At 32.3% G+C, this 72,089-nt stretch overlaps 6 protein-coding genes across 10 annotated transcripts in view; 4 read left to right on the forward strand and 2 right to left on the reverse strand.

Moving 5' to 3' along the window:
* The window catches only part of LOC125071278 (glutamate-gated chloride channel), a 28,225-nt gene extending 27,462 nt beyond the window's left edge, over positions 1-763 (forward strand). For all 5 annotated transcript variants that reach the window (XM_047681449.1, XM_047681451.1, XM_047681448.1 and 2 more), the window contains exon 11: positions 1-763. This exon is cut by the window's left edge and continues 672 nt beyond it. The gene's annotated coding sequence lies outside the window, so the exon portion shown is untranslated.
* Positions 764-20,642: 19,879 nt separating this feature from the next.
* On the reverse strand, positions 20,643-21,767 carry LOC125071347 (cyclin-H). Its single transcript, XM_047681552.1, has one exon. The coding sequence runs from the start codon at positions 21,668-21,670 to the stop codon at positions 20,693-20,695; it is 978 nt and encodes a 325-aa protein (XP_047537508.1). The 5' UTR covers positions 21,671-21,767; the 3' UTR covers positions 20,643-20,692.
* A 376-nt stretch (positions 21,768-22,143) lies between these two features.
* On the forward strand, positions 22,144-29,771 carry LOC125071257 (ras-like protein 2). The gene is made up of 4 exons (XM_047681392.1): positions 22,144-22,343; positions 23,891-23,978; positions 24,780-24,991; positions 26,399-29,771. Exons 1-4 carry the CDS (start codon positions 22,239-22,241, stop codon positions 26,591-26,593), a joined length of 600 nt encoding a protein of 199 aa, XP_047537348.1. The 5' UTR covers positions 22,144-22,238; the 3' UTR covers positions 26,594-29,771.
* A 2,951-nt stretch (positions 29,772-32,722) lies between these two features.
* LOC125071480 (ATP synthase subunit b, mitochondrial) lies at positions 32,723-36,247 on the reverse strand. The gene is made up of 5 exons (XM_047681743.1): positions 36,113-36,247; positions 35,366-35,510; positions 34,586-34,784; positions 33,586-33,774; positions 32,723-32,952 (listed from the first exon to the last, which is right to left on the reverse strand). The coding sequence occupies exons 1-5, from the start codon at positions 36,138-36,140 to the stop codon at positions 32,782-32,784; spliced, it is 732 nt and encodes a 243-aa protein (XP_047537699.1). The 5' UTR covers positions 36,141-36,247; the 3' UTR covers positions 32,723-32,781.
* A 546-nt stretch (positions 36,248-36,793) lies between these two features.
* LOC125071370 lies at positions 36,794-41,325 on the forward strand. The gene is made up of 3 exons (XM_047681588.1): positions 36,794-36,949; positions 40,142-40,306; positions 40,642-41,325. Exons 1-3 carry the CDS (start codon positions 36,890-36,892, stop codon positions 40,654-40,656), a joined length of 240 nt encoding a protein of 79 aa, XP_047537544.1. The 5' UTR covers positions 36,794-36,889; the 3' UTR covers positions 40,657-41,325.
* A 15,226-nt stretch (positions 41,326-56,551) lies between these two features.
* LOC125071417 (NGFI-A-binding protein homolog) overlaps positions 56,552-72,089 on the forward strand; it is a 34,907-nt gene continuing 19,369 nt past the window's right edge. The window contains exon 1 of the mRNA XM_047681657.1: positions 56,552-56,678. Coding sequence (XP_047537613.1) covers positions 56,552-56,678 — 127 coding nt within the window. The remainder of the gene's footprint in view (positions 56,679-72,089) is intronic.

A 72,089-nucleotide genomic window follows, 5' to 3' on the forward strand; every position in this document is an offset into this window, starting at 1 on the left:
CATTTGGAATCGTATAAATTACTGGAAGAAATACAATTTAGGACAACATCTAGAACTAAACCTGACTCTGCAGATTTTTAGAGTACATCGCTGAAACTTAACGCATCAGATCTAGCATGGTTCTGAATTTTGGCATTTTAGTTGTATACGTATTAATTGTTCGAATCAATCTTCTATTACATATTCATTCATTTCATCACTATCTTCCATTCAATTTCATTCTATTTGACAGTTTTCAATTGTGCCAATATAATAATTTGCCAATGTCACACATCTATCTGCCTTTAGGAATCTTATGTCAATATTCATTTAATAACTAAATCACAAACAATTTGCTTCCAGACTTCTTCGATCTAAACATTCGATACATTTATATTTACATGATATTTTAGCCAAAAAAAGACCAAGAATGGACGAACTCAAAATCGATGACGAGCAATCTATTTACACAAGGCAGCGTTCAAGCGCGTAGATTAATTTCATCATTTAGTTTAAGGAAGCACGAAATCATGATATAATTTATTAAAAACCATTGTAAAATAAACATTATTTTCAATAAAAATTTTGGATAATTTTATTCGATGAATTCTACTGCGGTGTCATATATATATGTATGGGCTACTTACTGATAGAAAAGTACAAGCAAGTAACTGTTTTATTGTCACTGATATTAATGAACTACGCACATTTAAAATATATGTCTGAACGGTTAACGTGTGAATTTTACATATAAATTAAGGAGAATTCGACTAGTTGCGGATAAGTCTACTTATTCTTATAATAAATAATATAAATATTGGTTTTTTCTTAAAATAAAATAAAAAATGTTTATAATTGGTCTCACTTTATAATCTTATTAATCAAATAATCTTTCTTAAGTTGAATATTTGTTTTTTTTTTCTCTCTTGTATATTCTCTAATTGCGCGCAAAATATTCTGCCAGTTACGTATAGACAAAAAATATTTTTATTAAAAGAATAATTATACTTATTCGCAATAATTGTCACTGTGGCTACAGCAATGCCACCCAATAAATACGGTCTAGATATAGAAGACTGCAAACCCGCGGTCCATAGTATAGAAGTTTGAGATTATTCAGATCTCATTATAGTATTAAATTGAATTGTGCTAAAATGAAAGATAAGCCTTATACAATAAGGATCACTTGACACGTGACAGAATCGATTTGGTCAGTAGTTACGAATAAATGTAGGTTTGAATGACTTAGTTTTAAATAGTTAAATATACTACAGTAGGAATTATGTGAACTCGACTTTTATCTTATGGAATAGAGTTCATATTCTCTTAGCATATTTAGTGTCCTTAGTCCATAATGTTCACAATTATTGTAGATCATAGTTATATAGGTGTCATTATGTCTTACGGCATGTTTTAAGAGAAATGCATAACCTAAAAATGATCATGTAACGTAGACTAGTTGTAGGTAAGTATAAATGAATGCGTAAAATCGTATCTTTTTCAGCACATAATTTACCGACAAAATGTTCCAGCTTCGAAATAACATTAAAACCACCGAACATCTACAGGGTAATTATGAATCATAGCGATTTTGAATTGATAATCCGTATCGAAGAGTTTATTGTTTGCTTTTTTTTAAATTAATAGTCGATTGTTAGGATTATTGTGCTGAAAAAGTTACCGTTCGTGTACTGTGAAAGTAGGTGATGAAAATGTATATACAGCCTACTCCACACCTGTGTCGCTCACTGTACAGTAAACTATACTTTAGTATAATATTTCTAAGAACTATCTATGTATCTATGTTCACCACTGTACTCACTATATGCCACACTGTAAATATTAAATGTATTTAAAGAACATCACAGCATGAAGGTTTTATATAATATTATGTATTTTATGATCACTTTATTTATCAAATGTGTACAAAACTCAACTCAAGAATCACTGATTACCGATTTTATATTATTAGAATTATGATTTTTTTTTTCTATTTTTTTGTATTTCTTTGCGTTGGGTCATTAGTGCTGCTATTCCCAGCGACTCTCCAAAATAAAAAACATCCCTTATAAATGCGGCAGACGACCTTATGAAACGTCTGTAATCTATTTCTACGCAGTGTTGTTAGAAAATCGGATAAATGCACTAAAATATATCTTGAAACGAGGAAAATATATTTCAGAAAACGGTCAATGCTTCTAATGATGTACCCGTAATAAATATTTTTTTATAATTGTTTTCGTAACTGAGGTGCAATAAATTTGAAATAAATGTCCACCTAGCCTAACAACTGACTACTGACAACTACGAGGAGTATGGGCTCTTTATAGGTGATAAAAAAACATCAAAACATTTAAATGGGTTTATGACCCACTTTTGAAATTTTCAAACTAATCAATTCGGAATTTCTTAGTTTTCTATAACATTAATTCGCTCCGTATTGGGGCGGAGTAGAATACATTCCCCAATCCCACGTCGGGATACCAGGGTGTCGTAAGAGGCGACAGAACCCGACAGGTGGTAGGGCCGAGGGGCCTGCCTGGCGAAATACCACCCTCCTGTTGAAGTCTGTTCGAATTTTGCTCAAATTGGCTGCGTCTGTCGTGGACTCTTAAACGATAGACTCAGCTGACTTGAGCTAAAATTCGACTGAAATCAGGAGTGCCAGCACATGGTGTGATTTTAATACGCGGGCTGTATTGACTGACAAGTGTTTCGCTTACTTTTTTAAGATTTTAATCTTTTGTATCTTTCTTTGACGTCATCTTATGTTCATTCTTTTTCTTTTTCTTTTTCTTTTTCTTTTTCTTTTTCTTTTTCTTTTTCTTTTTCTTTTTCTTTTTCTTTTTCTTTTTCTTTTTCTTTTTCTTTTTCTTTTTCTTTTTCTTTTTCTTTTTCTTTTTCTTTTTCTTTTTCTTTTTCTTTTTCTTTTTCTTTTCTTTTTTCTTTTTCTTCTTATTCTTCTTCTTCGTCTTCTTTTTATTTCATTTTACTTCTTCATCTTCACCATATTCATATCATCACCATTACGTTTTCGTTTTAAAGCTCTTTAATTGATTTATTTTTATTATGACTAATTTGAAAATCTTCTTGGAGTATTCGAATAACTTGTCAATCGATAATGGAAAGCGAATAACTACGTTGAGAATGACAAATTAGTTGTAAGTTTTAGTGTAAGTTAGTATAATTGTAAATATAAATTTTCTTACAAAGAGATTAAATTAGGTCGAACCTTGAAATTACCAATTGTTAAAATTTATTCATGTTGACAAAGGAAGTTGCTCAGTTAAAATAGATTTTACGCCGAAAAAATCTACGGAATCACGTCTATGAATCTTATATTATTAAATATCTAGTATGTAACAGTGGGAACGCACAAACTTAATTATATTTCTAGAGGTATATTGTAACATAATCACCTTTTATATTTGTTTATTCCGTTCGTACATTGATTGATTTTAATTTTTTAATTAGTACTATGGTCTTTTTACTCGTTTAAACCTAGTAATCGGAATTCCCGCAAAGTGGCTGAAGCGACGAGGAGTCTGACAGGTCCGAGTATGTTAGGTCCGCGTGTCGCAGTATATCTATAGGCAAAATTCATTTTAAACATCTTTAGTATATTTGACATTAATTTAAGTTCTCTAAATTTATTATCAGCTGGTTCCCAAAAGATTCTTTGTAAATAGTTAAGGACCTCTTTAGTTTTTTTTTAATTTGTTACGATTTTGTGTGCGACAGTTTCTTGCGCTTAAGTCGTAACCACACCTGAGGACCAGCTGAATGATACTTTTAGAAATTATTTGTATATTTTTTTTCAGTTTATATTTGGACAGTTATTATGTATAATTTCTCGTACGTTTTAATTTGATATTGAGATTCATAGCAGTGATAATGTTTAACTGAATCGCTTTCGGTCTTGACATGGGCAATTTTTAACGGGTGTTAGCGTACGCCTGACACGCAGCACTCCAATAAAATATTTCATATAAATTTTTATTGGATGTATATAATACCTCTAAGGTAACATTATTAATAAAATTTTCAATAGAAAAGTGTAAAAAATATTGGAAAATATTTAATATAATCTGTATAAAATGTAAACCATGAAAACTACACGATTCCTACCAAAATATGTGTGAATATCGTGAGCCGAAGAGCCGAATAATGTGCAGTTGTGTATTACATGCCGGCGGCCTCTTACTTGACACATAAATATGATAATGTCATTATTATTTACAATTTCTTATTAACATATTCAGTATTAAACCGTGATTGGTAGCTGCTGATGAAAACTACACATGTGTGTAACTTGTACACTGGTGTGTGTTACTGTTACAAGCATACGTACTGTACACACCCAAAATAAATTATAAATGCATTTATTGAAATAAAACGATCATGCTGTGATGAATAATATATTTAAGTACGAAATCAATGTATTATATCACTATTGCTGTGTTCCGTTATAATAATAATTAAAATGTAAGACACGGTTATAAATTTCGGAAGCCATTTTGTTTTTGTTTTTTTACGTATTTGCTCATTTCACTCTTTCCGTCCCTTTATTTCTGCATTATGAGTTAGGTTGTCTGTTAAGGGGCAAATGTGTAACACTAAAAACTCCTTTGTTATATAATTATAATTTCATCGTTGAGATATAGATGATGTCGAACAAAAAGGTCGAAACTATTTCGAATATAGACGTAATATATATATATATAAATGTAATATTATAAAATTATACACATATTAAAATCGGTGTCTAAATGTTATTAATTAAATGTAACATCAAATGTAATAGATATTATAGTTAATTTTGAGTGCAATATTAACGTTGAAACGGCGGAGTTAAGAAGTAGCCCATTTTAGACAAATCCTGTAGTTAAATGTGCCACATATATTTATTTAGATATGTTCGTGTTTGATATTCTTGGGCTGTGATGAATAGTTAAAAAAAATCAACATTTTATTTTTCAAAAGCATATTAATGACACTGGCAACAAAATAATCTAAGCTTCCGGATACATCGTCTGGTAACATTAATCTGAAACAAAAAAAAAAACAACAATTAGGTCAATTAAATCATTTGTAAAAACATCGTCAACATATCGATAAATTCATTATATTTAATATCGATAAAACTGTCACCACTAATGGCATTTTACGATCGAAATAATCTAGAAATTACGATAAACATCTATGTAATATTTTATTTTATTCATAGGGAATGAAATTACATAATATTTTTATGTAATGTTGCCGTTGTAACTTTCTACCGGACTTTAATAATGTAAATCACTGGTTTCATTTTATTAATTTTAAAGGATTGTTGTAATAAGAACGATGCGGAAAGGACTTTATTATAATTATACCCATCTTTGAACGCGTTTTATTTCAACCTTTGATTTTGTATAATACTAGCGACCTACCCCGGCTTCACATGGATGCAATGCTGATACTAAATATACTACATAACGTCTTCATATACAACGTTCACAGCTTTTTCCCTGCATTTCAAATCTATAATATCTTTATAAAAATCACTTGTAATTTCATGCTGAAAATGGCGGTATTGATCTATATTAAATGCACAAGTGTTAAGAGTGAGTTAAGTATGATTTAAGTTTAACGCAAACAATGACGTTTACGTAAACGAAAAGTGTTAGAGCCAAAGCTGTGCAAACCTCCTTCTTATGAATAATCTGCCCGTCCAGACATCATATATATAATAAGAGTATATATATAAGAAAAAATCTTATGTTTTTCAGGCTAGGAAAGTTGAAATTCTCGAAAATAGTAGGGATACTATATATGTATTATACATATAAACATTTCTCTAGAATCAGTTGGACACTTGATGAAATCCGTTCTGTAGTTTAAAAGGTCTAAGCGTATGTATAAAATGAATAATTACATGTGTAAGTAAGTTTTGATTTATGTTTCAATAAATTATGTAATATGTCTAAAATAATCTTAAGATATAAAATATACTGTTTTAAAGTTTATAATCAATATAAATGAATTAAAATATCCCGTATTTACGCTGAGAAAATCAACGCCGGTCGATGTAGAAGATTTAATTTTCAGACTTACGCTAACTTAAATAAATTTATTATCTTTATCTTTGACGACCTCTGTAGTAGAGGAGTGTGTACAGCGATTTTTCATGGGTACGCCACTCCGAGGTCCCGGGTTCGATTCCCAGCCGAGTCGATGTAGAAAAAGTTCATTAGTTTTCCATGTTGTCTTGGGTCTGGGTGTATGTGGTGCCGTCGCTATTTCTGATTTTCCATAACACAAATGCTTTAGCTACTTACATTTGGATCAGAGTTATGTATGTGATGTTGTCCGATATTTATTTATTATTATTTATTATTATCTGTGTCTACCAATAAAAGGTTTGATATCATTATTTAGCTAACAAACTACCATAAGTGTATACGGCAACAAAATATGAAAGTTGAATGTTCTCCAAAATTAAAAAGTTCAAGAACCACTTGCGTAGAATTTCGGCAGAATACAATAACCACCAATCTAAAACTGTGAGTTTGTATGTTGCAGTGTTTATATCAACGCCACTAAAACCCGTATGGTGTCATGATAACAAACCAAAGTTGTTATCAAGCAGGTAACTGGTTGTTAGTTCGCTAAATTCATTTGTTCTTGCTTACAGACTGCACCCCAAATAAATGACAGAAGATCAAAATGATTATGCCTTGAAAATATTGTATTTCGTATCGGATAGGTACAAGTCAATTATGCTGAATAGTGCGAGGATGTGTGGCCAAACACAGGTGCATTCTTTTTATCCTTATTATGATAGTCCGTGGCGCAATCCGACATGAGAAAAATCAAGCGAAGGAACTTTTTAACCCCGGGCTGTTTCTTGACAAAAAATCTGATTTGAACCTAGTACTTCGGAATGGATAAGCTAGCTATAAGGACAGCGTGGAACTTTAAGATATGAAGTTAATTAAAGTTATTAGATGTCGATACGAAAAATAAAACTAAATCTGACAATTTCGTAAAAGCGGACTTACCGAAAGTCAAATCGTTTCAAGTATTCACTGCAATTGATCGTCGAGGTTGATAGTGATCTCATCGTCTCTGGACCTCTTGCCCCATCCAGATGAAAACGTCAGCTGCCCTTCTGTAACCGCGAACAGATTAGCAGCAACGAGGAGCAGGCACAGCGCTGCACGTTTGATAAAACGCCGTAAGTCAACCATTGCTTCTAACTGATGAGCTCAGAATGATCTATTAAGAAAAAATACCCTTCTTTTATATCCGTGACTATTTCTTTTTAAAAATTTGGACACAAGCTATATTGCCCTATATGGCATTGCAATAAGAGTCAGTGTGCCTTATCGCGGGAATATCTTAGATTGTCTGTTTTTAATTTCAGCACAAGAGTCAAGTGAAGTCGTACTTGTTGGAGAAAATTAATTGTCTTTACTTTCTTTCTGTTCGTTTCATGCAATCATTAGTGGGATCGCTTCTTGTTTGTTTACAGATTCATCTGGACCTCGAGTCCCCGACCAGCGTTACGATCATTACCTTTGGCTCATTGATCACTGAATTAGATCTACGAAGGATTAATTGTAACAAATGATTTTGTGTTTTCCGACACTATCTCTCTGTCTATATAATTTAACAAGTGGCATACATCTACAAGCCGAGATGGCCCAGTGGTTAGAACGCGTGCATCTTAACCGATGATTTCGGGTTCAAACCAGGCAGGCACCACTGAAATTTCATGTGCTTAATTTGTGTTTATAATTCATCTCGTGCTCGGCGGTGAAGGAAAACATCGTGAGGAAACCTGCATGTGTCTAATTTCAAAGAAATTCTGCCACATGTGTATTCCGCCAACCCGCATTGGAGCAGCGTGGTGGAATATGCTCCAAACCTTCTCCTCAAAGGGAGAGGAGGCCTTTATCCCAGCAGTGGGACATTTACGGGCTGCTAATGCTAAAAAAAAAAATACATCTACAAACTAATTATTAAAGGGTTATAATTCGACGACCTCCATAATCGAGTATTGTGTACACCGGATTTCATGGATACGCCAGTTCGAGTTCCCGAGTTCGATTCCCGGCCGAGTCGATGTAGAAAAAGTTCATTAGTTTTCTATGTTGTCTTGGGTCTGGGTGTATGTGTTACCGTCGTTACTTCTGATTTTCCATAACATAAACTACTGACATTGGGATCAGAGTAATGTATGTGATGTTGTCCAATATTTATTACAAGTGGAGCCAATTGGTTATCTTACTTGTACCAACAAAAACGAGAGTTTTCAAAAGTATTCAAAATATTTATTTCGCTATTGTCCTACTAAGTACTTTGTTTTCACAGTTTGTCCCTTCTTATCCATACTTGGATATGACCAGGTTGTTGAAAGGTAAGCTGTTTCAAACAACTAAAATATACTTATCATTGTAACTACATGGAAAATGGTTAAAAAAAATAAAAAAAATATATCCCGCTGAGTTTCTTTCGCCGGTTCTTCTCAGGTCCGAGGTGCTTAATTCCGAACCGGTGGTAGATTTTTGACAATCAATAAGCAAGTGCAAACACTTCTATATTGAATAAAGATTTTTGACTTTGACTTTTGACTCTGACTACGACTCCACAGAGGAGAATCAATGCCCTACGCAAATAAAGATCTAGAAAAGAAAAAGAAAATAATTTATATATCGTTTATAGACTGTGTACAACACTAGAGTTAACGTGAAATTTAGTTACTCGTTGATGCAGTTTTTTTCAATACTCATTTTTATATGTATTCATAATTACTTTTACGTTTTTGTAATCAGGTAAAGTCTGGGTGGAAAGCTGCGATGGAAACTGCTGAACAGGATAACGGATTACATAGTCTGGCAATTTTAGAACGTAAGAAAGCTTAGGGCTTCAAGAGATATCTTAACAATCGATCCCGAAAAAAATTCTGAAATTTTAATATTTAAGAATATTTAAGTAATGTGTGTTAATCTCGGTTTAACCAAAACAGTTATCATTAGACGTCGTACGTACAGTAACGACGTAATTGAAATGTGACATTTCCTCAAATGTACATAACAGTAATGGAAAGTAATCAAAGCTTTTAAGATAACGAAATATATATAACCATTAAATAACAAAACCGAACGGATTTAGCCTAAAAGTTCCTAATGTAAAGACTTGTTTAATGTATAGATGTAGGTATACAGTAGGTCGTAGACACAAGCAAGAAAAAAAATCTAAATATTATTTTAACGCGTAATATATCCCCGTTCTGTCATTTGTTTATTAAAAACCAAAGAGGCCATACACATAACAATTCATTTTCTTCTCATAATTGACTGAACAAATTAAAGTTCGAAGGGCTTCGCTCTGGTATCTCGAGTATAAAAGGACATTCTTCGGACACTGGAGCATCACAAGCAGCTGAGCTTCCAACGACTATATTTGCAACACATTTTCAAAACACACACAAACAGAATGAACAAGGTTTTGTTTTACGTCTTCCTTGTCGCTTGCTTCTGTGTTGCGACCCAGGCGCAGTTAACTTTCACGTCCAGTTGGGGGGGCAAGAGATCCACAGGACCCATGATGTGCAGGAGCGATGAGGCAGTCGCTGCCATATACAGAATGATCCAGGTATATTTTTTTAATGTGACATGGGCTATCTCTCGGTCCATAATTAAAACTATAAACGTTTTATTAAAACAGAAACAGATTTAAATATTAATTATAATAATTTAATAAATATTACAATATATTCAATATGAAACATTTATATTTTTTTAAATCAAACTACAATTTATTTAGAGATATTATATTTTCTTAAAGATAAGAAATAATTAAGAGCGATATTTCATTTTCAGAACGAAGCCGAAAGATTGATCCTCTGCCAAAAACCTTGAAGTATTGAAAATGTACAACATTTATTTAAGACTACGGCATTCATTATTGTTTTTATACGGACAAATATTATTTAATGTAACGCATTTATCAGATTTTAATTGTTATTCGATCAAATAAAATATATTATACAAATAAATATTTTTAAGAAACATTATCGTTTAATATTTATCCCTAATTATATAATAAGTCAAAAATAAAATATGATATAAACAATAAAATACGAGGTATCTACTTTTTTTTTTACATGGTTGATAAAAAAAAATGTTAATTGTAATAAAATACTATGCCTAATTTTATAAATTATTAAAATGTTAAACTATTTGCATTCATTCATTCCTTTATTAACAGCCTGTAAATTTCCCACTGCTGGGCTAAGGACTCCTCTGCCTTTGAGAGGAAGGTTTGAAGCATCTTCCACCACGCTGCTCCAATGCGGGTTGGTGGAATACACATGTGGCAGAATTTCGTTGAAATTAGACACATGCGGGTTTCCTCACGATGAATTATAAATAATATATTCCTTAAGATGAATTATAAACACAAATTATGCAAATGAAAATTCAGTGGTGCTTCCCTGGGTTTGAACCCGAAATCATCGGTTAAGATGCACGCTTTCTAACCCTTGGGCCATCTCGGCTCAAAACATGCAACTATTTGCATGTTTTGTAGTAACTGTGTTTACTTAACTTACCGTTAAAAAGGGGGTAAATAATAAATGGAATTCAAAAAAGTAATAGCCTGTAACTATGAAGTTATGAACGGACGATTCCGCGTTGATTGATCAAAGTCTCGTACCGATACACCAATAGATTTTACGTGATTGACGCACAGAGAAAAAACACATAATGTGCCTTATAACCAATGAAAAACAATTAAGCTATTTTTCAATTTCTGAATTTTCTTTTCTATTTTCTGGTGGTTTCATTTAAAGATATCCTGCAATTACTTGAGAGATTTTTTTTTTCAATTACATTTATTAGGTAATAATATTATGTTTAACATTTTTAAGGCTATCAAAATTTACAGAATCTATTAAATATATGATTGCTAAATTACGTCATAATACAAATATATAGGAGTATAAGTTTTTTTTTTATATTAAAAGATTTTGCTATAATTTTAAACTAACAATTAATACTTTAGCTTCATGTCTCAGGATATGTCGATAGATAACATTATATATGGTTTTACACTACATCTAAATATTCCTTATTCAAGTAGGTGCCGGTATTTATTTTATTAAGTGTCGGGTGTGCTGAGTGCATCGGTGAGTAGCACATAAAACTTCACGCGGAGGAAACTCCTTAGAGCGTATTTACAGAGAAAAAAAAGATTAAACATATCTGCGGAATCTTATAGAAACGTACATCATCACAGGAAGATGGTTTTAACCTATAGAAGTTAATACTCGTTAAAGTTTGATGTATTAAGTTTACCTTCACTCACAAATAGTGAACTCCGTGGCCCACTAGTAGTAAACAAAATCGATTACACTAGGTTGTTAGGTCAATTAATGTGTATTGCATTCTCTAAAGGTCACTCAAGACAAGAATTTTGAAATTGTTTTTTATATATATCGAACAAGATACGGTATAAGAAATACATCATTGTAGTGTACACAGATCTACAATAATATATACATTAGTATCAGATTTATATTTGATATATATTATCTGTGTATTTATGCATCTATTTCTCGGTCGTTCTATGTTTGTTCTTCAGTTTAAAGTTTTATGTAGATGCTTATTCGACCCGTGCGAAGCCGGGACGTATACAAAGTACTATATAAATAAATAAAATATTATCAGATCAGATCTTTATTTAAATGGAACATATAAAATACATTAAGAATTGTAACATAGCAGTCGCGACTTTACTCTCGGAATCATACAAATCTTTAGTCGTTTTCCATCCGTAGACATGCGTAAAAATCCCACGAACCTTTGAAGATGTTATTCTATTTTTTTAGAAAATAATGAAAAATTATTAATATAATTTGAATATTTTGTAAAACTAGGATAAGGTTAACATTTTGTTTTGTATTTTCACAATAATATCGACCTTTTTGAAAGAAACGGTGACAATCAATGTACAGACACGAGGAGAAAAGGTATACTAATAACACATATGTAGTTTCCGACTTCGCAAAGCTAATACATCCTTCCTGGGGGACGGTATTTGGTTCTATAATAAGTATTCAAAGTTATTTTTACCTTGGCCATTTAAAAAATTGTCAAAAAAATATTGATAAATAAGGTATATTACTTAACACAAGATTATATTAAAGATAAAAAAGCATGGACTTAGTGCTTGTTGATTTGTAGACAAGACATACATAAATGTTATTGTACTGAGACAAAATTAAACAATCTTTATTCGATATAAGAGTGTTACACTTGCTTATTGATAGTCAAAGATCTACCACCAGTTCGGAAATTAATACTTCGGGCCTGAAAAGAACCGGCGAAAGAAAGGCAACGGGATTCTTTAGAGAGGTGATCATTTCATTCCCAAGGTGTACAATCAACTAAGAAGTCATAATAAGCACACAAACGCCCTTTAACGAGTCTTTTCAATGTAACAATTGATTCTTTACTGACCTACTCTGTGATTAAAATAGTGGAAAAGAGAAACTACTGAGTTCCTTGCCGGTTCTTCTAATGAGAATCTACTTGGCTTACCGGTGTTAGCTTTACATTTAATTCATGGAAAGTACTTTATACTGTAGCGTGTCGATTTTAAGGTGCTATTATGAGCCTACTTGAATGAAGAACATTTTATTTTGATGTGATAGATTTACGTAGTACACCAACCCGCATTGGAGCAGCGTGGTGGAATATGTTCCATACCTTCTCTTCAAAGGAAGAGGAGGCCTTAAGCCCAGCAGTGGGAAATTTATAGGCTAGTGCTAAAAAAAATATTTAGTAAATTTATTTAAAGTCGAAGTATTAAGAAGGATCATTATAAAAGATAGTTTTTCTTAAAACTATTTATTTAATGCGATAAATTTTCATAACTAGGTATAATTACAATTTGAATAAATGCATTACATAAAATAATATTTGTCCGTATAAAAACAATATTGAATGCCGTAGTCTTATATGAATGTTATACATTTTTAACACTTCAAGGTTTTTGGCAGAGGATCAATCTTTCGGCTTCGTTCTGAAAAAGGAATATAGTTTTTAATTCTTCAATCTCTAAGAAAATTAAAATGTTATGTAAATTAATTATTAAATTATATTTAAATCTATTGATATCTTTATAAAACATTGTTAGATTTAATTGTGGACAGACCGACATAAACAAAATACCTGGATCATTCTGAATATGGCAGCGACTGCCTCATCGCTCCTGCACATCATGGGTCCCGTGGATCTCTTGCCCCCCCAACTGGATGTGAAAGTTAACTGCGCCTGGGTCGCAACACAGAAGCACGCGACAAGGAAAACGTAAAACAAAACCTTGTGCATTTTGTTTGTGTGTGTTTTGAAACTGTGTTTCAAATGTAGTCGTTGAAAGCTCAGCTGCTTGTGATGCTCTAGTGTTCGAAGAATGTCCTTTTATACTTCAGAGACGTGAGCGAAGCCCTTCGAATTTCAATTGGTTCAGTCAATTATGAGAAGAAAATAAATTGCTATTTGCTTCGTATATGTTATTGCTGTATATATGTTACTTTTGATACTTCTAGAAGGACATATTTGAACGGCCTATTCGTGATGGTTGCTTCGGGAAATAACCTTTGAGGAAACACAAGTCACATGTGCATCAGCGGAGCAGCGTGGTGGAATAACTCCAAAGGCCTTATCCAAAGTGGGACTTTCAAATGCTGTTCAATTGTTTTTACTTTTAAAAGAACATTGTGAAATAAGTTTTATTAATCGGTTAAAGCTACGTATATGATAAAAAAGCGTAGAGTTTGTAGTCGTTGAATTTTCAATTGTATGGTGTTAAGATAAATTGTTAGGAATATCACAATAATTAGTAAAAAGTAGTACAGTTGTCTATTTCAAAAACTTGTACTTGATAATTTACAGTTTTACTTGGTTGGTACGGCTTTGTGCCATCCACTCCTCATATATTCTATCACCAAGGAGTTACTAGGTTAAATATGAGTGAGCCAGTGTAACTAGGCAACTTGTCAAAGACAACGAGAATTTGAACATAGAGAATCTTTCTACTTCTAATGGCTATATTCCTTGCAGTACCCTATCATGGCGCAACAGTAAGTATACCCACTTAATCAAAAACATCCTAAAGGGAGTCTCATGTCTAATGATTATGAATTGATCGGATAGTCTCTTTTGCAGAGTGAAAACAGTAGTATAATGCCTTAAGACATAATAATATGAACTTAACCGAGTTATTATTTGGTGGTAGGGCTTTGTGCAAGCCCGTCTGGGTAGGTACCACCTACTCATCAGATATTCTACGGCCAAATAACAGTACACTGTATTGTTGTGTTCCGGTTAGAAGGGTGAGTGAGCCAGTGTAATAACAGGCACAAGGGACATAACATCTTAGTTCCCAAGGTTGGTGGCGCATAGGTGATGTAAGGAATGGTTAATATTTCTTACAGCGCCTTTGTCTATGGGCGGTGGTGACCACTTACCATCAGGTGGCCCATATGCTCGTCCGCCAACCAATGCCATAGAAAAAAAAATATACTAATCTATTATACACTTTAAATCTCAACAAAGGTTGTTGTGTTAATTAATGTGTATCGAATATCAGAGAATCGCTAAAGGTTGCTTAAAGCAAGCATCTTGAAGTGCTATATATTATATATTAGTTATTGTATTAGAAATATATACAATCATCAATGATTTAAGTTACATTGTTAATATTTAAACGAATGTTGACTATTAAAAATTTAAGCAAACGTAAATGTGATACTTTCTGCGAGTCAATTCGACTAACATATTGTAACAATTATGAAACGTTCTCGATTCTATTCGAACTTCAGCTATTCCTAACAAAAATAAGTCAGGACCGGATTTGGAGGTCTGGAGACCCTGGGGCAACAGAGAACTGGGGGCCGCTAGTTATTTTTTATAAATTGATTTTAAGAATTTAAATTCGACCAGTAAGATTTGTTTATAATTTATTTACATATTTTATCAGTAACTTTTAATACAGCCATACTACATATACATATACATACATATTACTATAATTTAAATATAACTAGATATCTCGTGGGAACATTATAGAGGATCTCACGAGATATATGTGTTGCTGCCCTCTAAATCCGGTCCTGAAACACGTAAGGGTCAAATTTTATTTATTTACATCGGTTATGAATCCTAGCATACGATCCTGATTCTATTCCGATCGAACTTCGAATGAAGCGCAACCGGATCGTTGTGTTAGTAGATAGGAAAACGGCTCAACGGCAGCAATGACGTTTCGTTTCGATATCGACAAAGTAATCATTTGTTAGTAGAATTAACGAAGAGGATAATAATACTCTTGACAGCAGTATTTTACCAAGCGATTCTCTTAAGCCACTGTTCGTTGTCCTGTCGTCAACGCAAACATTATCTATATGACAACCAACGCGGCTTTTACTGAGCTCGTGGATCGGCGGAATAATGTCAAACTCAACTCAAGCTCAAATTCCTTTTTTTAATATTTTGAAGCATTACACTTACGAGGTTAGAGGTTAGAACGCGTTCATCTTAACCATAATTTCGGGTTCAAATCCAGGCAAGCACCACTGAATTTCATGTGCTTAATTCGTGTTTATAATTCATCTCGTGCTCAGCGGTGAAGGAAAACATCGAGAGGAAACCTGCATGAGTCTAATTTCAACGAAATTCTGCCACATGTGTATTCCAGCAACCCGCATTGGAGCAGCGTGGTGAAATATGTTCCAAACCTTATCCTTAAAAGCAGAGGAGGCCTTAGCCCAGCTAGGCTGCTAATGTAAACGCTTACTTATTGATTGTCAAATTAAACGCTACCACCGGTTCGGAAAAGAAAATACCCTGGTTGAGAAGAATCAGTGAAGGTTTTTTTTTAGTCAGTTTTATTATTTACGTATATTCAATATGAAAAGAAATAGCCAGGAGGCGATCGTTTCATTCCCAAGGTGGTCTATTTAATCATAAACTGACTAATTGAATAATACGAGTGAATAAATTATAAACGCACCTTATTGATCGAAACTAAATTCTTTTTCGCACACAAGCGTACATTAATTTTTATTTGTTAACAGATACAATTTGAGCGCTTTCTGAGATCCTATTATAGAACACACATACACGTATACATAAGTCAAGTCAAAGTCAAAAGTCAAAAATCTTTATTCAATATAGAAGTGTTTGCACTTGCTTATTGATTGTCAAAAATCTACCACCGGTTCGGAATTTAGCACCTCGGACCTGAGAAGAACCGGCGAAAGAAACTCAGCGGGATATATTTTTTTTATTTTTTTTAACCATTTTCCATGTAGGTACAATGATAAGTATATTTTAGTTGTTTGAAACAGCCTGGAGGCGATCATTTCATTCCCAAGGTGTGCAGTCAACTAAAAAGTCATTAGTGTTGTAATATCCTTTAGCACACAAACGCTCTTTAACATACATAACATAGCCCCATGAAAGAGCTACTGACTCTATGCAGTCGAGTAACAGAAGTAGTTTGTGGTTTTTCTTAGTACCAATGTTATGAGAATCACATCTTCTCATAAAATCATTAAAATTTTTCCGTGTATTACAAAATATATATTGAGAAGCAACAGTCAATATCTTGGTTTCTTTAAATGTATACCTCAATGATTCTTTGCTTCTAGGTTATAGATTGCACGAATTTGTAGGAACAACAACAAAAACACATTTGTAGGACAAATATAGTATGGATAACGGTTGCGTTACCCCAGAGCATAATACCGTTAGACATTATACGGAGAAAGTAATTTAAATATACTAAGCGAGCCGTATCAACGTCGGTAAATAATCTCATTTTGTTGACCGCAAATGCCGCAGAACTCATGGGTGACCCATCGCAACTTGGCATCATCGGTAAGGCCAAGAAATTCAGCTGACTCAGCTGGATCTATCGCTTTCACATTGATATTGATAAGTACAACGGCTTGTACATTTTGCACATTTGGTGTACTAAATTTTACAGTTTTTATTTTTTTTTTATTATTCAGCCTAAGATTATTTACGCTAAACCAGTGTACTATATCTGAGATAGCATTGTTTACATCATCATACTGTACCTGCTTTGAATTAATCTCAAAAACTAAGGTGGTATCATCAGCAAATAATACTATATCATCTTTGATCCCATTAAGAAAGAGCAAATCATTTATGTATATGAGGAATAGAAAAGGTCCAAGATTTTTCTTTGAGGGCCCCCATACCAACTGAGACACCAGGAGACCTTTTTCCTTTAACGTCAACCCTTGGAAATCTATTGTTAAGATAAGTGATAGAGTTTTCTGCCCAGAGTTTCATGTTGAACTCAATCAAAAGCTTTGGATAAGTCACAGAAAATCCGTAAGGCATCCTGTGACTCCTTCCAGGCTTTTTAGATATTCCATATAAGCTCGATACCAACGTCGTTAGTCGAGCGACCCTCGTAAATTCAAATTATTTTCTATGAAGCAGATTATGTCTGCTATGATAATGTGTGCTAATAATTGATTGATTTAAAATATATTATTTTAATCTTTTACTGAGGGTAAGTAGTATTTATATTGGCCTGTAATTGTTGGGGTTTGAAGAACTACCAGTAGTGCATATCTAACTGTATTAATAGCACCTCATTTTTCATATTTTTATACAGAAAGATAAGATATTTATGATTTCAGCGGTACAACCCAAGAAAAACCCAAGAAAAAAAAATTTATAAGTATGCAAGAAAAACAATATATAGTTAATAGTTTATAAAAAATAAGTATAATATTAAAATTGATTTGAAAATCTCTTCAAAAAATAAAATATAAAAGTTGAAACGTCATCATTGTCTTTTTTTTTGTATTTACTACAAAACCATTTGTAGACAAACTCTGTTATTCAACACTAATTTTATAGTATTGGTATTTCTTACCATTACTAGTTTCTCTTTATATTTGAATATAATCAGATAACTTTAAAAAATGCTATACTAAGATACGTATTTCATATTTTTATTAGGGTTAAATATAACACGAAAATTTTTCCTTAAAAATATTTATTTATATAATAGATTTTCATGGAACCAACAACTATAAATACAATTTGATAAATGCGTTACATGAAATAATATTTTTCCGTATAAAAACAATAATGAGTGCCGTAGTTTTATATAAATCTTATACAGTTTTAATACTTCAAGGTTTTTGGCAGAGGATCAATCTCTCGGCTTCGTTCTGAAAAAGAAATATCGTTTTTAATTCTTCTTATCAATCTCTAATAAAATATAATGCCGTTGAATATATTTTAATGTGTTTCATATTAAATATATTGCAATATTCATTAAATTATTAAAAACCATTTTTAAATCGGTTTATGTTTTATTAAAATATTCTTAGAAAAATAAAAGAAAAATATATTTAGTTTTAATTGTGGACAGCGCGATATTACAATAAAAAAAATAAACCTGGATCATTCTGAATATGGCAGCGACTGCCTCATCGCTCCTGCACATCATAGGCCCCGTGGATCTCTTGCCCCCCCAACTGGACGTGAAAGTTAACTGCGCCTGGATCGCAACACAGAAGCACGCGACAAGGAAGACGTAAAACAAAACCTTGTGCATTTTGTGTGTGTTTTGAAACTGTGTTGCAAATGTAGTCGTTGCAAGCTCAGCTGCTTGTGATGCTCTAGTGTCCGAAGAATGTCCTTTTATACTTCAGATACGAGAGCGAAGCCCTTCGAATTTTAATTTGTTTAGTCAATTGTGAGACACAAATGAATTGCTATTCGCTACGTTTATGCTATTGCTGTATTTATTTATGTTTGTTTCAATACTTTAAAGTACATTTATATTTGCAATGCCAATTTCTAAAGGTTGTTACGGAAAATAGTTTCCGTGGAAAACTTTACTTGGAGGTAGGGCTTTGTGCAAGCCCGTCTGGGTACCATATACTCATAATCACCAAGTACTCTATAACCAAGCAGCAACATTTTGTATGGTTTAGTTCCGATATGAAGGATGAGTGAGCCAGTGTAACTACAAGCACACAACACACATACAAGTTCACAAGGTCGGTGGCGTATTAGCGATGTAAGGATTGTTTTTTTTTTTTATTTGTCTCCCTATGTCATTAAAAAAATACTTGAAATCAGTTCGTCCTGAGATAAGAACTCGGGGCCACATGATGTGCAAGCTTATATTTCAGCTACAACAATTTAATCATAAGTATGGTCTACGTTTATTTTCCACTTTTAAATTAACCCAAATAAATAGATGTTTTCGTGTGTATAGTCTTAACCTGTAAAAATGCCATAGCTGAGCTCACAATGACGCTTCATTGCAAGTTTGTGGACACACAAACTTGCAATGAAGACAGTGTAATCACAGGCACAAGGGACATAACATCTTAGTTCCCGAGGTTGGTGGCGCATAGGTGATGTAAGGAATGGTTAATATTTCTTACAGCGCCTTTGTCTATGGGCGGTGGTGACCACTTACCATCAGGTGGCCCATGTGCTCGTACGCCAACCAATGACATAAAAAAAAAAAACACTTCTCAACACAGATCAAGCAAATGCTGCAATCCCCGCTTCATACCAAGTTTCATTTGATTCAATTCAGTGGTTCAGCCGTAAAAGCATAACAGACAGACAGACTGACAGTGTTTCTTTCGAATATTACCTACTATAGATTATTAAAAAGTTGCAAATTATCAATATCTTCATCTCAATTGTCATGGCCTTTAGTTTATTATATTACGCCATAGGGCTATGAATGAGTATGGCTTATGCTGGAGAACTCTGTTATAATTATTACATATATATTATAGTAGAAATTAGTGGTTAATTAGGAGATATAACTTATAACAGTGATAATACACTAACTACCTTCATAATAAATCTACTAAAGATTTATAGAATAATCTTGTTAAATTTCAAAAATCTACTACGGGTTTTTCACCAAACACCAAATTTGATCGCTATATCAAAATTGCCAAGGAAATTTAACTATTGCCCTTTTTGTTTAATTTAAAAAAATTAAAAAAAACCAAACAGATATTTACATTTCTATTAACAATATCTACATAGCATTAAATAAATTTGCTATCCGCCGTCGGTACTTTTAGATCTTTTAAACTACGCAACGGATTTTAATGCGTTTTATCATAAATTAACAGAATAATAAAAATATCTATATCCAATATAAATATCTATATCAATAAAGAGGAAGGTTTATTTATGTCTGATAAATGTATATTTCAGTAGAGATATCAACATTGAGCCTGAAAAAAGAAATAAATAAATTTTATTTTTGTTTGTTCTTGATTGAAAAGTTGTATTTAGCCCTACTGACGTGTGCAGTTGGGACAGGTAATAAATTAAAAAATAAATAAACATAATTCATTGTCAGTCTAATCTGTAAGTTGTCATATATATTTATTGTTATATTTAGAAAATATGACTTATGTTTTAATTCACTAACAAAAATGGAAGTAACAATTAAATGTATTTCGTAAGTATTTTGTTGCGAGTTTGTATAAATAAAATAAAAAAAAAATGCATTTGTATAATTGGATTTTATAAATTAATGGTTTAATATAAAATAAAAGACAATTTTAATAAGTCATATTTTTATTTTAAATATTTATGTCAAAATTTGTTATATTAATTATTATCTATGAAGCAGATGGAGACAGAACTTGTGAAATGCCGCTCGTATCGAGTGACATTCTACTTGATCCAGTATGCGGTAAGTCATCTTCATCAAGTGCTTCTCTCATACGCCTCTTATAGATCTCACTATCTGGATTATTCTCTTGATTACGGCATCTGTCTAACTTCTTTTCAATTATTTTTACACGCTCGCGTGCTGGACTTTCTACCATTTTAACCATTGATCGTATCTTGCGTACTGCTTCGATGAGTATGGCTAATTTATCCTGTCCTGCATCACGGAATAACATATCCGTGACATAACTGTCCAAGTTCTCTTGTTCCTTGCTAGCTGCATGAAGAACCGCAGCTAAAGCAATCTGAGAAGGTGCATAAAGTAAACATGCCTCAGTCAAAAATACTTTTTCAAGAAACTCATCAATGCCACTCCTTAAGCGCTCAGGGTTTGCGAGTGTGCATCTCGTCTTGATATCTATTAAAAACCCTTCAACAGGGCGGAATGGATTATGAATCGTTAAGTGATAGTTTAATTGTTGCATTAAAAGCAATTCATTATTTAATATGATGTCTGATGCCTTTTCCCTGTCACCCTTGATGTTGGCAACAAATTGACCGATTGAAACATTAAACTCTTCAACTTTACAAGCTAAATACACGCAGGTAGCTAGAATCTCCTTAGGGTGATAATCCATTGATGAATTGTATAAATAAAACCTTTTAAAATAATGAAATGCCGTGCCAACTACTCCTTTCGGCATTGGAGGCATAAATCTTTTGCAGAATTCTTTCAAGTGAAGCTCGTACTGTTTTAAAAGCAGCCTCTCTTCTTCTGGCGAAAGAAAGAAGTTGTATCTTTGATATTCATCAATATGTTGACCGTGTTTAGATATGTATTCCAAGTTGTGTTTCTCCCGGTGACGAGCTATCTCGCTTTCGTCACTGAAGGTCCAAAACTTTCGTTGAGAGCTAGTAGAGAACATTTTAACCAATATTCATCAACAATCGTCTAATCAAAATCACCCAATTTCAGTCTTGTGTTTTGTAAGCAATAGCAAAATAAAACGGTCTGTCTAGTGTCAAAACTTCAAATCGAAAATCTGACATGTACTTATACAGTAATCGGTTATGATAATTTAAATATTTTTTCATATGGCGATACAAATGTATTATGATAATCATTGGATATAGATATTTTTATTACAATTATATAGTTATTAAAGTTTAATATAAATAAGTCTGTGATTGTGTTCTAAGTTTCGATAATGACTGGTTATAGGCCATTATTTCGAGTAATGTTTTAATTTTTAAGTAGCAACATTGATGTTCAGCTGATATTAACGTTTCAATTTACTCAGTCTTGTATTCAGTAGTTTTTTTCTCATGGTATTTTTAGCTTAACTGTTTTTTATAGTCTGTGATATTGTAAAATGCTGCGTGTAACAAATCGTAACAATTGAATCATCCGTGACCGTCACTGAAATTAGAAAATACTGTAGTAGATAAAGTGTTTTATTTTCAATTTAGTAGTTATAATTGTTGTTATTCGAAATGTCGAGACCCGGAGATAGACCAAGTCAAGCTCAAACGTACAAGCTTGTTGTTGTCGGCGGCGGAGGTGTTGGAAAGAGTGCCATTACAATTCAATTTATACAGGTATTTTTGCCGTATTTGGCTATTGATACGCCTACGAGACGTATATTACTCTATTTTTAGCCACATCTACTCTCTAACTGAAATATAATTATAACTTGTTTTGTATATAACAGTCAAAAGAGTCATATTTATAAATAGTGTCTTAAGTATCAAGCCAAGGTCCATATAGCTAGAAGGCGACGCCGCCCACCGGTGTCATCATATCTACTTATTGACCAGGAAAACTAACATGTGGTAATTATCTTATACAGCAACTAATATGAGAAACCATCACATAGTTACTAATTCATAAATAAACTCTCTTCTAAAATTACATTCAAATTATTCATAAATCTTTTAATCTAAATATTATTAAAATGTTTTACTATGAATGTGCTAATTTAAATGAATGAACATTCCTAATTAGTGAAGGTCATTCATAATACATAGTTGGCTAGCAGCGTGACTAATTATTCAAATTAATCACTTATAATTTCAAGAAATTAATGTTTATTGAAAATAGTCAATAAGAGGTAAACTACCAAATATTACATGTCTAAATTTAAAAGATACCTTAATTTCACTTAGAAACAACAATTTGAATTGCAAAAGCTTTAAAAAATTATATGATGTTTAAATATACAGCTGAATACAAGTAAACATTGTTTTATGATAATAAATATATTAAGTTAATATAAACAAAAAGTAACATACAACATAGATACTTAATATATAGGAATTGCTAAGACTTATCTAATGAGTCCAAACTCCTAAAAGGTTTACTAGTAGGCATTCCTGGATTCTCTCACCTTTCAGTTTCATCATCAGATTCTATGGTATATATAATATATAATGTATGGAATATCTAATCCCTACTTTTCTTTCAAACATACAGATAGTTACTGTAAAGTTAGTATGTTAAAAATAATTAATAATTTGTAACATTGTTTTATTAAATGTTGGGAGATTGTCCAAAAAATTATTAAAATAAATTCATAATAAAAAGTAAAATCCACCAGAGTGGTATCTAAGCTAAGCTATAGCATAAAATAAAGTATTTCAGATAGAATGCATAATTGAAAATATCACTATTTATAAAGCTATTTAAATAAAAATTCTCCAGCTAATATGATTTTTTGTCTGTGAGCAAAGTGGATGCATGAACACTGCAGTTTCTATACATAATCCAATTTAACATGGAAATGTTTAGGCATAGGACAAATGGATTTAGATACTTTCCAAAGACTCAATATATTGGCCTAGTCCAAACTCGTACTAATGCACTTTGATAATAATTAAACATGACAGGGCATGAGTTTGTGTATGCCTTATTGTTTTGGTCTAGATTCTAGCTTATAAAGTTGAGAGCTGAGCCTGAGATCAATGTGCATTAGTACGAGTTATAGATGCTCGTGTTTACTAGATGTCTTAGTTATGACTCATAATAAACACAGTGAAAAATACCAATTAAATTATATTTGTATTTTTTTTTTATAATTAATTTAGTATAAGGTTGTGCTTGTATGAATAAATAGATCTGTATTAAGATGTAAATCAATTTGTTTCAGAGTTACTTTGTAACGGACTATGACCCCACCATTGAGGACAGCTACACAAAGCAGTGTGTCATTGATGATATTCCAGCTAAGTTGGACAGTGAGTCATTGGTCATTTTCTCATTAATCTATATTATAAAAAAAAATGTGTCAATTCAAGTACGAATTTATCTTTTCTTTTCTTAACAAGTTAAAAAATATTATTCAGCTTATTCAATTGCTGGACTTTCTCTACTTTTAAGAAGGTATGGTCACTATACTGAACTAGTTGAATATGGGTTGTAAAATACACAAAAAAAAAATCCTTGGACATTTGGACTTGGTTTTATCATTTTGTGTTCCTTCACCGAAAACGACATGAATTATAAAAACCACCACTACTGCCACGGTTCTATCCACGGTCATCTTGCCTCTCAGTAGGTACTTTAAACCAGTTTGTCAGATTGGATATTTTTTTTAATATCGTAGGAATGTGATGGTATGTGGTCACTATCGAAAGACATTGACATAGAACTTGACGCCGTTATAAATATTCAACTTTCCTTATTTGCAATGAATGCACCACCTTGGATATTAAAAAGTTACGTCTCTTGTGCCTGTAGTTACACTGGCTCACTCACCCTTCAAACCAGAATAAAACTAAATATTGTTATTTGGAGTAGCATTGCAGAACTATCGATAGTTGACCTCGAAAACTATTCAGTATATCGATAGTATCGTTTTGATCAATACTATCGATATTGACACGTGACATTACTATTGATAGACTATCGATACTATCGCTAACACCTTAACAATCGATAGTCTATCGATAGTAGACTGTCGATATACAATGAATTGGTAAAATAGAACAGAACTGTATTGTTAAAGTATTTTTTTTTAATTTTGTTTGTTCCTCCAGTTCTAGACACTGCGGGTCAAGAAGAGTTCAGTGCGATGCGAGAACAGTACATGCGATCTGGTGAGGGTTTCCTCCTAGTATTCTCGGTCGCTGACCACGCCAGTTTCGATGAGCTGTTCAAGTTCCACAAGCAGATCCTTCGCGTCAAGGACCGCGATGAGTTCCCCATGCTGATGGTGGGCAACAAGGCTGACTTGGAGCACCAGAGAGTGGTAAGTCTACAATCTTACTCTTATTTAATATTTCAAACTAAAATTTTTTAGAAAAAAAAGATGAATAAATATAAGTTACATACAGGATTAGACAAACCTATTGTAAACCTGTTGTAAACATAGTTACATAATTTTAAAATTAGAAATTGTTTTGGATTATGTCAATTTTATCGTAAAATTGGACCCGTATAAATAAATAAATAAATATTGGACAACATCACATACATTACTCTGATCCCGATGTAAGTAGCTAAAGCACTTGTGTTATGGAAAATCAGAAGTAACGACCACCACGGTACCACATACACCCAGACCCAAGACAACATAGAAAACTAATGAACTTTTTCTACATCGACTCTGCCGGGGATCGAAGCCGGGACCTCGGAGTGTCGTATCCATGAAAACCGGTGTACACACTCGACCATGGAGGTCGTCAAAGCTCACTCAAAGTATAAGCACACTGGTTTAGGTTGAGGGTAGAACAGCTATATGTATGGCATATTCCAATGGCAGGAGACTAAGGAGGAATATATAACGTTGACCTTGAATTTACATGATTTTTAATCTCGACCAATGACGGTCGAGATATAAAATAATCGATGGTATTCATTATGGTTTCGTGAATACGATTTAAATAACCGAACTTGTTATCAGAAATTTAGCGGGAAAATCAAAGAGGATATATTTATTTCAATGAAACACTGTACAAATAAATATATTACTCAAGAATTTGATAAAAGTCGGGTTTTTTAATGTTTGTCGGTTTAGTTCAGTTGAATATTTTTCTTGGGTTACAGAAGTATGGATGGGTACACTGGTTTTCACACAATACTATCGTAGATACTTACTGCTTTATCCATTTATTCATGAAAAAAAAAATGTTGAAGTAATTTCAAGTACGAGATAAAGATCGGTAATTATATTTGAACAAGATATTAAAAATTCCAAACATCAAAAATGTGATGACAAATATTAGATTAAGAAAAATATTCGCTTTACCGAAAACTTTATGGGTGTCAGGCCCTGTAGACCCTGGCCTAGTAGTAGGCCGCGGCACACATTACCCACGCGCTTCGCCTCGCCTGGGCCTTGTTTATTTAGTAACACGTTGACAACACGGTAAATTATCATAACAGTATAAATTACATACGATAACTTTTTCTCACGATGACAAATGAGTCAAGTACTAGGCCGATAAAAACGCTTAACAACCTGATAATTTTTCTGTAATTTAGCCTGAAAATCGTATAAAAAATCTTGAACAATGAACAAAAACAATGTTGACGGAACTTGAACGTTAACTGCTAAAAAAATAAACATTTTCCATCCAATCGTGTTTATGATCACGCGAGAGAGCCTATCATGTGTCTAAAAAAAAATTAAATCTTAACCTGTCTTCATTTCCAGGTAACGTTAGACGAGGCGCAGGCACTCTCCAGACAGTTGAAAGTACCATACATTGAATGCAGCGCTAAAGCGCGAATGAACGTTGACCAGGCCTTCCACGAACTCGTCCGACTAGTCCGTCGTTTCCAGGAAGCGGAGAGGATCCACATCAAGTCAGATAACAGGATCAAGAAGAAAAAGTGCACTATCTTGTAACAGCACCGGTGTGAGGTGAGCTTTATAAAAAAAATCGAACGTCAAATTCAAATGACAGATGTCAACATTTAAATAATTGGTGTCTGTCGTTCGAACATAAACATGGTGCTTCTAATCTGATGTTTTTGCAAAATTCACTTTTTGTTGTTTTTTTTTGAGAAGCCTTTATTTAAATAGCACCCTACTTTTATTTATTTTTAAGTGCTAATATAATTCTTAAATATATACAACCTCGTTTTTAGCGTTTAAGCTATTTATATTTAAAGTGTACTGGAATTAGCTTTGAAATATTATTTAAAGCAATTTAGCAACACTGTTGGCACTGGAAGAAATTATTACAATAATACTTCATAAGCTAATAAATTCTCTGCCATCTTTGGCTGAGTCCGTTAAACATAATCTTTACACTAAACTAATTTGACTCAAGCCTGGTTTCTATATTAAAAAACGACTCGTTCTCCTTACCAGTTTAATCGTGTAATTAATGATACATATTATTATCGAAAACCCTAGCATCGCTTATTTCTAGTCTTCATAAGCAAAACGATTTATCCTTGAATGTATACAAGACATAAATAAGATATCCTTTTCAACATCATATATTGATGCTGTAAGGGCCAAAGGTATATAAAAGTTAAGTCACAAAAGAACAAGGGGAAAATATATTATTCAATTAAAAAAAAAAACAATTGATATCTACCAATTCAGTTAAATTTGAGGCTTTAGTGTGGTTTTGAGGAATAACCCTTTTAAAATAGAGGATGCCTTAGCCCCGCTGTGGGATAGTTGCTTTCTAAGGAAAACTCTACCGTGCCACGAGTGGAGCACTACACAGGATCAGCCCCGGATGCGTTATATCGATACAATCCAGTAGCCTCTGTTATTTTCTGATGCAATAGCGGGAGTTTTGTGGGTAATAATCAAACATAACCCAGTTCTCCATAAAAGGCTTCCAGCTACTCAAGGTAGCTAGAGAGAGTGAGAAGTTACATGTTACTTTAAGTTTATAATCAATGTATACATTGGAATAATATTTCCTTGTATTTTATTCATATAAATTTCATATACTTGTTGCTAACATATGAATTTTAATTGTAACTTAATTTTAACATATAACCTTTTGCTTTTATGGTATCAACGTAAATAAGAGATTATTTAGTTTTTACTTCAGTTAGATTACTTTAGAGAATATGTTTAACAAAATCGAGTCAACACAATTCAAATTGGTTTAACAAAATTTCTTAAGATTTTTATATCATATATATTGTTTTATGTTATATATTAAGCATTATTAATATTTGTTTCAAACTAAACACAGTTAACTTTACATTTATATAATAAAATTATATGTTATGGTCGCGGACACAACACCTGTTAAATTTCAACAGAATTTGTTCTGCAAACTGTACCTGTTACTATCCAGTTTTATGTAAGTTGATGTATTGATTTTTTTTTTGTATTTTAGTACAATTTCTATTGAAAATGACCCCATACATTTTATTGAGTCAACTATTTCGCACAATACTACAGAATTTTATAGTAATTATTACAAAATAATTATCTGTCTACTAAAAAGAACTGAATATTACTTGGTCATAAAAGTTAATCAAGATATATCGTTTAATAAGTTTTTTCTTGTTTAATCTGGATCGGTATTAAACATGTAATAACATTTGATTATAAATTTAAATTTTGAGAACTAATATCCCGGTTAAAGAAAGCGTTCCAAACTCTGTAATGGTGAAATATTTTATAAGGAGTATTGTTATTATGTCAATACCATTTATTCATCCCTTCTATAATATAATATTATGTCAACTTTACAATGATATTCTTGTTTTATTTAATTTTTAATATGTATGATAGCATTTTTTTTTATATAAATATTCGCTGTTACAAAGTTATGTCTACTGCTTGTAGGGTATCACTATTAGTGACCAACTGACAGACGCATTTAGTGCGTCGGGAACGCATTCTTTCAGGGAACGGATTTTAAGTAGTGTCCACATCAACGTCTCGAAACCAAATACTAATTTATACTGTATTTTTGTTTAGTTTGTCTATTTGTAATGTATATCAGCATACGGATCGAGTAAATTGAAAAACTTGTTTTTGATATATTGTGCACAATTTTATTACTAAATGAGCTGTGAATGTTCGTAATGTTATTATTATTGTTATTAAATGTTTTGATTACATAAAAATTATCTATCGAGAAATGCTCGATAGATTCGTTTTGCCAACGTTTGGCTTAAATATGACAAATTGGAATGTTTAATAATAATAATAATATAATGCACAAAGGTCGGTCGTGACCTTGATGTCGATGGTCTTACAAATTATTTTGTATTATTAGTAGATGGGTCTTCCAATAAGTAACTCTTGTGAATTGGGTATTTAAATGTCAAAAATAATGTCACTCATTTCAATAGATGAAGATGACGTTTCACGTTATGCAATACCAATATTTACGACGTTGTGACGTCACGTTCGTTCGGTATATGTCACTGTCATTATGCTAAGTTTTTTTTTTAATTTGTTTATATTGTGTTTATATCTCACGGGCTACGGTTCTTTGATATACGACACCAGCCGACTGCCACTTTAGACTGTTAATTATATAACTTCACTATACATAATTTACTTATCATGACGTTTATTCTGCAGTTGGTTTTGATTGTCATGTGTTTGATGAATGAAAAAGGGATTTGGCATACTCATTGGCATTGGCAATATTTCTGCTAGTGAGTTTGTTCCCCAACATCATATTCGAGTTGTTAATATATACATAGATGCGCCCCCTATATTTGATTCCTGAATTTAACGAATAGTTATTGTACTTCAGAAACTGATCGTTTTTGAGTTGCGAATAACGAGATGTTACAGTGGTTTCTATAGGAATTGTATGTATATGCGACTTTATTTGTTTAAGGGATGCTCTTGAATAATACAACCTGGGTGTAAAACGAATCGTTTATTGTACAAAGTAATAGTACATTAGTCGGCTGTATCCGACGTTGTCATGACCTCCGTACTATATTTATAATTATAAAAAAAAGCAAAACTGTAAAACTTAGCAACGTGATCATTCTATTTATGGAAGGAATAATTTAAATACCCAATTAATCCCATCAGTGTTAGGTATTTTGTAACAAAGATATACATACTATATATTTTTTATATCGTATTATTTGTTTTTATGCATTTTTTGCTAAGTGTAACTTTACTTTAGGTGCACAGTTTTTGATACGATATTTATAATTTAATATAACTTGTAATATTATAACTTAGCGTAAATACGGCTGCGATTCATTTTAAAATGTCATTACTGTACATATCAAGATGAAATAACAGCTACCGAACTGGCTACCAGAACTGGTTGAGCTACCAATGTTATTTAAAATTAATTCATATATACTATAATTCTGTTGTTATGGAATTATTTTATTCGATTGTCGTAATGTTCGGCTGCTGGGAAAATGCGCTTTCGATAAGTCCCCTGACCGAATAGAAGACGAATCATATAATTATGAAGTATATCATTATTTAAAATTGCAATAAATAATAATCTTTTTTTAAACTGTAATTGTAACAGCGTTACTATGTTATGTCAGCACTCAGCAGCCACTGTTAATGTTTGAAGTTTCGCTCGTCATGGTCAACTGACAGATGTCAGAAACGCATTGTCCGAATGGACGGACCTTAGATGTAAGGTGATTTGGAAATATTTATTTGTCCCATAATGTTACATATAATGAGACAATTATCTGTGTACTTCTATATATTGTGCAATTTTTGTTGTTTTTTTTTTTAGAATAAGCTCAATCGGTAAAAAGTGTAATGTGAAAAATGGTTATCGATTTCGGTCTCGGGCGAAACTACATTTCTTTTTTTCGTAAAAAACAAAAGTTTTTTGTTTTGATATATTTTGTCTTGGCTTGGTTTTTGTAGCCGCTGGCTTAAACTAAGGACCGCGATATTGTTGTTACTCAATTGATAGGTTAGTTTAAGTGTTCGAGCCATCGCTTAAGACAACTTGTCATTTCACTATGCGGCACACAACTACTGCCGTTCATCCAAGTCGTATCTTTACCAAAGACAATCGTTATTACAAGGAGACGCAATTATTGCTAAATCTCAATGCAAAAGAGCTGATATTCAGGTTCACGTGATGTCTCCTGCTCTTTTGAGCACACATTTTTAACAGTCAATTTAAAAGTTAATTATCAGGTATTTTGTTTTGTAAAAGTACTTTGCCTGTACATTAACGCCGGTTACGTTAAACCAAGTATCAAATAAATGATGTAGTTTCGCCTTATATAATAGTGTCGTGTCTAGAGCTGGTGGGCACTGAGTAGGCGTTTTTTATAAGCGATAGAGTAACCAAGGGTGACGATAAGTTTCAAAGAGCTTTAACTGTGGGCTATACGCCCTTAACTGAATAACCGTACTGTTGTCAAGTAATATCTTATTGTAATAAAAAATATATAACAAATATGTGTTTTCCTCTATCCCTGATATTATAAACGCGAAAGCAGTTCTGTTTGTTACGTCTTCACGCTTAAACCGGTGAAACCACTAGATGAAATTTGGTATGTTGATAGTTTGAGTTCGGGGGGCTTACACTTTTTTTTCAGCCCCAGAGGTAAAATGGAGGTTTGTATTGGTTCGTGTGCTATAGTTTTCTAAATTTCGCCCGAACTAAACCACGGGTTCTAGTTTCATATAAACCACCTAATAAAATTATCAAATATACACGGTATTATTAGAGTGTGTTCATTAAAATTGTTGTTTTTTTGTCGTCAACGCGCTTAGACTACACGTAAAGAAGTGACGGAACTTTAATAACAGTTTAGTTGGGAAATTAGTAAATAAATATAACAAACCTAACCTATAACCTAGGAGCCAAGGAATCATTACCTAAGGTATAAATTTAAAGAAATTAAGATATCAACTGTTGCTTCTCAATATATATTCTGTAATGTTTTGTATGTACGGAAATATATTAATGTTTTTATGAGAAAATGTGACTCTCATAACATTGGTACAAGGAAAAAACACAATCTTGTTACTCCTGTTACTCGACTGCATAGAGTCAGTAACTCTTTTGTGGGACAATGTATACGCTTCTACAACAGGATCCCAGAAAGCGTTCAAAATGTTTCTGTTGCCAAATTTAAAAAAATTGTTAAGGAACGCTTGTGTGTGAAAGGTTAGTATACAATTAGTGAGTTCGATAGCACACCTTGGGAATGAAACGTTCGCCTCCTGGCTATTTCTATTTATATACAATTATGTATATAATTAATTTGACAAAAAAAAAAACACGCTGAGTTTCTTTCGCCGGTTCTTCTCATGTCAGGGTGTTCCTTTTTCCGAACCGGTGGTAGTGTTTAATTTGACTATCAATAAATAAGTGTGATGCTTTTATGTTGAATAAAGGAGTTTGAGTTTGAAAAATAACGTTTCAGAATATACTACGATCACAAATTATTGATTTAAAAAATATTGCTTTTATTAAAATTAGCTTTTACGAAATTTATGCGTTTAATTTTTAGTTATTAGAATCAGAATCCTTAGTATAGGCAACAGCACCTTTGGAACATTTGTTTTCAAAAACATATATCATCCTCCTGACCTTATCCTAATGTACTTGGGGTCGGCGAAGTATGTCTTCCATACTTCCCTATGTGACGTCATCTCACAAGTAACATTATTTCCAGCCATATCATCTTTCACACAATCTATCTATCTTTTCATTGGTCGTCCCCTTCCTCCATATCCACGTTCATGCTCAAGACCTTCGCCACAATAATATGTTCCTCATTCCTCCGCATTACATGACCATACCATGATAGCCGCCTTACACATAGCTTCTCGGTCACCGGTGCCACTTTCAAACTTCCTCTTATGTACTCATTCTTTACTCTATCCATTCGCGTATCACCACACATTCCTCTCAAGTTTCTCATCTTCGCTACGTGCAGTTCTCTTTCATGAATCCCTTTTGTGGCCCAATAATAATAATATAAATAAAGTTTTAAAAAGAATTAATCAAATAAAATTAGGTTAAACTATTCAGAATTGCAATAATTGGAGACTTATTTTTTTTAAAATAAAACTCCGATAAACTATGGTACGTTCGATTTCAGTTTATTAACAATATACAGATAATAAATAACTATATTTTACTTCGCGAGCGCCGCCAGGTCTGCGATGCAGCGGTCCATGGCCTGCTTCTCCTGGTCCGGGGTGATGGCCTTGGTCACGTTTGCTACGATCCAGTCGACCATGTTCTTTTGAGCGATACGGCGTTCCAGGAGGGTCTTCTCCAGTTGGAAGTCCAAGCGACGCTTGACCTATTCACAAATATCTTTATTAATAAGAGACAAACACATAGAATTGAACTTGCATTCTTTATGGTAGGATAAATTACGATGAGGATGGCTTCAATTAACTGAGCCTTATCAATACTAATATTGTGAATGCGAAAGTAACTTTGTCTTATTAGCTTTCATGGCCAATCCTCTAAACCAAATTTGATAAGTTTGGTATGCCAGGTTGAACCCTAAAGAAGGACACCATTTTTTTTTATAATTACACCTGACAATCAACCCTAAAATCGTGAGCGAAGCCGACACCTAGTGTATAATAAATATAAATGCTATAATGATAAAATAATTAAAGAATGTATTTTGTGATGCAGAAAAATTCCTGAAGAGTATTGTTTTTGGTTAAATTCTGCCTCACATGTCACCAACCCTTTACTCAGCAGAGGTAAATAGACAAAATATTATAAAGCTACAATTTACTTGTATTAAGCTTAAATTAAACTAGTAAAATATTATGTTGCATTATTGTTTTAAAAATTTGACATATAAGTTTACAATACAGTTGGAGACCTGTATCATAAGCCAGTTAAATAGCAAGTACATTCATATATAAAATGTATATCTATAATTCTATATGAAATATAATCGCAGGCAGCGCACCTCCTGGTACGCGGTGAGCGCCCGTTCTCTGTACGCGGCCTCGAGCTGCAGCAGAACATTCTCCTTCTTGGCTTCGATGAGCAGCTCCTGTCCCTGAGCCCTCCACTGAGCCTCCTTCTCTCCGGCGATGGCATCTTCAAGAGACTTGATTGTACTTAGGCGACCCGCGTTCCAGCTGCTTTCTACGTTCTGGAAAAATATAAATGTGCAATTTTATAAGGCATTTTCGCACTGGAGAGTATTTTCACAAGTTGGTGGAAAATATTCTGCCAACATCACATGGTAGAGAGGAGATTGATGTGTTCCAAATATTAAGCTTATTTTCAATAGCAGTGATTGAAATTCGTCGATAATCATTATTATATAATTTAAGAAAACCATGTTTTGTCTTTGCCTGTTTATATAGTTATTATTACGACAATAAAAAAAAAATCAACAGATAACCTCAAATTTGCTTTCTATAGCCTATTACATGTTTGTTTAGTTTTTTTTCTATCTTAGAAAATGATTTTCAAAGTTCGATTTCTCGTAAATATTTCGAGTTGCCGAAAAATACATAATTTTAATGTCTCTAAGAGTATTCTATGATGGAACGGGATACCTTTGTCAAGTTCACACTTTTAGTATATATACTAAGAATTAATGATGAGTATGTATATATTTATAGTTCTGGTCTTTATTATACTGTTTTTACACACTCACGGTACCACTGTTCTATGCTGATGAATTATGTAATATTTAGATAGAACTTATGTGCTTATTGTACATATGTGTTCAACTATTCTATATAGTCATTTTTCAAATAGTTTTTTTGTTGGACACATTCCTGACATGGTTATCGTACGAGATGATGTAGTGGACAGATTTGTTTAGGCTCATAAAATGATGACAACATTAGAGCGAGAAGCCATCATGAAATTACAATAATATAGCTAGGCCATATACTGTTATGGTATAGCTTAATATGAATTAATTAAAAGTTATATCATTGATCACTTACGTCAACTTCTTTGTCGAGAAATTCAGCAAGTTTGGGTCCAAACTTGGTGCTAGCATAATAGATCATCACGAAGATGGAGAGACCAGTATAGTACTCGTGCTCCATGACATATATTTCCTTGCTGAACAAGTATGTGGCGAGACCAACGCCAAATGTGTAGGGACCGGTCACACCAGTCTTTGCGTGGAAGAATTGGAACCTGGAATAATTAATTTTATATTAATAAAAAAAATATATACTATAGAAACACTTTAAACAAATGAGGATAAGTACTGAACTCTTTTATCTTTGCCTGTTTATACAGTTATTATTTTGAATAAAGACTAATACATGTAATTTTTATATTATATTTTATTTATTTATGTTATGAAAACACTTTCATATGAAGAGTTCATAATTAAAATGTAAACAGAATTAAGAATAAAATTTAAAAGACAAAATGCGTGTTTGTGTTTCCATGAAATGTCTTTAAAATAAAAAACATAATATTATGTAACTAAGGGTCACTGTAAAACTTATACAAAAGTCTTTATTAGCATGTTTTTATATTAATTTGGGTTGGTATATTTATTTTATGGTTGGCAATGAAAAGAAAACATTGTGATGAAACCTGCTTCGTTCATATAAAAATCTGCCATTTGTTTATTCAGCCTGTATTGGAACAGCATAGTGGAATAAGGGCTAAAACTTCTCCAGACTATGATAGGAGACCTAAGCCCAACGGTGGCTGTAACAGGCTGTTTCTTTAATTTTTACTTTATGGAAATATAATATTCTTACCATTCTTCTGGAATGAAGCCAAGTCGCACTTTACCGGGCTCGCCTCTTACAGGCCGGGGGAAATTCTTCTCATCCCGTAGACCACCAACCTCTGTGGCTGAGCCACGAGCGACAAGCGCTGTTGGTGTGGACTGACGGGCCGCGACTGAGGATTAGAATTTTTTAAAATTACTTATTATATGTTTTAAGTTTGATTAACTTTTTACTTACTTTCTTTATTAAGTGTTACTGTGTTACTTAAATTATTTATTGCTTTTTAAATATGAAAAACATTCCATATTTAAAAAGCTTACGTTCTCTATTCATATAAAAAGGATGTTAAGAAATTATTGAATGGCTGCACTGATGGTACATGCAAAAGCTTATATGTTTAAACATCTTGAAATTCAAATAATTTTATGTTCTGTTATATATATTACTAAATTTTAATTTAATCATATTGAAATCCAATTTATTTAAATTTAATTCAATGAATATCAGAACTATCAGCTGATCAAATTAATGTTAGGTTAATTTTTGATTGATAAAACTACCTTCGATGTTAACAGGCCAACGATTTAAAAAATACTTTTCTTCTAATTTTTGGGTCACTTATACTTACATTAAGATTTATTAATTAAAAAAAAAAATACATTTCATTCGGCACTTGTCAAAAACGATTACATAAACCACCCTAACACAAGGTTATCATTTTGTTTCGAGAACAGTAATTATTACGGCAAAGTATTCTTAGATAATTAAACGTACCTGAACGCAAAGCTAAGCGTGAAAACATTTTTAAAACGCAATTTTTATGAAATCCAAAAATTTTCGACAGTCCCGCAGTAAAGTACTTTGCGTTAGTGATGTGACATATGTAATTTATTTTATCGAGAATCGAAAATATCGATGTTACCAATGTTACCCGTACTATATCTTAATAAAAAAATGTCTGAGGATGTAAAGCATTTTTTTTTAAATAAACTCTAATCAGCAGCATAATAAACCTGGAGTATAAATAACATTCAAAACAATTATTAATACAAATATTTTAGAACTTTTACCTTCCTGACCTAGTTAATATTTCTTAGTTGGTAATATTTTAGTATTGATCGATAAGTTGAGCTTTTTCATAGTACGTTGTTGTACGGATCAAAGAATTTATATTACTCGATTCTTCAATTTTGAAGTATTTATAATATTTGCAATAATGGCAAACATTAATACAATTTGGATGAGAATGGTTAGTTTAAGAATTGTAAGACTGAATGTGGCGTAGTGCAGTCTGTAGTTATAGTGCATTATATAATTATCTTTTAAGATTTTATTTTGCTGTTTATTTCAATAAATTTAACTGTGCTTTCCCCTCATAAATAAAATTGAGGTTTTTTTCAGGATTTTAAATTAAATTATAATTATTAAAAAAAAAATGTTGAACGTTTTTTTAAATGTCAATGTTATTGTCAATAAAATACTGTGTTAGTACATAAGACTGGAATGTGCAATTTTTTGGCGAAATCAAGTTTTAATTAAGTTTTCCTAAAAATGGGAATATTCACATCCTGCTGTAGACCCTCAGCAACGGACTTATTGACTCCAGATGCAGTAAGTTGAATGTTTGGATTGCAATCCAATAATTATTTACAGAAAAACAATAAGGAATGCCTGTTTTTTTTTCATATAAATAACATAGATGGGTAAATGTAATCATACGTTAATACGTTAGCGGACAGAAACAAAAAAGATTACTATATTTGTATAACAATTAACAAAAATAGATACATGAATATATCTAAGATTAAATTTGATTTTCGGTGTATCATTAAGATTCATGGATAATTTGATGGTTTTAATCAGTGCCTTATTTAAATAACGTGTTTGGCAATTGAAGGAATCTATAAAATCAGGTTATTTTTTGAAGTATGATTTAATAAAATTCTTAAATTATTGAATCTGTTTTATATCATGTTAAAATGTATCTCAAAATACCCACTACAATTGCTAATAAATAAAATAAAAAAGTTACATAACATCAAGAAATGTATTTAAAAAAATCCACAGGAAAACATCTCTAATAAACTGAAAACCAATAATAATGTTAAAAATAATACATGATACACATATTTCACTTATAATTAAATTATGTAAATTTCTAGAAATTGTTAAAATGAACTTGATATGATATCTTGTAAGTTCAGCTTCTTCCCCCGGCTAGTTTGCTTGTCCGCCTACATATATGATAACTAGAAAAAAACAAATAACAATATAATATTGTGTATTTACGAGCAGCATTCAATGAGAGTCAAGATAATAATTAATTTTCTGGAGTCAGAATATCTACATTAATATATTATGATTTATTCCTATTCTAAATGAAGCCAGTTAATTGCAAGCTTTTATTTAAATTCACCTGTTATGACAAAATATACATGTTACATGGATAGAGGTGATGTTACAAAAAAGAGAGTTCTTAGCATAAGATAATGCAGTTTTTAGTCAAAACAAAACACTATATGTTTTGAGATAAAGTGTATTTTCACATAACATGCCACAGTTTGTATGTCTTTGTAGAAATATTTGAACATAATTATATGTGACCTTGGACAAGGAACTTATTTGTTAGTGTTACCATAAAACAGAATCAGAAACACTGAAGATGCTTAAAATTTTAGACACTTTGCTTCCCTGTAATATTTAATGTTTTTGCATGTGTGTGTATATAATTTTTTTTAATCATTAACTATGCAAGTGTTGAGAGCCGAGATGGCCCAGTGGTTAGAACGCGTGCATGTTAACCGATGATTTCGGGTTCAAACCCAGGCAGGCACCACTGAATTTTCATTTGTGTTTATAATTCATCTCGTGCTCTGCGGCGAAGGAAAACATCGTGAGGAAACCTGCATGTGTCTAATTTCAACGAAATTCTGCCACATGTGTACTCCGCCAACCCGCATTGGAGCAGCGTGGTGGAATATGCTTCAAACCTTCTCCTAAAAGGGAGAGGAGGCCTTTATCCCAGCAGTGGGACATTTACGGGCTGCTAATGCTTCTCCTCAAAGGGAGAGGAGGTCTTTACCCCAGCAGTGGGAAAATTTACAGGCTGCTAATGCTAAAAAATGCTAAAAAAATGCAAGTGTTGTGATAAAATAATAATGATTAATGATTTTGTTAAGGTTGTAAATGATGATAACGATTACCATATAACAGATTTTGGTCACAGCGGCTGATCTTACACGGAGACCAGCTTACTATGCAGTGGTGGTATTTCAGTTATATCATAGCAATTGTTGCTATCAAATGTTTGTTGCAGATTGATAATTCAGTATTATGGAGTATTATGCTACGGCATACGTCGATAATAATGATTTATATATTTTTTTTAATTTGATTTGTTATTAATTCACAACAAATATTTGAAAGCATCAGTTGCTATGCTCTGACCGTAATAGCCCTGCAAGACATATTAATAGCACAAGTGTGCACAAAGACACTCTTATATTCCGATGGGTAGGTTACTCACTTTGAACTTGATTTTTTGCCAGAAAAACCCAATAACTGTTTATATAATCAACCTGGGTGTTTGAACCCAGGGCCTCAAGACCTTTGGCCTTATATCTAGCTACTGAACCAGTGAGGCAGTTGTTTTTGTCAATATTTACTAAATTAATTATTTTTTATCTTTATAAATATTATTTATGTAACTTGGAATTTCAAACACAAATTAATCTTATAATCTTTAAAGTTAATAAATACCATTAAGTTTAACGCCCAGCAGGGTAGGTATCCACTGCCAAATAGCAATACTCAGCATCAGTGCAGTCTATGAGCGGTGGTGACCACTTACCATCAGATGGTCCATTTGCTCGTCGTCCTACGTATATGATAACAAAAAAAAAAACAAATAAAGATATCCTATTTAGTATTTACGAGCAGCATTCAATGAGTCAAAAAAAAAGAATAATGATTAATTTTTGTAATGAGAATATTTACATTAACATATTAAGTTTTATTCCTATAATAAATAATTACATAATAACAGTTAATTGCAAGCTTTTATATAAATTCTCTTGTTGTATGTGTGGGTTTTAGTAACTTAATTTGACGAGTTCCACCTAATCACTTAAGCTACAATTTTTCAAATGTGTTGATTGCTGGAGACATATAATTTAGTACACTTACAAAATATTATTTCTTTTTAGAACATGACATGACATATTTACATACATATACTATATGTTTGATGTGTGAGTTCGTTTAAGAGACACAAGGGACATCATATAAAATAGGTACTCGGATGGGCTAATTTGCTATCTGATAATGAGTACTCATCACTGCCCACAAACATTGGCCTTGTACAAAATATCAACCATTCACCGCCAATGCGCCGCCAACATTGGGAACTAGGATGTTATGTCTTGTGCTTGTTGTACTGGGTCACTCATTCAAACGAAAACGCAATCAAGTATTGCTGTTTGGCGGTAGAGGTTGTGATGAGTGAGTAGTAACCAACGCTTGTACAAAAACCCTACCAACCCACCAAGAAAAATAGAATAACACCTTAATTCCCAAGGTTGGTTTGGTAATATTTCGCACGGTGCCAATGTATAGGCTCTGGTGATGAGTTACCATTAGGAGACCCATTTGCCAGTCTGCCAATCTATTAAGAATAATATAAAAATTACTCAAAGAGTAAGAGGTACTTGTCATTATTTATTTTAGGTTGTAGATTTTATTCTAAGCTTAACGAATATGTCTAGTATGCTTTTAGTTTCAATTTCGTTCTCCGTTTGCTTTTAGGAGACTAGGCGCAGGCAGCAGATGGAAGCGGCTGAGAAACGCCGCGCCGAGGAGGCAGCCCGTGGGGTCAAGGATCCAGAGAAGGTGAGACGCATGCAGCTTCGCGCTGAAGAGATGGAGAAGAGAGAGCAGGAGCTCCGTAAGGAGGGGGGAGCGAATTTAAAGGTATATCAGATACGATATAAACTTTGTTCGTTATAAACTTGATTTAATCCTAAATTTGAGACATATTTTCAACAAGAAATACTTTTTTTTTAAATTAATATTTATTAAAGGATTCCACAAGGAATTCGAGGAACATTCCAAACAGTTGATGCATATCGAGGGTCACACGGAAACGCGGTAGACTGATATATTTAAACATGAACAATTGAACACGTCAAGGCAAAAGTATATAAAAGTTAATTGCAAAGGAAATCGAATTCACTTTATTTAATAATTTAGAAAGAAAATCTTATATTTTGTCGCACTGATATCCTTATTGTATTCTCTTATTTCAGTGGACGGCCGACTGAGAAAAGGAGCAAGGTGGAAGCAGCGATGCTTCCACCAACAAATACAAGTACAAGAATTGATTTCTTAAAACACGCTCTATTTTTTTTTTACGTTGCTCTGCATCATACATAACTAGGTCTTTAATTTTTGTCTGAAGTGCGCACTTTTTATCCTCAAAGCAGATCTTCTTTTATAGTAGTCTCTTTGATATGCTATTTATAATCTGTTTTATTTATATTCTCGTTGTTTTAATTCATACTTGATTTGTTTGGTGCGTATTTAAATTAGTTACGTTATTTTAGTTATAATTGTGTAAATGAGAAGGGAAGAATAATTTGAAAATAGCAAAAAATTTACGACACTTAAAAACCGTATCGTTATACTTACCTACAGTAAATGTTGTAATTATTATATTGAAATAAGATAATTATATTTTTGACACCATATTGTGCTGTTACAATGTTATGGCAACTGATTATGTTTGTTTGCATCATTCTGTCAAGATCAAATGACAGGTATCAGAAACGTATTAACACACGGTCGAACTTTAGTAGAGGGTTTATTTAAAGCAGAGTTGCAGAACTATCGATAGTTTGACTATCGATAGTTGACCTCGAAAACTAATCAGGATATCGATAGTATAGTTTGATCAATACTATCGATACTATCGATAGTACCGCTAGTTCTCTGTAAGCAATACTATTGGTAGCAGCGATACTGTTGATACTATCGATAGTTTAGGTTAAAATGTAATGGTTTTTGCAATACTATCGATAGTATTGCTCATGGGGAGCTATCGATACTATCGATAGTATTGACACGTGACAATACTATCGATAGACTATTGATTCTATCGTTAACACCTTAACTATCGATAGTCTGTGGATAGTGGACTATCGATATGCAACACTGATTTAAAGTATACAATTCAATTTTCATGTAAAAACACGCTTAAATCGTGATTTAAATTTTAACTATTTTGTACAAAGAGTAAACATAAATGTAGTACTAAATAACGTGTGTTTTCTTTTTAATTTATGAAACCAGTAACAGCTGTACACTTAATCAGATATTTTTTTAATTAAAATATATAATTGTGCTATTATTTTATATTTAAAAGTGAGGTTATGTGACATTTCTGTTTACGATTTGTACAAATTTAAATTTATCGTAACAATGAAACGGTCCTTAGATCACGTTATAAATGTTAAATAATTATTGGTGTTTGACATTTATATTTTTAATAGGGTTTAAGTAAATGTTGTTTGTTTTAATATTGTAACGTCAAACGCTTTCCTTGTTAGAATTTTGAGAATTTATTATATTCCTATTCATTAAATGATCGATTCCAAATAATCATTTCTAACCGAACTACTGAAATATTGTATAATTGCCGCTCTGAAGTTAGTTTTAATATCAGACGCACAATTCCAAGCGCCAACAAAAGTCATCGATAAAACAATAATAAGAATTAACTAAATGACAAAACTAAGTTCAAATAATTTCTGACTTATAACAAACGTCCATAGACATTGGTACTGTAACCAAAAACAATTTTTTTGTTTGCTTGCAAATGTTTACTAATCTATAGACAATATAGTATTATATAGATTTTTAACATTGCCACCCTGCTTGTTGGCAACACAAAAAATTACAATTATCTGTCGCAACTTTAGGTAACCTTTATCAAAAATCGTATTATTATTTTTTAAATTCTGTAACTTGCCCTTAAATAATTATAAATAATATCACTATGATATCTTTCACATAAGAGAGGCAACATTACAAAAAATTACGAATATCACTATGATATACCTCTTTCATATCAGGGCGCAACAGTATAATTTTTCTAAATATCGATTGGACTCCCATAAAACGTTCTGTAGTATTATTAAATACAGGGGATGTTTGATATCATTTACAATTGAAATCTTAGTTAGATTTCAAAGTAAACAAAAACAGGGCCAACTATACCGAATTCGATTGGACAAGGTACTTCTTATGATACATTCTCTATCTTCTAAGTAATTAAATGTATATTTAAGAATAAACATGTCAAAGAAATTCAATCACCTAATAAAAAAAGTACATTTCAAACCGAGTTAGAATTTATTGATGTTAAAAAAGCAAAAATGTATTGGGTGTTATTTTTTGTATGAAACCCAATGATAGCCAACCAACCCAAGCAAAATCCCTGGCAAGCACTTATAATATATGTATTTATTTGAACAAAACCTCTTATGAAATTTTTTTAAACATTAAATATATATACTTTTTATTGTACAATGTTAGTCTTGTATCATGTTTCTATGCCACAAATACATTTAAAAAAAAAGATGTCATATTTGTGTTTGGCATTTATTTATTAACGTTTGTTAAATAAAAAATATATATGTTTTTTTTTCATCAATATTACACTGTTGCATATAAAAGTTTTATTATACGACCCAAGTCGTCGTTCTAAATTTAAAAGTGTATTATTGGAAATTGCCAGTATTAAATATTGTATTCTATTTTTAATCAAGGCATATTATAAAAAAAAAAATATAAAATAAAACATTGCGTATCAATGACTTATAGACTGGCACATTTATAATTTTAAGAACATTTGTTTTAAATAAATATTACATTAATTTTATTGTTTAATATGAGATTTTTTTTGATGATGATTATTTTGTCTGTTATAATAATATATAAAGTACATGTATGTTACACGTTTAATGTCGTATGTTATTGATGTTTATTGTAATAAAAAATATTATTCGGTGTCTTGAAATGTATAGAGTTTTTAAATTAAGAAACTTAAGTTAAGGCTTATTTCACACTATTTCTGTATTTCCTTCGAAACTGGGACCTTCTTGTGTAAAAAAAAAGTGTGTGGCCTAAGCACTCAACCATTATTAATTTGTGTAATTATATTTATTATTATTGAATTTAGAACACGTTCGAATTTACGGTTTGAATAATTTATTCTGTGTTATTATTTTCTTAGCCATACAATGTTTTATAAAGAAATCGACCAACTTCTTAAGACTTGCCTAACTATAAAACTCATCGACTGTTCTATACTGTATATTTGGTAAATGTGTACTCTAAGCTATATTTTATTACACAAATATTATTGTAGATCATATATAAATGTAGATGTTTAAATAAATTATAAATAAAATGTTATTTGGTGTGTAATGTGTTTTTTTTTTTTTAATACGGTCTAGCAAATGGCTTCCGACCTTAGTCTAGGCACCTTAGAAATCATTTTGGGGGGAGGGAAGGTCGCCAAAATACTATTGACACAAATTTAACATTTATTCGATTAATAATTTGGATTTATACATTTGATAAAATCTGGTTCAAGTTCACTCTATCAAGCGTGAGCGTGTTAGATTAATTTTTATATATACTTAATAACTACTAAATACTAACTTTGTATCTTGATAATAGCAAAAAACACAATTCATATATCATAAGTTAAATGTTAACACTTCGCTGGCCCAGGAAAAAGTAGTGTTCTGTAGAGAACTTCCATCAATATGCTATTTGACAATGCGAAAAATAAAGTGCCACAGATAACAATACAGGCAAGTGACGTCACCGACCACATTGCAGCGCCATATTGTCAAAGAAGCGTTTTTGATTTGATATTTTTCAGCAAATATATAATAGAATTAAAAAAAAACAACTTTTACTGGGTTCCTTAACCCCTTCTAAATAATATAAAATGGGTTTTAAAAACCAGTTAAATAGCCTATTCCTCACTACAGATCATGACTCACGATAATGAACAGAAAAGTCAAATTACCGTCTTATTTAATATCAATGTTATCAATACAATTCAAAAATAATTTAAATCTAATTATTATTATAGAATTGATTCAAACATACAATAAATAATGTAAGCGTTTTTTGTAATCATCTAATTATTTAATAATTTTTTACTTAACCTGTCAAATACGTATGTTTAAATTTCACCCTTTAGCGGAGCAGCGCCATTTATATTTGACATTTTGAGAGAAACTTTTTAAACACAGACAATTTACCTATAGGAGTATAGCCTGCCTCCAATCGGACAAGGCGTAAAGATAGACAAACCTTAGATTTACGTGTCCACGAGATTTATAACTCTGCTGTATTATACACTAGAAACAAATCTTACTCTACAACACTATTCTACTTAACTATTTATAGCTATGTTGATTTTACTTTCAAAGTTTTTATAAGAGCCGAGATGGCCCAGTGGTTAGAACGCGTGCATCTTAATCGATGACTTCAGGTTCAAATCCAGGCAAGCACCAATGAATTTTAATGTGCTTAATTTGTGTTTATAATTCATATCGTCAACGAAATTCTGCCACATGTGTATTCCACAAACCAGCATTGTAGCGGCGTTGTGAAATATGCTCTAAACTGAGCTAAGGCCTCTTCTCCCTTGAGGAGAAGCCTCAAGGGAGAGGAGGCCTTAGCCCAGCAGTGAGAAATTTACAGGCTGCATAGCAAATTATTTTATTATTTTCCATAATCGTTATATTCCATATATCTGTCTCATATACATACATATATATCATGCCTCGGAAAACATGTAAAGCCGTTGGTGCGCCTGAACTTTTTCCAGTTGTGTCGGATTTTTCCATTGGATTATCAGAGAGGGAATAGAGGGAGCACCTGTGTTTGTGGACTCACTTGTTGCGCTATTATATATCCTGAGCTGGTCGGTACCCTTTGAGATTAGCTGTGGTCGAAATCTGTCAGGACAACGAATTGTCAATATTGGAATTATATATAAATTAATGAATAATTTCAATGAAAAAAACGATTAAATTTCTATCGTGATGAAAATAAATTAAACCGGTTTTACAATATATTTTTAATTGTACATAAGAAAACAATTTCTATAGTTGTTAACGGTTATGTAATATTCGTAATAAATGCATTTTGTTTTTTTTAAGCGTATAGCTAACTAAAGGGCACGGACGTTTATCATAAATATTAATAAAAAAAGCAAACAACCACATCAAATACATTTTTATTTTTTTACGTCGATTATAAGTAATCATTCGATTATGACGATGTCTCGACCTAATTAATATCTCGATTAAACTATAATTAGAGCCTAGAGGTTTCCGTCATAATGACAGACGGACTGGCTCTATTGGAGGTTATCCTGGAAAGTTTTGATGTAATTAAAAAAATCTCGTATAATGAATTTCGAAGCGGTTTTCACTTTTTAATCGACTTCAAAAAAAGAGGATATTAATTCGGGTGTTTTATTGCTGTGTTTGTTACTTCAGAACTCCGTCATATATGTACTGATTTCGATTACTTTTTGTTTAGGGTATACGTCCAAACTAAACTTAAAGAAATAAATTGTAGTCTGATATTTTTTGGTTGTAATTTTATATCATTGAATCGTATTGCAAAATTTACATTTTCGTTTTTTTTATTTTATTGCAAGTAATATTGCTGTCTGTAGACCATTTTTATATTTTTAATGTAATATATGTAACAATTGAAGAAGAAATAAAGATAAACAAACCTTAGAGTTGATAGTATTTCAAGTGATTTTCTAACAGCTCAGCTAGATTGTGCACTACGTACAGTTTTTGATGAATATATCTTAATTTATAATACAACACTTTCATTAAACTACTTATATCAACTTTAATTTTACTTCCGAAGTTCCGATAACAGTTTCGTCGATGCTCAAAACGGTTTTTTTCGCAAATTCGTAATTAATATCTTGTGTTACTCAAACTTTGAACCAATGATATTGCGCCGATTCGTTTCAAATGGCGTTTATTTGTGTTTTGTGCTTTTGTGGTTGGAATATAAGTATTCCTATTTTACCAAAAACCTCACGAAGGGAGTCTCTAGTTCTAATACTGATATTGCTCTTAACCGCACGTTTTATATATAAGAGGCGTTGTCCCAAAGTAATCAACCAATAACACGATACTATGAAGAGAGCTAAAATATACCAAACGAATAGTACAAATGTCATTACATTACATACATTAGCAACCCGTAAATGTCCCACTGCTGGGATAAAGGCCTCCTCTCCCTTTGAGGAGAAGGTTTGGAGCATATTCCACCAGGCTGCTCCAATGCGGGTTGGCGGAATACACATTTGGCAGAATTTCGTTGAAATTAGACACATGCAGGTTTCCTCACGATGTTTTCCTTCACCGCCGAGCACGAGATGAATTATAAACACAAATTAAGCACATGAAATTTCAGTGGTGCCTGCCTGGGTTTGAACCCGAAATCATCGGTTAAGATGCACGCGCTCTAACCACTGGGCCATCTCGGCTCCGTACAAATGTCAGTTAGTCTAATTTTCTTAGTCGCATTTGATGCTGAGCTTCATAAGGGAGTCTTGAAATTAATATGATACACAAAAATTCCATTGTAACTTAGAATCTAAAGTAATTTCCAAAATAAAATGGTATATTAACAATGAGATCTTTATAAGGCATCTAATATTTGCAAAATATTTTATTTAATTATTTTATAACAATAATTCTAGTAAATACATATAAATAAATGTATTATAACATCTGTAAAATATATTAATTGATCGAATGGCTCAGTGGATATGTCACGCGGATCTTAGCTGATAGCAGATTCACATTCGGTCAACTCATTTCATGTCCTTTCCTACATTGTGTAATAATATAGTTGCTTCTTGCCGTCTGTATGTTCGGATCTTTTTAACTACGAAACTAATTTTGTTCATTGTTTTCATCAATAAACGTTGATTTAAGAGAAAAGTTTATATGTGTAATACATGCATATTATACTAGAACTTAGAATTTCAACTTTCATAGCTGGAAATAAAAGTATTTTGTTTTTTAGGTTTGTTCTTCCTATGTACTTAAGTTGTATATAAACCTTTTTTGTGCCGTATAAAGCCGGTCGGGTGGTTAGTTATTCATAATTTGTATTAAATATAAAGTTCAACGTTGGCGTATACATCGTGAAGAGACTTGGACTGTTGGATGAACCCGCGCTAAGCCAGCGTTGTAGAATACTCCGCAAATATACTCGCGTTGAGACATTATTAAAGACTACATTTTTTTATATCATACCTATGTATAAAATATTTTTATGATATTAAATTATAAATTGCTTTTCGTTATGTAATGTACACCTTGGGAATAAAACGGTCGCCTCCTGGTTATATCTTTTCATATTGTATATTTGTAAATAATAAAATTGACAAAAAAAGACTCGCTGAGTTTCTTTCCGAACCGGTAGCGGTAGTGTTTAATTTGACAATCAATAAGTAAGTGTAATGCTTCTATATTGAATAAAGGTATTTGATTTGTTGTGATTTGAAAATATTCATATAATGTTCATGTACATATAAGAATTTATATGTATTTTAATACTTAATAGATAGCTGAAGGATTACCATACAAAATATGAGCAGTTAATTCCATTGTGCTGTTAGTATTAAGATTAATCGATGTAAGCTACACTAGTAATTACTTTAAGACGGCGTAATCGATAAACACGTTAAATTTTTATTGATTTTACACTTTGGCATTCGATAACAATTTCGTATTGCATATTTGGTAGCGAATATTTGTCGCGTACACGATAATTTAGACGTATATTCGATATAAACGCCGTAATTAGTCGAACTATGCGAAAAACGTCCGAGCTATGTGCTGGCACGCACATTTAAGATACCATGATTGAAGTTTTTTTTTATATCTACCAACAAGAACAGAATTAAACTGGATAAATGAGGAACGTCATTATACAGATAGTTTTTGCGTCTGGCAACACTCATTACACCATTTCCTCCCGCGCTTTCTTGAAGAAAATTAAAGAGTTGCCGCATTAATTCTATCCGTATGTCGCAATGTTTTTGCCTCGGTTAGCCGGCGTTATGGCGGGATCGTTCCGTTTTTGCCGCGGACTGAGTTGCGACGTCGCTCGCCGCTTCCCAGACTCCGGCCGTGCAAAAAGCAACTGTGCCGCGAACGCGGGAATCTACACAAAAACATAACACCGCACAATAACTGGAGACGTCGATGAAATACTAAGAGTTCCTTTTTTATTTTTTACGACTTTCCAGCGCGATTTGCATCGGCCGGGTCCGCCATATTTAGTTTTTCCACATTCGAATTTCGAAATGATAACGCGTTCCGAAAACTGTTCAGTAAGAAGATAATATTGAAAGTCTTTCTCGGAATGGCGATTTATTAGCGATGGAATTTTTTAACGGCTCTGACACTTCGACGTGGTCGAAACAAAAATGGCTCCTTCTTAATTATTATAGTAATTTTCTCACTAATTATACTGGTTTATAAGTCACTTATGGAATAAAAATAGTATAATTTCTTAATTATTGAATAATGTTATTAATCCTTTGCACGTGTTCAATTAACAAAAAAAAACATTGAATATCTTAAGATGATTCAGTTAATAGAATATTTAATTTGAACTTTTTACATTTCTTTGGCGATTATTTGAGATTCAAGCACTATCTTGTGTTAGTTGTACTTTTACACATTTAATTGTGTACAATTAACCTTTATAAAGCGATGTTAGCGGATATAGCCCGGTGGTTAGAACGCGTGCATCCTAACCGATAATTTCGGGTTCAAACCCAGGCAGGCACCACTTAATTTTCATGTGCTTAATTTGTGTTTATAATTCATCTCGTGCTCGGCGGTGGAGGAAACCTGCATGAGTCTAATTTCAACGAAATTCTGTCACACGTGTATTCCACCAACCCGCATTGGAGCAGCGTGGTGAAATATGTTCCAAACCTTCTCGTTAAAGGGAGAGGTGGCCTTAGCCCAGCAGTGGGAAATTTACAGTCTGCTAATGTAAGCGATATTAGAAAATGTTTGTCGAATTATCTCCAAACCTTCTTCTTCAGAGAAGCGAAACCTTGCTTACTTACTTTCTTAAATTTTAAATATCTTATAGTTTGTAAGCACCGATATCATTATATGAGTTTTGTATACTCATTGTGTGTCTTTAGGAGACAAATATATTATTGAGGTCGTAGCACAAATCTTGTAATCTATGTATGTTTGTCTTAACTACGAACAAGTTTAATTTAATTGTTATATTAAGTGTTATCGTTTGATTATTTATATGTATATCTAGGTAACCTGTCAAAGGTAATTACACGCGCATTAGTTAAGTCCTATGATGATACACACCAAGATAATTTTGAAATCTAGACGTATTTTAATCAAAAGTGTTATCATAATGTTTTAACTTCATGCAGGCCCGGATCTACCATATGGCTTTAGGGCTTCAGCCCAGGGCCCCGTGGATTTAAGGTGGCCCCAGCTAAGTCAAGTCAAAGTCAAAAATAGACGACAATTCGAAAGAATCCATAACTTTATTAAATTAAACAGATCCTATGGTTTGCAGACTTGCAGCCCTGTAAGTCCTGCAATTAAATATTGGACAACATCACATACGTTACTCTGATCCCAATGTAAGTAGCTAAAGCACTATTGTAGTGTTATGGAAAATCATAAGTAACGACGGTACCACAAACACCCAGACCCAAGACAACATAGAAAACTAATGAACTTTTTCTACATCGACTCGGCCGGGAATCGAACCCGGGACCTCGGAATAGCGTACCCATGAAAACCGGTGTACACACTACTCGACCACGGAGGTGTCATCGATCAAACCCATTGAAATAATGTAATTCAAGTCTACGTTCAGATATGTCTTAGGTGGGCCCCTAAGTAGTGTTAAAAAAGTAACCCTTAGGGGTTCGTACTGTTGTAATTATTCAACAATGAGATGCATTGATGCATATAATTGTCGCATATCACACTCTTACATGACACGATCGTATTCTGCGGTGAGTTCCGACGTCCTTATAGAATAGCTTAGCTACGTGAAGTAACGTCGCGTAAAACGTCAGATTCGTTGTGTGTGTTGCCCGTTTACAAATGCCAAGGTCTTATGTAAACAGTCTGAATTTTTTTCAGTTATTGTATAGTGCACAGTTGTGTACGAAAATACAAATGCACTCGTAATTCGATGGGATGGAAATCCGATACGACCTAGGAAAGTTCAGGCGTATCCATGTGCTGTAAGCATTGCCAATATAATCGAAGTGCTACAAGATATTTTTAGAAAAACCAAATCATTTTTTTTTTCATTCGCGCCCATTGTATCTGTATCGGCAGCCTAATGAACTAGGTTTATATTTAAGAAAGACTAATTCTGTTATAATCTGTGTAATGTCAAGCTTTGTTTGCCTAAGAATACCATGCGATTTCAAATAAAAGTTCTCTTTCCTTTCTATTTAAATTATGGTTCAAAAAAGTATTCTAAAAGTACATTATTTGGAAAATATTTCAACGTAATGAAACAGTTAAAATAAATCTTTGCCCTTTTAATAAATAAAAGATTAAAAGTTTTAGTAGCCCAATTCGATTTCCTCATTCAAAATACTATATTAAAAAAACAATAAGAATGCATTCTAAATTCAAATAAATTTATTAACTGCTAATTCGATTAATTCAGATGAATATTAAATATGAAAGTGAGTTAATTTCTTTATTAGGATTTCACGACTTAACATCGTCATGAAATTTCGTATAAGCTTCAGGGTTACAACTGAACCCCACGCATGCGTCCTAAGCCGATAGCGGAAACATTTCACATTAAAAATTTAAACGTCAAACCACTTTCCAATAAGAAATATTTTTATACGGAACACTAAATCCGGATTGGTGCGGGTGAAAGGGTTTAGGTTATGAAGACAAAGTGCCACACGCCCTGTACAGGTTATCTTCGATTAGTATTGAAAATACGATGTTTGCGCCTGCGCATAGGCGAGGCCGATCGTGAGAAAATACTGATTCGAGAGTGTGTTACTATTAGTTACGGGCTATGAACAAGGCGGATTTTAACTTTGGAATAAAATTATAATTTATTTATTTAAACACGTAGGTAATATGACAATAATTTGTACCTACCTGATTATATCTCATATTTTATTTACGATGTGAGCGGTAATTTTTCCAAAATGTATCGCAATATGGTAGTATTCTGCGATAAATAATCTTAGTAACTTCGGAATAAGAAATAATAATGATATAACCTTGGATAATATATCCAGAAAAAAATTATTTTAACCGGTTACTTACAAAGTGCTTCGCTTATTCTCTCGAATAAAACCTTAAATTACATATGAGAAAAATATTGAAAACTGTGATTCTATTTATCTGCACACACAATTTATTAGCATCCAGCGACCCGTCCCATCTTTGCACAGGTGCAGTTTTTTTAATAAAGGAAATGATATGTTACAAATATTATTTAAGCCATGTCGCACAAAGGCGTAGTATAGCTAACCATTAAAAAAATTGAATTGGGTTTCGTCATTAGTTCCGAAGATTACTACCAACAGATAATGGCGACTGTGGTCTATCAGGAGCACATTTCGATAGTTTCAGTACGGCCATGGACTATGTAACGGGTTTATAAAGCTATATTTTTTTAATACAGCTTATTGTGTTATTAATGTCAACCCGTTAATCCTGTTAGCGCGTCATTACGGATATATGGCCCTAATTACGTATTTTTTGCAATTGGAACCAGCAGAGATAGTAAGATAATTATTTCTGCCTGATAAGTAGGACGAATCATTTTTCCTGTCCTACTATGATGTAAAGATCTGAGAAAGAAGAAGTGTGTAAAGTATTATTTAGCCACGTTTAGACGAACAGATTACTAATATGTTAAAGAAAAACTACTTCTCCGAGTACGTAGGTAATATTAGCTTATTTTATTTTAATAATTATGTAGCTCTCAGACCAGCGCGTTTAGTGGCCGAAGTTTTTCTGTAAATAATATCAACGACAGTTAAGGTAGGTTTGGTTTTTCCTTGAGCCGGTGAAAGGTTGTCTGAGGCTAGCTGTTAGCTGGAAATATGTCGATATGATGATCAACTAACGGCCACTCGTACTGTGGGAACATAGCTTTTTGTGGAAACCGCGGGAAAAACTTTACGCTCGGAGTTAATGATGAAAAAAAAGTGTTGTCTATGCTACGTGACAAAAATATTGTTTTTTGTGTTATGGTTCGATTTTCTGTAGTTAATATGTTCATTGGGCAGAATACATTGATCCGAAGGGTAGTTAGTTTAATTTTAAATTCTAGAAAAAAAAGACAACGTAAGTTTTTTAACTATTCTAATTATATAGTCAGGCTTAAATGACTGATGAATGAAAGGACTTAAATAAAAAAAATGTAAAATGCCTAAATTCTTTAAATAAACATAATGTCTATTTTATACTAATAAGAGTTGAGATAGATCGATCTTATTCGAAGATCGTGGACTTATATAGTAGTTAGTATATAGGACTTATGTACTAGTAGCTTCATATATGGTCGAAGATTCCGAGGTCCAGGGGTCAAACGCCAAGTCTGGTCAGTAAAAATGTATTAGATTTGTCTATCGAAAAATTGTTGCAACAGCCGTTTGTAACATGAATGTGTTTGCGCACGGGACAAAGCTCAACGGTCGGAAAGCTCGTGAAACCGTTGGTTCTTTCTGTTTGATCGTGTATTATTTTTAATAATTAAATTTTGAGATGTTAAATTAGTTTGAAATATTTCAAAATATTTTATATAATATTTTAATTTCAAATTATTAAAAATAATTAAAACAATAATTTCCGGGCACGTGTTTTCCTAAAAGACGTGATTTTCCGCCGACAAATATTATAAGAAGTTTTAATTTTATGTTATTCAGTGGTAAGACTTTCAGCAAGACTGTCTGGATAGGTACCACCCACTCATCAGATATTCTACCGCCTAACATCAATACTATATAGCATTGTATTCCGGCTTGAAGGATGAGTGAGGCAGTGTAACTACAAGTACAAGGGACAAACGTCTTAGCTGCCAAGGTTGGTGGCGCATTGGTGATGTAAAGAATGATTAATATTTCTTATAGCGCCAATCTCTGGGCGGTGGTGACCATTAGGTATTGCTAGTGTATCCATTTGATCGTCTACCTAAACTAAAAAAATAACTACTTGTCGGTAAAAACATGAATTATTTTGTATTTTAATATGGTTAGTAGGCTTTCTAATCTCGTTGATCAAATGGGACGGAATCGTTTCAATGAAACGAGTGATGACTCATCCAGTTTTTCAGCCTGGCAGCCAAGGCAGGGTTGCCATTTTTTTCTTAAACTTGAACCGAACTACTCTCAAGATTAATCAATGATAAGACTATTCAATAAACATACAGACAATTGATAAACTTCAACTTTTACTAAAAACATACCAATATATTTACATATATATGTCACCCATACATGTCTATAAACATACATAAAATTGATGTCCGTTTTAGATTAAAAAAAAAATACGTCATCGTTTGACCGAATTAAATGCACGTAAAAGTATTTTTGGATGTAGAATTTATACAATACACTTTGAAAATCGCCGCTAGATGGCGCTATAACACATAAGCTGTACCATTCGAGTGATTGCCAGGACAATTAGTTTCAGTTATATCTTATATAAGTAATATCTGCACAATATCGACATAAAGGAAGGAATCTTCATTTTGCGAAATTATCATTTAAAAAGTTTCAGGACCTCTTACTATGATGGTGCAGTGGTCCGATAATTGCGGGTTCAAACCCGGACAACCATTGCAATTTCATGTGCTTCGTTTGTGTTTATAATCCATCTCGTGTTCAGTAAAGGTAAACATCGTGAGAAAACCTCCACGTGTCTAATTTCAACGAAATTCTGCTACCAGTGGAATAATCGCTCAAATGGAGAGGAAGTCTTAGCCCAGCAGTGACATTTACAAGGTGTTTCTTTAAGACAAACACTGTTATATAAAATTAGACAAATTTTTATTTGATAATATATTTATAAATTTCCGTGAGCGTGATTTCCGAAGCTAATGGTCGAAATTCTTGTAAGTAAACACAAGTTAACTAGTAGTCAGAATCTATTAGAAGGGAATTTGCTTTTGACAATTTTGCTTCCTCTAGTTTCATCTGCATACAACCCCACTTAATATTTTATCCCTATGTTTATAGATGTGTCTGTTTTAATCGTTTGGAAGGGTGAGTATTATTAGATTACGTCATAGTCTATAACGCTATGGCATTTTTGTTTAGCGCTCGCTTCACTTAAAACCAATCTACGATTAAAGAAAGAATATAAATAGTTTTATACACGGCAGAAATAGAAAAAAAAAGATATAAAAGCCTTGATTTCCAAATACGTTATATCCCTTGTAGTTACCCTGGATGATCAGTGGCTGTGGGTTTGTGGGACTCCAGTGAAGCGTCTCCAAAGAGTTTTTCAAATATATAGGAATAAAACTAGCGATTATTTATAAGGATGCACCAACTAAGCAATAAGACGTAGACGTTACTAATCTCAAGTATTTTTTTTAATATTAGCAATTATTAGCTATAAAACTCTTCTTTTAAGCTTGTGTTGGGAGTGGGGACGACAAGCCAAGGAGTCGGGATCGACCCTGCGACTTTTACATCGCTAGGCGGCCCGTAAACCATTGCGCCATTGACGCATAAAGACGTTAAAGCTTTATATATACAATATTATATATTCTGTCTGTCTCACTTTTAATCTTTCACGGTTGAACCACTTTTGATAGGATTTGGTGTGAAGCAGAAACCCCAAAAAAGAGAGAGCTGTGAGCCTAAACGCGGGTATTAAATAGAATTGAATCCTATGATACAATTTACTTGAACAAACACTACGTCGGTTTTGATTTTGTGTTTATAATTCATCTCGTGGAATATGAGAATTAGTCTTACGTGTAGCCAAGCCCCGCACTATCAAGTTTTTCATACTTAATTTTTTATCTTATAACGTAATTGGAATGTTACTTTTACTTTTGTCTTATTACTTTTACCAGTTTTACATTTAATTATAATAATTATTATTCTTTATATATTTTTTTAATACGTGTTTTAAATCTTCACACAAAGATCGAAGTAATAATAGGTCGTCAAATAAAAATTAATCACGAAATAAAAAATAAAACAAACTAAAACGCCGCCTTACATCGTTCGTGCCGAAATAAATTAAAAATGATAATCAGCTCGCAAAAGCTTAATTCTCCACTGCCTCAAAACCGACGGGTTCGTGGAAACTATAAAAAACCTATAAAATGGCGGCCGCCAACGGTACCGCGAGTTTACAAAAAAACGTGTATTAAGACTGAAATATAGGTTACAAGCATTTTGAGTCTACCTGCTTTCATTTTGTGAAAAAAAAAATACAGTAATTGCCGAAGCAATTTTCAATTACAATGACACTGAAGTAACTTTTTTTTTTTATAATAAAAATAATCAACTATATGATCAAGACCTTACAGGATATGAACATCGAATGTTTTAATTATAAAATACTAATCTTTATATCGTTTAAAAAAACTGCTTCTTATTTCCATTCATTACAGTATTTGAGTTAGAAAATATCGTAACTGTAATTTAAAAAGTTGAAAACTCGACCCGTCGTCCCGTACCCTTTCGATCCCTTCACATAAAGACTCAAAGGCATACATTAGCAAAAATTCGGTCCTTTATATTCTTTTTTATGTAAGTGAGGGCAAGGAAATTGTGGGGCCACATGGAGGGGCTGTGGGGTGCTGGGCGGGGCGATGCAGCTGCACCGGCATGACAGCTAGGGCTCCACCGCGGCCTGATGCGTTCAGTCGCGACGCGCACTTCATTACGTACACGTCACTGCGACTATCCGAATTTCGAACACGAGAGCGCGGGAATTCCAATCGGAACGCGCTTGACAGTTCTCAATATTTTTAATTTCATATTTTTTTCTTTTCTAGCCAGTGTTTTCTATTTTACTTATGATAATGATATATTATTGAGTAATAGTGAAGTTTGTAATTGGCGGGTTAATGTGTGCGAGTGAGAAGGGAGATATGGAGAGTCCAGGCGAGGATACGGGACGGGGTGCTCCCCCGCACACCCCTGCGCAACCGAACGGGTCCAATAAGATCATCGGTCGTAACGTGAATGGGACCAGTAAGTCACAATATAGTAAAAACAAGTTATTATTTAAAGTTAATTAAGACCAAAAAATAGAGTCATTTTAAGTAACTGGTAATGAGCAAGAACTTGTCCTATGGATCTTACCTTTTTAAATTTATAATAAATATATCTTATTTTTTGTTCCTTAATATGGAAATTATCTTTAAGTTAAACTAATAAAACAAAATATTGTCTTTAAAAATTATTATACAAATTCTAAAATAATTATTAGAAGAAAACAAATATATATATAGTAATTCATTTAACAAAATACAAGTTTACTTTTGGTAAGGTAACTACATAATATGTATTAGTATAATGACCTTATAATGATTCCCTTATCTCTTCATGTACTCGACTCAAAGTAGCTTAATACTTGGATCACATAAATATTACACTTTGAATGTATTTAACTGTTTCTTTTAATAATTAACCACGTGACACTTAAAAATAATGGTTTACCCTTTCACAAAAAAAGTCCGATTAATGAACATTGCAACATTAATTATTATACTTTTTAATTTAATATGCATCTGTCATGTGTCATAAAATTCTTAGCGTAACTTTGTCCGAATACGATAAAAAAATAAAAAGTACACGCTACAGATAAAAAAAACGTCCAAGAAGACACGATATAAGTTTTACTATTGATCAAGTTGGTATGGTCACATTGAATAAATAAGAAATTATCGAAGTATTTCTCACCTTTGTAAATTAAACATTGTGGTATGTTTAATTTGTTCTATACGATGAATGTTAATTAATTACGAGATAATCGGAAATCGAATTCTAAAACTCAAGATATGATCTAAATGTGAATTTAAATTTAGTCGTATATTTATTTTATAGTTTCGTTTAAATTTGAACTTAACAAAAAATATATATAAATACGTAGATTATAAATTTAAGATATTTTTTTTAAATCTACATAAGATATATATGGACAGCTATCTACATAAAAATTGAATAACTCCACGAGTAAGCTAGCAATATCAATGTTTAATATTCGAATGTTTCGCATTGGGTCGAGCTGACACTCTTTTTTTTTATTAATAGAAGACAAAGGTCACGACGTGTAAGTCATTTTAGAAGTTTAATGTATAATGTGTACCCCATTTCTTAAAGAGACTGCTACGGTATGTAAGATATGTACGCTGTGCCTGTAATTACAACTAATGTAAAAGCAATATTTTTTATTGTTATCGTTGAATAACGGTCGAGTAGGTGTTTCCACAGATGGGTCTGAACAATACCCTACCACCCACAATAACACAATATTACATAATATTATAGAAACAATATATTACCAAAGATAAGTAAAGGTCAGAATAAATTTTTTCTTCGTCTCATTTTATAATAGATTAAAACATAATTTAAAAATTCTATCTTTTATATATATGGCGAATACCAAATTCGGATCAAAAAATGAACTCGATCGTACTAGTTATATTTTTAGACATTGAATAAATAAAGAAATTTACTTTGGTATTTAGCACCTTTGCAAATTAATTGTGTGCCATGGAATGATCAATTAATGAATTCCATCAAGGAGTGTAATTTATTTTTTATCCAATTGTCAATACTAATGTTAATAAAGGTCTCATATGAGAATTGAAGTGCTCGCATTTGAAACGTTAAGTGACGAAAAAATTACCGATCGAATTTATATATTTTTTTTTATCAAATGTCATAAGCATAATGTCAAATTAAGAAAAAAAAAACTTAAAGTATAATTTTATCGTTACGGTTTTTTTGATTATTTTTAGAAATATAATCTAAATCTTCTAAATTTGTTATCTGTATTATTTGATAATGACGTAATATTTTACAATCAACTACCATCACATATTGACTTGCAGGTAAATAAGGAATATAATTTTATTGGTGAAATTCTTGGTTAATATTACTAAGCAATAAGGTTAACAATTTATATTTACTTGTTTAAATATAAATTAAATAGAAGCATTACATTTTTTTACTATAGAAACATTCTACCGAAACTACCTATATATAAATTTAATTATTAATTTAAATATAAATTAAATTATTATTATTTTTTACTATAGAAACATTATACTGAAACTTTATACATACTTAGTTAATTCAGTTAAATAAACATCTTATTTAATAAGTATTTGGCAGAATTGTTGTGGACTCAAGCCGCTATACATAGGCAGTAAAAAAAAGGGAAATGACAGTATTTGCGTTCTGTTTCATTGACTTATGTACTTTTGTTAATAATATCTTGGTCGAGACTTGCGATGCGATTATTGTTTTATTTATTAATATTTTATATAAGTTATTGATATTAACATATATCCAGCCTCTAAAATGTTCATAGATTTTTAAATATTTTGTCTAGTTCTCTTGTTAGTTGGGTTATATTATTATCAAATATAAGCATGTCTTGTGACGTATACCGTTGGTACTCAATTAAAAAATCATTACAATTGGCTATCCCCAGTGGTATTAGGCGAATTAATAATCTGCTTCGGTTAAAGTCAATTAAACATATCGAATTCGAAACAATACTAGATTGTATAGAAATAATAGTAAAATTTTAAGTATATAAGAATAAATAAATGCTACATAAGTAAAAAGCATATACTTTGAGTTATGACGTTATTACAAAAACATTAAGTGAATATTACTACATATAACTCGCTGAACCTGTAGCTTTACTCGCGTGAAATTGATAAATCCACCTATAACAGACAAACCATCCTCCCAATTTACCTCATTGAGGAGTAAATTAGATAAACTAGTCTATCTCCATACATAATTTCATCTAAATCGGTTCAGCGACTTATGCGTGCAGAGGGAACAGAGTTACTTACCCATTTATAATATTAGTATAGATTTATAAATTAGATTACGGATAAGTCCATCGTCGTTTCTTTTTAGAACTTATGTCCTTCTTATTTTCGAACCGTATCGAGAATCGTAAGTAAGCGTAAGGCGTCTACAGACGGCACTGTAAAGGCGACGGTCGCCTCAGGCTGTGTAATGAACTAAACTGAAATATTTTGTACTAGCGACCCGCTCCGACTTTGCACGGGTGCAATTTATTAATAAAGAAAATGATATGATGTAAATATAATTTAAGCCCTATAGCACTTGGGCATAACGTACATTATTACCTGTGGAAATAGAATAGAATTGGATCATTAGATCTGATTATTTTCTTTATGCAAGCAAATAAATTTTACCTCTTTGTAATTCGTGTAACTTTTACGGTTTTTATAGCGCGCGCCAAACGCTTATAGATAACAGACATTTTTCCACTTATCGTTATATTGTGCTCAATTTAATACAATAATCTACATCTTTATGAATATAAAATATATAAAATAGCCCGGTGTTATACTGATGTATAAGTTATATTATTATAAAGTTTCATTAAAATCTATTCAGTAGTTTTTACGTCAAAGATTAACAAACATCCTCATATTACTTGACGACCTCCGTGGTCGAGTAGTTTGTACACCGGTTTTCATGGGTACGCCACTCCGAGGTCCCGGGTTCGATTCCCGGCCGAGTCGATGTAGAAAAAGTTCAGTAGTTTTCTATGTTGTCTCGGGTCTGGGTGTTTGTGATACCGTCGTTACTTCTGATTTTCCAAAACACAAGTGCTTTAGCTACTTACATTGGGATCAGGGTAATGTATGTGATGTTGTCCAATATATTTATTATTATCATTAATATATTTTCGCATTTGTAAAATTAGTAGCGCGAATGGACCGTTCGACACTGACTCCGAGTTTTCGCGTGTATGTAAGCGGCCTTATAAACGCAAAGGCAATTACGAAAACCGCCTACCGCAACTTTTGCGTCGTCGTGTGTAAACATCCTAATGCTTATATATTGAATGAACATTTCGACGCTAAGTGTCAATTAGGTCAAATGAGGCCAATTAGGTTAACCACTTCATGCATCATTCGCTTTTTTATATTATTTTTTAGGGTTTTGTGAAGTTTCACTATAAGGAAATTTGTCATACTTTTCCGACCGACCTGCTGACGTAATCTGTTCGGAGATCCTCTTGCTGGTTTCCCGGCAACATATGCCGAGACTCAGTTTAACTATAATACGGTTGCGACTAACACGAATAAAATATTAAGTCGGCTAATACGAGCTCGATGGCTTAATGAGGCCAGTCGCTTGTCATAGCTGAAATTAAAAAAAAAAAGTAACCATAAATAACAGACGAAGTCACATTCTGGAGTTAGCGAACACAGTCTCGATTGCAACCAATGAAAAGGCATGTTTTTGTTCGCATTGCATTTCCTACAACAATCAGGCTGTTTTTTACGAGACATAATTCCGAATGATAAACATTAAACAAAAACATGGAACTAGCCACGGAACAGTGATCGATAGAAATGCCGCGCACTTGGAATGCATCGATACATTGTTATACTATAAAGGAACGTCGCTCCGCCGCGTCCGTCTGTTTGAACGCGATCAACTTAAAGATTACCAAACATATATTATACGGTTTTGCTAAAGTATGATGATGATTATTGATGACTTGGTGGTAGAGCTTTGTGCCAGCCCGGCTGGGTAGGTACCACTCAGCTGATATTTCTCCGCCAAACAGCAGTACTCAGTATTGTTGTGTTCCGATTTGAAGGGTGAGTGAACCAGTGTACAGGCACAAGGGACATTGGTGATGTAAGGAATAGTTAATATTTTTTACAGCGCCATTGTCTATGGGTGATGGTGACCACTTACTATCAGGTGGCCTATTTGTTCATCCGCCTACCAAAACCATAATAAAAAGATGACGAAATTATGCCGACTCTGAGTTTTATTGACGTGCACAGTAGACCGATAGATGTAGACCATTATTCCACTCGAGTTTATATAAACAAACCTTAGATTTACATACAAAGAGTTCTTGATTAATACATCTTTATTTATAATACAACACTAATCAATTAAACTAATCATATTCGCATTAATTTTACTACCAACATTCCGATAATAACTCAACGGACATTTTGTAGTTTGTATGTCTGTCCGTAGACAAATGCCATTTCTCCGGAACCGTACAGTTCCGTGCTACGTTACAAAGAGAATTCCCATCACATGCGATGGGATTCGAAGCCGTTGCGAGGTAATTTGTGTTTTTCTGCGCCATCGGGGCCGCCGCTTTGTCTTAGGATGACTTTTTGTATGCCACTCTGCTTCTTAATGTTTCTACGCTTGGATCAGAGTGTCTTGATACTTGATTGTTGTGGTTAATTGATTTATTTACAGAGGTAATCTATTAAAACTCAACACTCTCAATCTGTAGCAGCATATTTTCATAATGTTATTATTCTTAAGTATTTAACGAGTTCATACTCATAATATATAAAATATATATTTTTTGATACTTGTAAGCTAGTAGTTTATTTATATTATTTTAAGCTAGGGAATTGTTTTCATCTAAACAGTCAGTATAAACATATTTAAGTATGTATTGTTTATTAAATAGATAAAAAATATAATCGTTCAACACTAGCAAAACTCGACGGACTTGAGTATGTTTAAATGTAAAAATTTCATAGCGACCAGCTAATCAATATATAAAAGTATGTCCTGTAAGGTGCAAAAAGGTAATAGTTTAAATTTTTTTTTGTAAAATTCTTCATTATAAAATACATTAATATGAGAGCATTCATTGTATTTTATTAATCTCTTATATATTTACAATCAATAAACTGGTTTCGAAGTGTTAATCTCAAATATTAATTTATATAATTATAAAGAAATTTGTTTAAAGTATTAAAGATTTTTATAAGTTACGGTAGAAATGTAATAATCATTTCGTCGTCAATACTATAAATGATTATAACGCTTTATAAGTATATAGTATGATATTCTATCAATAATTATAAATCATAGTTCGATCATGCAACTATGAGTATCCTAGAATTGAACGTTTAGTATCAAAACTGGTTGGTCGATGTACAAATAGTCGACGCAAAAACCGGAGTCTGTATGGAGATCGGAAAAACCGTGGAAATGTGGGAAAAACAACGCTCACATGCTACAGAGCAAAAAAGTTGCACTCACAAGTGTAGCGGTGGTTCTGTACACTGCTCGCCGCGTGGCTTTATTTCATTTCGCTTAAAAACTTTTTCATATATATATAAAAAAAAAGTTATAGTTCGATCAATAAAATTGATATTTCTATTGAAAGGTTATTATTTAAATAATAATATCATCATTACTCGTAGTTCGCATTCACATTGCTTACATTTACAAATGTAATGACTTTATACATTTTTTTTATATCTTAGTATATAATTATATTATTAAAAAATGCAATAGTTTGCGTGTTAGAATGCTTGCTACTCAATCACGCTAAATTAACTTCGGCATAAAAGTATGTTGTCTTGGAATAGGATTTTTTTATCACATGGAGACGGCTATTTTATAAAAAAACTTCAAAAAATATGATATAAAGACATTTTAAATACACACTAATATTAAATAATTCTCATTTTGTGAGCTTTGCAAATATATCATGTATCTGTTTAAATTGTAGTTACTTAAATCAATTAGATTTCCTAGACATCCACGTTCTGAAACAATTATTTTGTAAAATATCATATAGAGTATTTTGAACGGATTTCATAGAAATAAGTTATATTATTTGGTAGAGATATTTTTTTTCTAATAGCATTAAAAACAAGCAATATTTAATAACCTCGCTGTTTAGGAATGATAATTGAATTTTTTGCGCTTAAAAATATTTTATATTTTAAGGCGAATGTAATTTTTTTTCTTGACTTCGTTCGAACGGGCCAAAGAAATGTTATGTAAATATTTTATAAAATGCAACCGACAAAAACAAATCATGCCTCGCTTTATAAACCTATGCCTGAAAAACACGAAACAAAATGGCGGACGATAAAAAAAATCCATAAAGAGCGAAGCGTTTACGCAGTGTTCCGTATGTTAGTTGAGATATTTTTGATGTTAAATAGATAAAGTATTATTTTATTTTGATATTGGTTTTTTATTATAATTCTGTGGTTAAGCTAAATTAAAAAAAAAAAAACCCGTGATTAGAGACACATTTTAATACTATGTTAAATTATAAAATTTATACGTATATATTACGTATAAATAAATACGTAAATATATAATAGTATAATTAATTATAATGATATTTTAATATCAATAATATTAATTTAAAATATCCCGTATTATTGCAAAAAATATTCACATCGATGCGTTTCTCTGCGTCTGTGTTGCCTTATAAATATAAATTGCATAACATTATACCAATGTTGGTTTTATAAAACCATAATGCATGGAATTAATTTAAATTTATTTATTTATGATATTTGAAATATTTAAAAAATATATATATATTTCGATAAGTGATAGTCTATTGTATATGTTTATAAGCAAATAAGTTTTTGTTTAACTATACTGGCAGAATAATTACGATGCCAATAAATTTATTAAAAAAAGGTATTAATACAGTATCGTTATTAAAATAATCCATGATATGTTTTAGTAAGTATACTATAGTTTATCATTAGCTGTGTCTGTTAGAATATAAAGATAGGAAAAAATTTAAACCAGAATTGTTTCCGATTGATTTGGACCCGTTTATGAATTCTCAAAATTGGTAGCACAGACAATAAATTCCACTTATTAAAAATATTAAACATTCATAAACTATTTCAGTAATTGTTTATATTACGTAAAATCATTATAATAGATACGTAGAATAGATTAAGTACATTTACATTAAATAATTATTTATACAAACATAATATATTATTATAATAAAAATCTTTTTATTTCAAGCTCATTTATCGATATCATTGTATATAGCAAGAGGAACTCTGTCTCTCTGCCTGTTGCTCTTTCACGGGAACTGAACCTTGATACGAATCAATTAATGTGATGAAATTTCTAACATCCTGACCAACCCCTAAAACGTGAGTAAATCCGCGGACGACAAGTAGTCGTATAATCTTGTATGATATAATATAGTTTATTTATTAAAATATTTTTTAATAAGCTTTAAATTTATTTATTGGTAAGAAGAACCCCTCGTAAAAGCGTACGGACTTCTATTAAGCTCCAGTGCTTTACTTGTGTATAAGTTTTTTGCGGACAGACGGCTCGGAGCCTCTTCGAGAATGGATTAAGGGGTCGCCGGTACCTTTGTATTGGTCGTTTTTATAGAAATATTTATCAAAATTTTATCTGTGTGGTCAGCAGAAAATACATTGTGGGGTTATGCCCCAGTCCTGGGCAAAGGAAACTTATCATGGATGGCTTTCCGTTACGGTTTTAACATTAGTACCAGAGTCTTATAATATTTAATTGACATTGTATTATATAAACTGCAGCCCTTGGAAAATTATTTAACAGAAAGTTATCTTTAGTGCCGATAAAAAACCATAGACACGGTTATTTTTTATATAAATAGTAACTGTTATCTGGTCGCTGGACATTCAAGAAAAAAAGGGGTAAGGATACCGTTGATTCAAAAAACTAATAGCCACTATATATGGACGTTCAGTTTTACGTGATTGACGCACAGAGAAAAAAGAAATCATTTCATATATAGAGACAGATGAACGCAAAATAGAGAAGCTGGCTAGCTGGCTATATATATTTTTTTAAAGTTTTTTAATATTCGATCGAAAACTCACCTCACCCTTAAACGTAGGATGGAATAATCTGCATATTATGTAGATTGCTTTAAAAAATTTACGCCATTTCGCACGATAGTACTAAAAAAATATGTCTTGTTAATTTTTTAGGTTATATCTTTATGACTAGTCCAAGAAACATACATATTACGTTATTTGAAAGAATAATATACTTAATAACTAATTTGACTACCACCTTAGTTCATAAGGACGGTGGCACATTGGCAATTCAAATGATAGTTATTACTTTTAAAAGTGCCAACGTCTATCGACTTCTTACTATTATTGTCATCTTATCATAATTTTATTAATCATCCCGCCTCATATCCGAGCATTTTCAACTCTTGGCTATTTTAAATAAGAGAAGCGAGGGGGGGGGGCGAGATGACACTTAATTATACTATATTTAAGTTTTCATATTCAACACATTGAATCGGATGAAGTGTATATTATGTTTATTAGTGGATAAGCAGACTAACAAAATAACCTCTTTAGGCTTTATATTTCAGAATGGCCTTTAGTGGTGACAACAGAATAATTCTACTACCTTATAACCTTTAAATAAATAACCTCTAAATCAAAATCGAAATCAAAATATACTTTATTCAAGTAGGCAAATAGGGAAGTCATTTAACAAACTACTTATATTAAGTGAAGATACCACCGGTTTGGAATGCAGATTCTAGCGAGAAGAAACGGCAAGAAACTCAGTTTGCTATTTATCAACATTTAAAAAGACAAAGTTATGTTAGTTAAATACAGTTATATACGTATATAATAATAAATACCTACAGCCTGGAAGTCAACAAGTATTAGCTGCACGTTTTTTTAACATCTATATAATCTTGTGTTGAATAATATACCTTCTTTACCAATGTATTTTTACAATTGACTTGAATCTATGAATCTGCAAAGTTAAAAATATCTGCGAAATTGTCTTATAGAAACGGATACCTTGCACTAAGCAGGATTTATTGACTTTGCGGAGTCGGAAACTTGGCCTTATATTCTAATGACACGTTTATGATTATTCAGCTTCAGCTTAATCGTAAGTGAGGATCAATACTACCTATTAATATGGATTACGATCCCGATTATATTCCGATTCAACTTTGACCGACACACTTGCAGACGCCCCCTCCCCATAGCCGTTTTCTCGGACTATAAAATATTATTAAATAATCATTAAATTAACCAAATTTAATAAAACAGGACAATCACTTACTGTGTGACAATGAGATCTAATATTGTATGCCTCTTGTGTCGACAGACATTAAATTCCATTGGGTCACTCACCAGTCGAATAGTTAAATATAGCAATTTTAATTAAAATATAAAAAATGTTTGGTGGATTAATTAAATCATAATATCATCATAAAACATGCAATATTGACTTCAATAATAAATTAAGAATAGAATTTGGAACTAATGTTAAATTTAAAATTATTTTATTGAAAGTGATTAGGCGAACTCAAATCTTAACTTAATTAATTTAATCATTATATTTTAATATAATAAAATATTACTCATAGTCGCCATTGTTATGATTACGTTTATTTTAATGATAATAAAGTTTTTTAGATATGCCATAAGATTTGAAAAGAGAACGGATAGGCAAAGATGCATCAGTAAACAGTGCAACATAGGTAGTCCAAGTTTTTGTTGAATCTTTTTTCAAGTCTTTTGTACTTCTCGAGTTGGCTTATTTAACAATGCTGTTGTGTGAATATGCAAATCGTATTTAATTGTCTTGCGGTAGCCGCTTTTTATTGTTTGTTCCAGAGTCCGTTCGGATCAGTCGACTCGTTTGAGTGACGCATCTGTCATTTCAAATATTAAAACGTTCCATTTGCCGCGTTCGAAAAAAACGGAAATGATTCAAAGCGACTTGCTTTTTATAAAAGCAAGTGAAGATTCAATGATAGGTTTTTTAACGGTCTATCGTGAATGTGTAATGTAATATTAAGGAACGAACTTTCAAGTTTTTCAGATATTCGCCATCGATAATGCATGGCTGAATTTTCATGAGCGCAATATTTATAGGCACAATTATGTCTGGCTTTGCGCCCTCGCCATATACTCCTCATTGATAATAATACAAAAACTGTCGCCGACAGCACAAATATACCTTTATCGAATCGGTATTTTTTTTACCGTTGTTAATTCCACACATAATGGTCGGAGTCAAATGACCGGGCGGCAATAAGAAATCGCGAGAATTTTAGCGATGCCCGCGCAGTCTTTTAAGCGCGTTTTTTGCTGGGACAGGTTCGGACGACGGCGGTTTTCGAAGTTTTTTGCAAAACCCCGATGAAAACCGTAATGGCATTTTATCGTGCATAAGAGCGGGCGGAATCATTAATTATTTATAATAGGCGGCTAGCGCCGAATCGCGACCGCCATGTTAATTTCGCCGGTCGCATCGCCAATTTTTCCCCGACGACATTTTCGCGCGCTGTCATTTTAGAATTTTTTTACGTCTAGGAACAGAATGTTTAGTTTTTAGTTCTTGCCACAAGCCCTTTTATAAACGTTCTGAAAGTGGGTCGCGTCAATCATAATGAGAATATAATAAATATTATTATATAATATCGGATTGAGTCATGTTTTTAGTAAATTGTAAATGTGTGCAACGTTGTAATTTTAAATTATGAATTTAGATGAAACGATATAGTTTAAAAAAGTTAAACGGTATTGCCAACATGCAATCGATTGCTTTAAAAAAAAGGATTTTTGTAATTAGTTAATATAATTGTGTAACACATAAATATAATATTGTATCAAAATATATATTGGTCTTCAATAATTTATCAATCAAAAATTCGTTACTTATTTTGATTTAAAGGATTATTTAAATTACACAAAACACAAATATTAGGTTTTGTATGCTTATTTAATCTGTTAATTCAGTTAATTAATGAATCGCAAGGAAGCCAATCGATTGATTTTAATAAAAACCTGACAAAGTAATAAATATTTTTTCTTAGACGCTTTTTATGTCATACAGGTAAAATTCAAGTAGTCAGAGGTATATAAAATATTGTATTAAAATTTGCATACAATGTATATGTCTGGCTGGTTGGTCTAAGTACTTGATAACGCCGCAGATCCCGAGATCTTGGGTTCAAATACATCTGGCCGATGAATGTTTATGGGTCATTCAGCGGAAAAAGTCTCAGTAGCAGCTCGGAATATGAAAGTTTGAAATATGTAAACTGCCACGTCTCGGAAAGCAAGTAAAGCCGATGGTCCTGCGCCTGAATTATTTCCGGTCGTTTCGGATATCTGTATTTTTCTGAAGGTTTCTACTGGATTAAAAAATGAGGCTAGCTTAGTAGGGCTGCAGATTTTAAGAGAAAAATGAGTTAGTAGGTAGAGTAGCAGCATGGACTCTGGATATTTTCAGGTAGTATTTATACTCCCGTGTCTTTGAAATCATGTAAGGCCGTTGGCTATGCGCCTCAACTCTTTTTTCGTTTCGGACCTGCCGTCCCATCGGATTATGAGAGTGAGGGAATTTCTGTTGGCATATACATTTTTAAACTATGTTCCACTTAATTTGCTAGTCTCTCTTAAGAATTACTGCTAAGGACGAAATCAGCCAGAAGGAGAACATCGTCGTAATTCCTCAGTGGAAATGAAGAAAAGCTTAAGACCCAAATTTTACTTTTGGAAAATGAGGATTAAAGTTAAACTAGTAAACCCCCTTTCCCAAAAGCACTATTATGGCGCTTTAACATTTATTCCTTAACAATGATATTGTAATTTATCATTGTAACAATTTTCTGTTATATCCTCTCGTGAAGTTGAGCAATAAAATATTAATATATAATTTTGCTATACACCACGACTAGGAAATTGTTAAATTTCATGCTGTCTCTTTCGAACTGAAACATTAGAAAGAGAAGCCAAGTATTTCAGTACTCACAAATTAGTGAAGTGATTGAGTTAACTGATTTTACGTTTGACTGATTAATATATTATTGTTATAATTCAAATCCATCGTGAATAATTACAGCTTATTGTTGGTTTGACTTGAAATAAACTACATTCCGAACCGGTGTTAGCTTTGAATTTAAATAATGTTGTAAATGACGACCCAAAATTTATTCAGTGGTAAGGATTTGTGCAAGGCTGTCTGAGTAGGAACCACCCACTCAACAGATATTCTACCGTCAATATTTAGTATTTTTGTATACCGGTACAGGAACATAATGCCTTAGTTCGGAAGGTAGATGACGCATTTTTTCAATGCGTCGAAAAGTATTGCTTTATAAGGGATGACGTAACATCTTTATCCTAAAATTGGTTGTGCATTGGGCTACCTAAGAAATTATTAATATTTCTTACAGTGCCAATGGGTAGTTTGATGGTGACCACTGACCGGGTGGTTCACTTGGTCATACCCTTATCTATATTTTAAAAAGGTACTTCATTAATCCGGCTTGTATTAAGTCGAATTTGATTTATCGAATAAGAGTTTATTGCATTTTAAAAACAAAACGAGTGGGATAAAATATATCAAGCTTGGTGTAAACTTTTAACGGGGACACAGATTATAAACATAAAACTTCAACTTTTTACGCAGCTCCCATATGTAGTTTTGCAAAACCAGTAAAGCCCGTTCGGAAACATCGATTTTTTGCGTTAACGATTATATCGATTTTAAAATCACTTAATTTTTTACGGCTGGCAATAAAATGTATGAAATTATATTAAGTATGTATTTAATGAGGCCGTATGTCTCCCTTACATTGTCGTTACAACGTCACCTTGTGATAATGACGATAAAAAATTAAGAGATTGTGTAAGGTATAATACATATTATTTTTATTGTTATTAATTTTTTTATATAAAGTTTACTTCTGACATATTTTTTACTACATGTGTTTATAGAAAAAGTGATTGACGTGATCTATGATGGATTTTTAAATAATATCAATAATTGATTACTATAATTACAAGTTGTGTAATAAACAATTGATGACCAATTCCTAGTAGCTTAGTTTAATAAGATCTAAACATTATAAGAAATGTCGTGGATAAGATCATCATAGCTGACATTTCTTATCCACTGGACCAACTCGACTCTATTATAGAGTACCACACCAACCAATAGTTAATTCAAAAAGCCATAAAAAACCATTAACCCCTTCTAACGTCCACCCTGATTTGAAGGAATGGCCAAGTCCGATCTAATCTCAATTTGGCAGCTGTCGGGCAGATGTTCCCGCGTTTTGACGGACGACTGAATGAAAAACACGATCACACAATGAAATATACACTTTATTCCTGTAACATAGATTCCTATTTACCTTGTTGCGATATTTCAAAACAGATAATAGTACCTTTGTTACGAATGAAATGTTACAAACAAAAAAGAACTCTTCGTAATCGGTGAAAGATTCAAATCACGTTGACATGTGAATGATGAGGTCATTGACCTTACCATAGAGTAAATATTGATAAATTGACAGATTGTTTGACTTCTGACAGGTGAAAACGTTCGGTTGATGGGTTGCGAATTTTGGATTTATTTTTTGATACGTAATTAGCTGGTAGTTGCGGCTTTTTTAACAGCCTCACATTTTACCTTAAAGTTTCATCGCAAATTAAATGAATATACTTAAAATTTTAGCCGTAACAATGTTTTCATTTTAAATACATTTTTTATTTTAGTAAGTAACACTTATAATATTGTTTTTTTTACTTTATATTTCTTTTCATATAAGCGATTAATATCCGTCAAAACTAGAGAAAGGGTTAACTTTCAATTTCTTGTTTTAATTAACGATCTTAACACATGTTTGGACTGTCTGTTTGTCACGCTTTCTATAACCAATGAACTTTAAAATTAGAAGTATTTCTCAACCCTTTACCACCTGTCGATTGAAAAAACTATCTTAGTGTACGTTTTAGTTCCTTTGAAATAGGTACTTGGCTAGTCATATTATAATATTACGTTTGATGTTCTTAAAACTATTTTTTACTGTTTAAAAAAGATTCATAATTGTCATGGTTGCTGATAGGGCTGGATTCTAAATCCAGACTAATGCCCTCAGACTTCTAAAGTTTGAGGGCATCAGAGGAGTGGGTAAATTGAATTATTTTTTCAGTAGGGTATTTTAATAATTTGTTGCAATATGGATATATAGTTAAAGATTCAAAATACAAGAGCTATACTTGTATTTTACTATATCTACATACTATGTTCAATAAATTTGCTTGTCGTAATTGGATTTTTATTTTTAAAATCGCAGTAATATTTCGTCGAGGCCCTGGTGCTGTAGCCCTGGATGCCTTCACCAAGTTTTCTGGGCTGACTGGATTCAAAGGTGTCAGTTTTTCAGACAAATGTAATTTCCTTTACCGATGAAAAATAAAAAAAATTATGTTCATGAAATTTCACCCGATTTTATACCGGAATCTTCGTTTAAGTTTCACGTGCTCTTACATCGTAGCTCAAAACCTTCGTCTTTATTCGTTTAAAAAGTCTTCGTTATTTAAAACATGGCATTTGTAATTGTTCTGTAAATAGTATTTATATTTATTCGCAGGCTTAAGAATTTACGTAAAGTAAAAAAATAGTTCCATAGTTATGATAAGCGACATTGTAAAAATAAAAAATTAAGTAACTTTAAAAAACCGAATTCATAGACAGACTAAAAATACTTTTAAGCGTCAGTTGTTCATCTTCCCGCCTTTTTTTTGACGTCGACGACCACAGAAGTTT

This window comes from Vanessa atalanta, chromosome 19, assembly GCF_905147765.1.
Source record: "Vanessa atalanta chromosome 19, ilVanAtal1.2, whole genome shotgun sequence".
In the NCBI taxonomy this organism is placed as follows: domain Eukaryota; kingdom Metazoa; phylum Arthropoda; class Insecta; order Lepidoptera; family Nymphalidae; genus Vanessa; species Vanessa atalanta.

Excerpts from the sequence above, each read along its gene's own strand:
- LOC125071480 (XM_047681743.1), bottom strand. The coding sequence starts at position 36,140 with ATGTTTTCACGCTTAGCTTTGCGTTCAG. Across the intron at positions 35,511-36,112 it reads ACGCTTAGCTTTGCGTTCAG|TCGCGGCCCGTCAGTCCACA; the intron begins GTACGTTTAATT and ends TCTAATCCTCAG. Across the intron at positions 34,785-35,365 it reads GGCTTCATTCCAGAAGAATG|GTTCCAATTCTTCCACGCAA; the intron begins GTAAGAATATTA and ends TAATTATTCCAG.
- LOC125071347 (XM_047681552.1), bottom strand. The coding sequence starts at position 21,670 with ATGTTCTCTACTAGCTCTCAACGAAAGTTTTGGACCTTCAGTGACGAA.
- LOC125071370 (XM_047681588.1), top strand. The coding sequence starts at position 36,890 with ATGGGAATATTCACATCCTGCTGTAGACCCTCAGCAACGGACTTATTG. Across the intron at positions 36,950-40,141 it reads ACTTATTGACTCCAGATGCA|GAGACTAGGCGCAGGCAGCA; the intron begins GTAAGTTGAATG and ends GTTTGCTTTTAG.
- LOC125071257 (XM_047681392.1), top strand. The coding sequence starts at position 22,239 with ATGTCGAGACCCGGAGATAGACCAAGTCAAGCTCAAACGTACAAGCTT. Across the intron at positions 22,344-23,890 it reads TTACAATTCAATTTATACAG|AGTTACTTTGTAACGGACTA; the intron begins GTATTTTTGCCG and ends AATTTGTTTCAG. Across the intron at positions 23,979-24,779 it reads TATTCCAGCTAAGTTGGACA|TTCTAGACACTGCGGGTCAA; the intron begins GTGAGTCATTGG and ends TTGTTCCTCCAG.